At 45.7% G+C, this 72,089-nt stretch overlaps 1 protein-coding gene across 1 annotated transcript; it reads right to left on the reverse strand.

Moving 5' to 3' along the window:
• On the reverse strand, window positions 18,551–55,852 carry BFSP1 (beaded filament structural protein 1). Its single transcript, XM_013968624.2, has 8 exons — window positions 55,479–55,852; window positions 49,968–50,028; window positions 40,283–40,378; window positions 39,265–39,357; window positions 36,334–36,441; window positions 28,340–28,560; window positions 21,863–21,948; window positions 18,551–19,886 (listed from the first exon to the last, which is right to left on the reverse strand). Exons 1-8 carry the CDS (start codon window positions 55,850–55,852, stop codon window positions 18,712–18,714), a joined length of 2,214 nt encoding a protein of 737 aa, XP_013824078.2. The 3' UTR covers window positions 18,551–18,711.

Genomic DNA, 72,089 nt, shown 5'->3' on the forward strand with positions numbered 1-72,089 from the left:
CTCCAGACAGGACTGTCAGCTCTATCGATTTTAAGGGTCCATCTGGGCCAAGCCTTGAAGTCCTTACTGGGGATGGAAAGGTGACAAGGTTTGTTTCCCTGCCTTCAAGAACCTCACAGATTAGGAGAAAGATAGAAGAGGAAGCATAATTTCCCGTTCACTGCAAAGGAGGGTGGGGAGGGGCTGTGGGAGTGGGGAAGGGGCCCTTAGGTCTGCCTAGAGCCATAATCAGCTACCTTGAGCCACTTATGGCTACCTGTGGGCCATGTGGGACTATGCAGCACCCCCAGAGGGTTCTTGCCTTCATTCCGTGGCTTAGGCAATTCCCTCTTCCGTGAGCACCCTTGTCCCCATTTCCTTCTGTATATACCCCACCCATCTTCAAAACCTGTTCCAAAGCCATTAGCACCAAGAAGCCTTCCTTTCTCTTGCCTTTGCAGTCAGTCTTTCCACTGTGCCCCCGGTTACATCCAATGCATGCAGTGTACGTCTGATCAACACGTTCCTCACACGCAGCCATTGTGGCATGGTCACTTGTGTCCAAATCTTCCTTCTCCACCAGCTGGAGAGATCCCAGGGCAGAAGTGTGATTCTTCTGCATCCTCAGAGCTGGGCACTGAGCTGCAGTCTCAGTGTAGGCCGAGTTAAGGGGGCGTTTTCTTGAGTTGCTTGGAATCACTTGGGCATGCTCAGTTTAGCCCAAAGTCCCTTCCTAGAACCAGTCCCCCTTGCCCACTACCCTCCAATCTTCTGACACTCCCTCACTTGGGGGTTCGTTAACCTCTCAGGCCCTTCTCTCCTTCTCCAGTCTTTGGCCCCCCAACCTTTATCTTCTTGCAGCTGTAGCATCAAGCTTGTTTCAGCAAAGAAACAGACCTAGGCCTTCTGAGAGCTGTCAGAGAGACTGGGACGCGGCTCCTTTAACAGTGGCCAGCGAGGGGGCGTGGCCTACTGAGAACTGGGCCGAAAGGGGGCGCGGCTCCTTTAACAGTGGTCATGTGGTGACCCAGTCAAAGTTTTACGTGCCATACTGATAATTGGAATGCAGCAATGCCTGGGTGTGCGTTCATTGAAATTCTTCAGCTGTGAACACAAAATCGTGTGACTTGGTTTTGAGCACAGTGAGGTTGGGTGTTTGACTATGGAGACGTTTTGCGTGGCTATATGATTATATTGTGTGAGTATAACCGTAGTTAGACTGGTCGTTTGTTTTGTGTAAAATTAGCCATGGCAAAGTGCACCTCTTTGTATGTGGGTGACTGTTGTGGAGGGGTGTGTGGCTAGCTAGCGAGATTTTGTGGGGTAAGCTGACTGAGGGCCCCGAATTCCCATCACCCTTTGCCTTTGTGGTCCCAGGACTGTGTGTGCTCACCATGACACACTTGATGGGTGGCTCCACATGGCTGTTACACTCCCTTGGGCCTTGCAGTTCTTAATCCTCCCCTCTCTCCCGACTTCTTTTGCAGGAAGTAAGGCAAATAGTGCTGCCCATGGAATTGGCTTTCAGTTTTTCCATAGGATATTTGTGAGAGAATTTAATGAACCTTTGAGTGATAACTCCATTAAAAAATCATTTAAAAAAGAAAAAGTAAATAGAGCTTTTCTAATTCTTTCATTTGAATTCAAGTGTCAGCTCTTATTCAATCTCCAGGTCTTGTTCACAGATCCTTAGGGGTCTCCAAGACCCTTCCAGGGGATCTACAAGGCAAAAATGATGTTGATAATACTACCGAATTGTTCTTTGCCATTTTCACTTGGTTGATATTTGCACTGATGACACAGAGCAGCAGCGGGTAAAGATGCTGGCATCCAAATAGGAATCAAGGCGTGACTCCCAACCGTACCAGCAGGCTCAGTCTGTCTCTTTTTTTCTGTCACTGTGCCAGCTCAGTACCAAAAAAGAAGAAAAGGCCGATTTAGCTGTTGATAAAGCAACAAAGTTATAAATTTTATGAAATCTCAAGTACATCTTTTCAACGTTTCGTGTGACAAAGGGGAAGTGTGCATATAGAAGTCTGATAGCTATCTCCAGGAAAAGCACTCAAAAGGATTGAGTTGTGAGCAGAAAGTCACTTTTCTCACCGACTGGCTTCTTTCCCTTAAAAGAACACATGACAAAAATAGTTACTCGGACTTGAGTTTTGGGCGTGATTTTCTCAAGTGAATGAAGTGAGCCTATCAGTTCAAGGGGAAAAATCTATTGGTGCTTGTGGCCACTGATACAGTTAGAGCTTTCAGGTGAATATTAGAATTTGGAAAACTTCCACCTGCTACCATGAGTATGAAAGTGTCCCAAGTTTGATGAGATTGGTAATGACATTAATGAATGTACAGGCTTTTTTGTTTGTTTGGATTTTTGTTTTGTTGGTTGGTTGGTTGTTGGGTATTGTGTATAATGAGATGTGTCAAAATTTGGAAGAGCTGATAACTAACTCAGTGAACCAATATTTTCCGAATGACCATGGTAGGAGTTCCAGAAACATGCCCGGATAAAGGAATCATACAAAAGCAAGACAGACCAATGGATTTTAATAGAGTATTACCAGTTCAGTGATATAGTTTCAGATTCCACACTCACTAACGTTTAAGAAATGACATCCGATGAGTTTTGGTGTAGTATCAAAGAGGAATAGCCACAGCAAACTAAAAGGCTATAGTTGTTATTTAGTGGCTCAGTCGTGTCTGACACTTTTGTGAACTTTTTTTGCCTGTAGCCCTCTAGGCTCCTCTGTCCATGGGATTCTCCAGGCAAGAATGCTAAAGTGGGTTGCCATGCCCCTCCTCCAGGGATCTTCCAGACCCAGGGACTGAACCTGGGTTTCTTCCACTGCAGGCAGATTCTTCACCATCTGAGCCACACACCTTTAAGGTGCTATACAGTGAAGGTCCTCAATTACTTTTCAGTGTAAAGGTTCCTAAGCTGAAAAAGTTTGAGAACCACTGAATTAGAGTTTTACTTTAAAAAGGACAAAACTGTGTTGAAAAACTTACTGAGAAACTAGATCTAATTCGTCTCTATAATAATGATTATGTAAAACACTAGCGGCATTAGCTGATGCTACAATGGCTATCACCTTGCAATATATAGATGTATCAAATTAATATGTGGTCCCCTTGAATGTACACAGTGTAATATGTTAATTATATCTCATTTTTTTTAAAAAGGGGACTTTATTTTTTCTTGTCATTATTAATGTACTATTAGAGAATAAGCTGGTTTTACTGCTTCCATCACAATGCAAAGAAGTCACAGATTTTCAGCATTTTCATGGTGTGCCTGGTGGCATTGTCTCTCCCTTGTGGAATGTTCACCTTGTCACCTTCTCCCTGTACAGCCTGGTCTTCCTTCATGAGAAGAAAAACTGATCCCTCAGGAGCTCCTGCCTCCAGGAGCGCTGACATCGGCCAGTCGTCTGGCTGGGCTGTCTGTAATTCCTGGCGCTCCTCATCCCATCTCTCCTGTTTCTAAACACCCTTTTTAAAAAGCAATTATTTGTTAAGGACTGTGTTAACTTTATCTTTCTTTTCTCATTTAATCATCACAATGATTCTACAGGCTAGAAACTATGATTCTCCTTTTATAGGTAAGAAAACACAACCTCAGAAAGCTTAGGAGAACCCTCTAGAAATGGAAATGACTTGAAAGCCCTTTTAATTCACACATTGGTAAAGTTGCCCAGCTAAATTTTGGTACTTCAACAATTGTTCTTAGTAATAAATTACCACTGACGGGAGACATGAGCACAGATCCGCACCCGAGCCCTAAGAATGTTTGGGGCCCGGCTCCTGAGACCCCCCTTGTGGAGAGCACGTCTGAGCCCTGCTGATGATGTCTTGCCTGGACTGTTTCCAGAAGCTTTATGCCGAGCCTTCACCCCCACCTCACCACCACATCCTCTGCAATGGTCTCTCTGAGCCCTTACCTGGGGCAACATGCTTGAGCTCCTCTCTGCATCCTGTATGCCTGGGCCCTGTCATCCACCCTCACACCAGAACCTCACTCCTCGAGCTGAGATCTGGGTGGGTTCAGACTCCAGGATGGCACCTAATAGTCAGCAGCAGCAGAAGTGGGGGCTGGAGGGTGATGAGGGGGTGGGTAGAGATGGAGCGCGAGCCGAGAGAAGCAAGTATGGAGAGGAACCTTGGGCTGCTGGCCCCCAGCCACAGCCAGGAATGTTCCCAGACAGTGCTGACCTCTCAGCCCAGCCCTCTTCAGCTCAGGATCCACAGCCCCCACCACTCCCACTTCAAGGACCAGCAGCTGCCTCTGGAGCGACTGGCCATCACCATAGCAACCAGGCCAGACAGGATGGGAGTGTGGTGGGACTGTTTTAAAGACTTTTATTGCTTCAAAACATAGGCCTGAAAAAAAAAAAATAGACCTGTTCCTCTCATTGTGGCCGTGTTCAGGGATCCTGAGGACTGGGAGATCCAGGCCTGCAGGGGCCATCCGCTCCCCTCCGTGTCTCTCAACTCAAGGAAGGAAGTTTCTGTTGTCTCAGCCAGGTCCTTGCCAACACAGTCCAAGGGGAAATTCAGGTCTCTGTCCAGGCCCGCCCCACTCCCGCACCCTGGATGCTGGTGAACGTCTGCTCCGGGCATTCCAGAGGCAGAGCAGGAAGGGAGGCAGGGAGGGGCTGACCCTTTGCCTCTGCCCCTCTGGGCTGAGACATATTAGGGATCAGACCTTGTCAACTGAGTACCCGATGGGAGGAGCAGAGGAGTGACTGTGCGAGGCTAGGGCTGCTCAGGGCTCAGTGACCTAGACAGAGGCCTTGTGCAGGCGATGAGCTGTCACGCTGGGCCTAAGCTCCTTGCCCTCGGAACTCGAGCCTCTGCACTCCCAAGTCTAATCCAGAGGTGAGCTGGGGAGGGCCTTGACAGGTCCCCACTGACCCATGTAGCATAACCAGCTGCGGCCCCGTGGGGGTCAGGCCTCTCTCCGGCCCTGTCTCTGTGAGTCTCTCTGCTTCTGGGACTCCTCTGCCTGCCTTGCCTTGTGTGGTGCCTCTGTATTTTGGTCTCCCGACTCCTCCTGTGTTTCATGCCTTGTCTTTGTGAAGAGCTCTGCGGCCCTGGCTCCCTGAAACCCTGGTGGGTTGACAGAGGGGCACGGACACCACTAGGAGATGGGCTACACAGGCCTCAGGGACAGGGCCGTGGGGGACAGCAAGTCTTTGGAGACACAGACTGGTAGGTGATGTGAGGTCTTGGACGGCACAGGGTCTCAGTGGCAACACGTTGCGGGTGGCCCAGGTTTGAGGGACATTGGGCTGTTCGTCCTTGACACACAGACTGGGTGAGTCTGAGTTTTTGGCTAACACAGTATCTGGTGACTCAGAGCAATTCAAAATGAATTCTTGGGCAGCGGAGCGACAGCAGTGGTTCTTGACTAGGGCAGTTTGTCCCTCCCCTCCAAGGACATTTGGCTATGTGTGGAGATGTGTTCGGTCATCTCATCTGAGGGGAAGCTGTGCTATTAGCGCGTAGCGTGTAGAGCCAGGATGTTGCTCCACAGGCCAGGCCACAGGTTGGTCCCGCAGGAGGACCTAAACGTGGGGCCAACTCTGAAACCCACTGCCAGGCTGAAATCCTAGCTCTGCACTCTGTGACTCAGGGTGAATCTTATGTCTAACGTGGAGTACGCAGGCAGTACCCTTCTGGAGTGCTTGGACTGCTGAGCTGACTCTTGTCAAATGTTTAGAATTGGGCCTGGCACAGAGTAGGTGTTTTTTGACTCAGGCCTGGAAAGAACAAGGGTAGGGTTAAATTCAGTGACTCAAACGTTCTCCCCCTTCCTCGTTACAGTTTCTACTTCACATAGCCTTCTTCCATCAGGAAACCCATGGCCAAAAGTGCTCCTGTCTTAAAGTTACAGACCAGGGTTCTTGGCCTTCCTTGTGGGTCAGTTCCTAAGTCGTGTCCGACTCTTCAACACCATGGATTGCAGCATGCCAGGCTTCTGTATCCTTCACTATCTCCTGCAGTTTGCTCACATCCAACTCATATCCATTGAGTTGGCGACGCCATCCAACCATCTCATCCTCCGGTGTTCCCTTCTCCTGCCCTCAATCTCCTGCCCTCATCAGGGTCTTATCCAATGAGTCGGCCCTTCACATCAGTTGGCCAAAGTACTGGCCTTCCTTAATCAAGAAAAAGTAAGAGGCCAGACAAGAAATTCATGCAAGGACTTTACTGGGGCTTCTGTTGCAGCTAGGGGAAACAAAAACAATTAAGTTTCCCTTGCTGGCTCCCTGAGTGGGGAGGGCAAGATGGTTCCGTATATGGGGTGAAGTTAGGGCTCTGTCCAGGGGTTGGGCCAGAAGGGTGGCTTGGGTGGTTTGCCCATCCTTAGGTGCTATTGACTGCAGGTGGCATGTGGAATACCCTGCTTTTGTTCCTGACCCCCGCTTTTGTTCCCAGGTCTTTAGAAGTGGCATTTGGGTTTCTGGCCTTTTTATGTCTTGTCCATAATTTGCCCTAACTGCACGTGCACACTTATTTCTCATGCCTTATAGTTTCTTTGTATTTTTGTTGCTCCAGGAACGTTTGTCCAGATGTAAGCATTGCAGCAAAGGGTCCCAGGTCCCAGATCTCAGCTGATCTTTTCATGTCATGCAGATGTAGTGATTTCTGAGGAAAAGAGACAAATACCTATAAATCCCAAAGAAATGGCCCTGATTGGCGAAGCCTGGGTCACCTGACCACCCACGTTTTGCAGAACACCACATAAATAGACTAACTCTTCTATTCTCCATGAAGACTTCCCTGGTGGCTCAGAAGTAAAGTATCTGCCTGCAATTCAGGAGACCAAGGTTTGGTCCTTGGATTAGGAAAATCTCCTGGAGAAGGAAATGGCAACCCACTCCAGTACTCTTGCCTGGGAAATCCCATGGACAGAGGAGCCTGGAGGCCTATAGGCCACAGGGTCTCTAACAGTCAGACACAACGACAAAGTTTTCATGACAACTCTCTGGAGTAGAACTCTTACTTTCCTCTTTTAACAGCTAAGGAAACTGATGCCCAGAGGTTCAGTAACTTGCAAACCCAAGATTGGATCAGGGTAGTCTGGTTTAGAAAGATGCACCCTTCTTTCACAGCCACCATCTTGATTGTTCATATTTAGATATATCAGGTTTTATTTTAAATGTGCAAAAAGAAACAACATTGTATATGTTCATAAGATGCATTCACAGAAGCATTTTCATTACAAAGAGTTGCTCATTCTTATCTTTCTAAGATAAAGCAATTGCATTAGTCATTAGTCATCTGGTTTCTTGAGTGGACTAATGAGAGAATGGTTGTGATTTTCTTGGTGATTGAAAACAATAAGAGCTGGTCCTGGGGTGAAGGGTGGGGTAGGAGGGAGGAAGGGACCTTGGTGATGAGCAAAACTAAGCCTAGATAGAATCTAGACTTGTCCTTGTACTGAGATAGGACTGCCATGGTTGACAAATTCTTTGTTTGGATGATGACCCACAATGGGACTCAACCTTTCAACTTTCCCTGAAGCATTGACGGTCAAATCAATAATTCACTAATAATACATCTGCTGTCAGTTGCACACATCTTGAGGGAAAGAATGCCTGCATTGTGAGATTTATCTTGCCCTAGGGCCAAGGGTACGAGACAAGGGGCATAGATAGATAGGTGTGCTACTTACATCCTTATTCATATCACCTAATGCTTCTTAGGTGCTTAGTATAAGGAATAACCAGAGGAAAGCATGTGAGTGCGTTGACTAGGAAGAGGAAGTTTCTTTTGGGGAATTTGGCATCAGAGGTGAGGTTATAGTGCTCTCTAATGGACATGTTGTGAGTTTACACAATATCAGACTGGATGTGGCAAATTGGTTTTGGTTTTGGTTTTAACCAAGGGGTTCCTCTTCAGAGTGTCTGGGAAGCAGGCCCATAAGAAACACTCTGTGTGTGTGTGTTTGTGTGTGTGTGTTGGAAGCTATGCAGCTTCCCCTCACTTCACCATGCAGAAATCAGGAAATGGTGAGAGAAGAAAGATGTGGGAGTAGTTGATGGCAATAACCCAAGGATTTTATTTAAAATGTGAGAAAAACAAGGCTGTGGAGATAGGAACTTCCCTCGCTTGATGTAGACTAAGTAAGGTGATTTAAATAAGAAGGCACAGCCAGTAACTTTCCAAGCAGAACTGGATGACTGCCTGGGTGATTCTAGATGTTAGTTAAACTGAGAAATACTCCAATTCCACTAATTCCCCCTGATTCACCCGGAACAAGAAATAAAAAGTGCTTTGCCATTATTTAAAAAAACAAAACAAAGCAAAAGAAGAGAAGGACCAAGAGATAGTATGCCCATAGTAAGTAAAAGTACATCTTTCGTCAGGATGAGAAAATAGAAGGGTTTGGGGGGAAGGGCATGTAAGAGGAGATGAGTTAGAGATTTCATTTAGTGGCGAATATTTTTGTCTTTAAATATGTGTTTAACTTTTTCTCCTTCATAGAGGTACCATACTCTTTGTTTCCAGCCAGAAACTGTCTTTGATCCAATTGGATTTAGAACTAGTTGGTTAAAAATTAGTATCTGGAGATTTAGAAAATATTCTGTTAGCTTGAATGGCTTCTCTTAAGTATGTAAATGAATTGCTCTACTATGAGCCTAAATTGCTCTTGGCAAATCTGTCTTTATGTGTTTAACTGGCCAAGGTATAATTTGTTTCATTTATGAACACAGTAAGACGAATTAAGAGACATTGAAAAAGCTGAGTTATTCTGATAATGATGTGAAGATGTTTTTGGTTTTGTGTGTGCAAATAATCGATTAGGTTAATAAAATTTAATTGAAATTGCTCATTAACGCACCATTATAACTTGAACACATCTGTGCAAACATAACTATTTCACTCTCTTCAGGTCGTAACAAAATACCATACACAGAGAGGTTCAAACTTCAGGTATTTATTTCTAACATCTCTGGAGGCTGGGACATCCACGATCAAGGTGCTGGCAGATTCCGTTCTTGGTGAGAGCCTTCTTCCTGGCTTCCTGGCTTGCGGAAAGTCACCTTTCTGCTGTGCGTACACATGGTGGGGAGGGACGAAGGGAGCGAGAGAGGGAGAGAATGATGGACAGAGAAAGTTTTTGGTTTCTTCTCATAAAACACTAATCCCATTACGGAGGCCTCACCTCATGATCTCATCTAAACCCACACACATACCTCCCCCAAGCCCCACCTCATAATGTAACAGAGAGCAAACCTGACTCCATATTGGAGCTATTGCTTTAGCTCTAACCTTTCTGTTTCCTGTGCTTACTCCTGCTGGCTCTGAACCCTGGAAAGGAATGCCACCTACAGCCTGAAACACACACCATAGCTCCTTTTCAGGGCTCTGACTCCCAGGCTGGACTATTCAAGATATCACAATTTACTTTCATATAGAGATAATTTTGCTCTTTTGGAGATTTATAGGAATATGGTGACGAGACCTAGAGTGGACAAGACCAAAGCATATCACATTCCCTCTGGGGTCGGGTCAGCACCAAGAAGTTTGCGACAACCAGCCACATCCCCTACCCTTTCAGTATAAAAGATGCCTGAATTCTAGCTTGGGTAAGATGGTTCTTTGGGACACCTGTCATGTGGTGAGCTGTATGAGCTTAGACTCGGTAACAATATTATCATATTAGGGGTTAGGGTTTCAACACATAAATTTTAACACATAAACACTGAACTGAACTAAACTGAACATAAATTTGGGGGAACACATTCAGTCCATACACTAGCCATCCAGGAAAGATGCTCCTGATCACTACCTTCTCTGTCTTTCCCAAAGCAACCATTACCCTGACTGCTGATCCCCCACTGTAGATTTGGTTGTTTTTGAACTTTTTATAGTTAGAATTATACAGTATATATGCTTTTGTGTGTGTGAGATTCATTCGTGTTGTTATGTGTAAAAGCAGCTTATTCGTTTTTATTGCTGTATAGTATTCCATTGCACGAATACACAACTATTTATTCATTCTAGTTTTTCAGTTTTTGATGACCAGAAAATATAAATATTTTGGTGCACATACCTAGGGTTTGGATTGCTGTTTCCCAGCATTTGCATACAGTCAACTTTTACAGATATCATCAAATGGTTTTATAAAGTGGTTGTGGCAATTTACACTCCTACCAACAAATTGTGAGAGTCAGCCATGGTAAAAGTATTTATCCCACAGAAATTGGCAACTTCTACGAATCACACTTTCTTTCCTAGTGAGCCAGTTGTTAAATAGTTACCATTATACCACTGCCAATACACACTGTCACAAAAACTTCATATGTTTTTCAATTCTTGGTATTATCAGTCCTTTTCTCCCCTCAGAAGAAATAATAGAAAATATTTTAGTTCAAAATTTTAATTGAATGTATTTTAACTATAAGACAGAATTTAAAGGTATTATTTTTATTTTATTAAGATCAAAACTAATATAACATTGTAAATCAACTATTCTCTAATAAATTTTTTAAAAAATCAAATATACAAGCAATCAGATATCTTTTGCTTTCTATACACATATACCCCTCAAATTTAAAAATGATAAATTTATTTTTCAGTCTTTTCAAAATCATACATACTTTTATGAAAATTTTAAGTTTTATTGACTCAACTAGGGTTTCCTTTTGCTCTGCAGCATGCAGGATTTTCATTCCCCAGCCAGGGGTTGAACACCATGCCCCCTGCATTGGGAATGCAGAGTCTTAACCACTGGACTGCCAGGGAGGTCCCAAACCATACATCTTAAAGTCAAGGGTGAGAAAAAGCCAGGACAACCTTACATTGTTGGTGCAAGTGTTAACTGGTACAATAACCTTGGAAATCTCCCACAATATTTCCTACAACTAAACATACATATGCCCCTGACCAGCAATTCCCCTACTGAATATGTGCCCAATGGAAATGAGTGCTTCTATCCCCCAGAAGGCATGGGCAAAAGTGTTCACAGCAGCTGTCTTCATGATAACCCACTCTGGAAACAACTCGGAAGTCCAGCAGCAGTAGGAGGAAATACACTGTGATGTGCCCATACAGTGAAATATTACATAGCAATGAAAAAGGAACAAAGTATGGCAGTATAACCACAGAGGTGAACCTCAATGATTTTGACCAAAAGAAATCAGATGCGAGAGGCTATACTGTATTATTCCAATTATAGAAAGTTAAAAACTGGCACAACTAACCAATACAGTAGGAGAGGCCAGGTAGAAGTCACCCATGGAAGTGGTACTAACTTTCAGGAACCACAAGAGAGTCTTCTGCAAGGCTGGGCTATTCTATTCTTGATCTGGGTGGAGATTCTATGGGATATATATATTTAAAACTGATATTGTACTCATTACTGTATTTAAATTTTATGCCAATAAGAAGAAAAAAGTCCTGTGACTGCCTGCTATTAAGAGAGATGTTACTGAGTCAGATCTTTGTGCCAAGTGCAGCTTTAGTCTTATGCTATATTTTGTTGACATTGCAGTGTAACATGAAAATACTCTTTGTGGTTGTGTGAATAATTCTTGATATCATGATTGTGGAAAGATTCTTAAATAAATGATCATTAAAAGACATATGTTCCTCATAAAAATTAATGCAGAAAGTACTAAAAAAGGTTTTTTTTTAATTACCCCAAATGCCACTACCCCAAAACAATCATCTTCAACCTACATCAATATCACTTCTGACATCCTTGAACTTGTGTGTGACCCACTGTGTATATTTCTATCACATCTTGTCAACCTAACAACAGTAGCCACATTACTTGGATTGATTATTAGTGTCTGAATATTCATTTTCAAATGTAAGTGTTATTTAAGATGTAATTCAGTGAAAGTGTACTTCTTTTGCTTTATATGTTGAAATTCTATCAGTCAGTTTGTCGGGAGCCGCATTAGGCATTACTGACAAAATGGAGGCATGGCCCCAACCCCCTCTCCTCATCCCACAGGCACAGTCCCAGGATGAAGGAGTTAAGTTTTGTGATTCTGCCTTATTCTTTCCTTTCTTCAGTTGAGCTGGCTGGAAAGAATGTTAAGGTGCTTATTGTTCTTGAGAGAAGCATGAGAAAGCACAAAGCCTTCTGCAGTTGTGCCCAGAAAATAATCTATAAAGTAACCATTGACATTTGCTCAAGGATCTTTACAAAGAATGTTCCAGGATGAGCAGGTAGGCCGAAGCTTGAGGCCATGGGAAGGATTGTTATCTGAGACCTGTTTGTGAGGGGAATGTTTATGGCAAAGGAAGTTTGCTGAGCTTAGGGTTTAGGAATAATTAAGAATAGCTAGAAGCCTTTTTAGGAGATAGTGAGCTTCAGATACTAGGGGCAAGCAGGATTTAGAAAGATAAGAAATAAACTGAGGAATGTGGTATGCAGCCCAGACATAAGCATGAGTTACAATGTTACCACAAGTAAACATGATTCTGAGAGAATCGCTGAAACAGGAACTCTGTTTGAAGGGCAACAAGGAGACAATAAATCTGGGTGAGGGGGAGCTGAAAATGTAAAATCTCTGACCTAATGCTTTTTTCAAAGTATAAAAGAAGACCTGATGCTTGAAATAAACATGTAGTCCCTTACCTCGAGTCAGAGGCTACATCATTCTTCGCCAACACCGCTCATCCCTTCAGGCTGATTCCCTGGCTGCTGAAGCTGGACTCCAGCATCAGTTGAAGTATAAATATATGTGTCATTTTTCATGAGTAAAATGCTATAGTAATTGATGATGGTTTGAAAGCTGTTGATTGTGTACAAAAACATTGACAAAGAATTTTCAAATAATTTAATTTGAAAATAGGTTGATAATTAATGTCATTTTTAAGAGAAAGTATGTTAACTAGGTATCTTTAGAAAGAATTTTATATTGTTTAAAGACAAGAACTGTTATGGTAGTGGTACAAAAAGAGACACAATAGATAAACAGAACAAGATAGAGAGGCCAGAAATAAACCCACACACTAATGGTCAATTAATCTACAACAAAGGAGGCAAGAACATACAATGGAGAAGAAACAGTCTGTTCAATAAGTGGTGCTAGGAAAACTGGAGAGCTACATATTAAACAATGAAATCAGAACATTCTCTAACACCATATACCAAAATACACTCAAAATGGATTAAACATCTAACTGTAAGACAGCATACTATAAAACTCCTAGAGGAAAACATAGGCAGAGCACTCTTTGACGTAAATTGAAGCATAATTTTTTTTTGATCCACCTCCAACAGTAAAGGAAATAAAAGCAAAAATAAACAAATGGGACCTAATGAAACAAAGGCTTTTGCATAGCAAAAGAAACCATTGACAAAATGAAGACGACTTACTGAATAGGAGAAAATATTTGCAAATTATTTGATCGGCAAGGGATTAGTATTTAACATATGTAAACAGCTCGTACAATCTGACATCAAAAACAAAAATCAAACAACCCAATTAAAAATGGGCAGAAGACCTGAATAGACATTTTTCCAAAGAGGAAATGCAGATGGCCAACAAGCACATGAAAAGATACTCAATATCGCTAATCAGTCAGGGAAATGCAAATCAAAACCACAATGAGATATCATCTCAAAGCTGTCAGAATGTCTATCATCAAAAAAGAACATAAATAAAAAATGTTGGTGAAGATATGGAGAAAAGAGAATCCTTGTACACTGTTGATGAGAACGTAAATTGGTACAGTCCCTGTGGAACACAGTATGAAAGTTTCTCAAACAACTAAAAGCGGAACTACCATATGAACCAGGAATTCCTCTCCTTGGTATATATCCCCCCAAAAAAAATAATACTAATTTTAAAAGATACCTACATCCCAATGTTCATAGCAGCATTATTTATAATTGCAAAGATGGGGAAGCAACGTAAATATCTATCAACACATGAATGGGTACAGAAAATACCACATCTCAGCCATAAAAAAGAATGAAATTTTGCCTTTTTTCAGCAACATAGATGGACTTGGAAGGCATTATGCTAAGTGAAATAAGTCAGACAGAGAAGGGCAAATATTGTATGACACCACTTATAGGTGGGGTCTAAAAAACTACAACAAACTGGTGAACATAAGAGAAAAGAAGCAGACTCACAGATATGGAGAACAAACTAGTGCCAGTAACACTGTCTGTAAGAGAGCAGGAAAAGAGCAATTCATATGCCCTCGGACCCCAGAATGTATAGTTTGTGGTATGGTCACACATGGAACACTACACAGCAGTAAAATGAAAATGATATTCCTTTCTGTGCCACAACATGGCTAATCTTCACAATTATAATTTTGAGTGGAAAAGCAAGTGTCAAAAGACTACTCTTTTCACTAAGATCAAAAGCAAATGAAACAAAACAATATGTTATTTAGGCATCAATATATGTGATAACACCCTCAGATAATTGTGACCTCTTGGGGGAGGCATGAGTATTGGATGGAAGAGGAGTGCATGGTAGACCTAAGTTACTGATAATAGTTTAGCTCTTGGGATGAGTACCAAACTCATGGGTTCTCATTATATTATTTTAAAAAAATGAAATCAAGAAATGAATAGTCCTCACCATATCATCCTTTACTACTCACAGGATCTTCATTGCCTTCAAACTCAACCAGAGAGGATGACCAATCTCACCCCTAAGGATGCCAGACTCTCAGTCCCTTGAGTGTTTATTGCTGGAACTATTTTTAGTGTGAATCACTGTATTGGTCAAAGTGATTTTTGCAAACTACAGAATCTAATACTCAGTTTAAAAAGAAAGGAATGTATTACAAGGTACTAGATACTGTGTGGGCTTCCCTGATAGCTCAGTTGGTAAAGAATCCACCTGCAATGCAGGAGACCCCGGTTAGATTTCTGGGTGGGGAAGATCCTCTGAAGAAGGAATAGTATTCTAGCTCCAGTATTCTTGAGCTTCCCTGTGGTTCAGCTTGTAAAGAATCTGCTTGCAATGTGGGAGACCTGGGTTGGATTCCTGGGTTGGGAAGATTCCCTGGAGAAGGGAAAGGCTACCCACTCCAGTATTCTGGCCTAGTGAATTCCATGGACTATACAGTCCATGGGGTCGCAAAGAGTCGGACCCAAATGAGTGACTTTCACTCACTCACTCACTCAGGTCCTGAGTAAAGCTAAATTTTTGAGGCAATAAATTGTGGCTGATGCTAATAATGAATAACAAGAGGCTCTCATAGGGTGGGGTCCCTAGAACAGAGTCTGCAATGGAGATTTTTTAATATTTTTTATTACTATTTTTTGCTGTGCTGGGTCTTCGTTGCTATGCGTGCGCTTTCTAAAGTCACAGAGAGTGGGGGCTACTCCCTAGCTGCGGTGTGCAGGCTTATCATCGCGGTGGCTTCTCTTGTTGTGGAGAACAGGCTTTAGGGTGTGTGGGCATCAGTTGTTGCTGCACGTGCGCTCAGTAGTTGGCACGGCTTGCAGGTTTCAGAGAATAGGCTCAATAGTTGTGGCCTCGAGGCATTTGGAATCTTCTTGGACCAGGGATTGAAGAGGTGTTCCTTGCTTTGCAAGATGGATTCTTAACCACTGGACCACCAGGGAAGCTCTAGAGGTTCTTACTTAAGATTCTTACTTAAGAGATTTATTTTACATCTTAATTTAAATTCATCAAGACATTAATTTAATTAAGATTAATGAATCAATCTTAATTAACAGATTATTTATTTGTTTATTACATTTATTTAAGGAGTGCTCCTGGGAGTAGATGAGTGAGGAGAACAAGACAGGACAAGAGGAAGAAAGTTAAACATGAATTTGGAAGTGTTCTCATCTGGAGACTGTCCTCAGCCTGGTTCTGAGGGGAGCATCAGAGCATGATGGTACCACAGAACTGACTCCCGCTTCAGGCAAGTGGGATAGGCTAGCCTTTTGTTCCTGAGAGGTGCCTAGCTTCCAGAGGAGTTGATTTCCATGTGGCTGGGAAGGGGCCACCAGCTCTGAAAGCGATTGGATTTGGGTGCACTGAGCAGGGCAGAGCCCTGGAAGTGACTCAGCACCAACCTGACCTCACTGGGAAGGGTGGGGGAGATCTGGGACGAGGTCAGGGGTGGAGGAGGGCAGCGAGGTGGGGAGAGCAGAAGAGGGGCTGTCTGTGCACCCTGGAAGTGCAGCCTGTGACCTGGGAGCTTGGCCTTGCAAAGTAGTGATCCATTGTTCCCATGGGGACGCAGAAGGACAGGCCAAGCCCTCCCCTTAGCTTCTCATTCCAGAGAGTGCCAAGCACATCATCAACCCACTACGGTCAACAGTATCACCCTTCCTGTCACTCAGGCAGAGAGAACTAGGCTTCTCTCTTAGCAACCTGCTTCCCCCTCCCTCCTCACTACTCTCTGCAGCCCCAGCCTTGGCCTTGATCTCAGACTTTGAAGGTGCTCAATGTGAAGGCTGATTCTTTGGGTGATAGGCAGTTTCCCCCCCAAGCTGCCTGCCTCAGTCTGGAGTGGATCATTCTGGCCTCATAGGAGGGCAGACCAGGAGGTATTAACCCCTGCTCTGCCATCTCTAGGGCCAGAACCCAGGATTCTGGAAATTTGTCTCACCAGGGTGGCACCAAAGGGAGCCTTGTGGAGGGCTTTGGCCACTCCATATACTTCCTCATTCTCACCCAGGCCATCCTGGAAACACTTAATCTGAATAGAAGGAGTGTCCCCGGCCCTCCCCTCTTTGAACACAATTGCCACCTCTGCCCTTATGTGTATACTTTCTGGAGCCACCTATGCCTTCTGCACACTGTCCCCTGCCACCTGTTTCCGGGGATCAGCCCCCACCTTCAGCAGAGATTTATACCTTTCCAAATACTCACACAGGAAGCCAGAGCCACGGCTGGTGCGGGAAGTTCAGAGGCTGAGACAGGCCTGGGTAGGAGCTATTTCAACATTCCGGTTCTCCCATCCTTCCAGCTGGCTGGCAGATGGGGGCATCTTAGCAGTGTGGGGTAGGGGGCCTGAGCAGGGGGTGGGAGGTTTCTGGGAGGGACCTTGACCAGACGAGGTTCAGCAGGATCCCCCCAAGTTGGTGGTCCCTCCTGCACTTAGTCCTGTCTTGAAGGTGCTAAGGGAAAGGATGTAATTTATGACACTATTAATCTTCTGTAATGATGTGTGGTTGTCTTGCCAGATACCTTTGTTTAGGGAGATGCAATAATCCATTTCAGCACATTTATTCACTGTCTACAATGTATTTTGGAGCATCTACATGGAGAAGGAGTAATTTCTTATTTGGCTAAGCAAAAAAAATACTTTTGGACTGTCAGCAGAAAAAAAGAGATGCCTATAGGCAACATAAAAATGTTTGTAAAGATTCTGGTTTCAAGTAATTTCTGTTTCCTAGGATGTGACACTGCAGATACCCGAGTGCACATTTATGCACAGGAGAATACACATATGTGTATTATGGGACATTATATTATGGTAATTGAGATCATTAATAAACTTGTTAACTCTCTGTTATCAGCACTGCACTCTGCCTGGCACACAGAGTATGTTCAGCAAATGTGCATCTGTGCTCAGTGGCTCAGTCAGGTCTGACTCTTTGCAACCCCATGGACGTAGCCCTCCAGGCTCCTCTGTCCATGGAACTTCCCAGGCAAGAATACTGGAGTGGGTTGCCATTGCATCTCCATGTGATCTTCCCAACCCTGGGATCAAACCCGCCTCTCCTGTGTCTCCTGAATTGCAGGCAGATTCTTTACCACTTGAGCCATCAGGGAAGCCCCTCAGTAAATGTTAGGCGAGTTCATTAATCAACTGTTGAACAAGGAACTGCATGGTGACATTTGATTTTGCTTTCGAAGCCCAACCCAGGAGTGCAATCTCTGAGTGAGAAACTCTTAAGTGACTCAGCCAGGACACAAGGCAAGTGTGCTATGCAGGCAGCCCTGGCACCCTGCTTCTTGCCCGTGACCCCTATTACTTCCATGCATCTCCATGCCTGGCATCCAAAAGCCCACCAGCACCTGCGATTCTTGGTTGAGAGCTGTCCTGGGCCCTCCCTTCTGGCCGAGCTGGTGGGTCAACACTCAGCTCCCACACCCTCGGGCAGTATAACTGAAGACCGAGTTCCACCCCGTCTCCCAGAGCCCCCAGGTATGGGGGCTGAGCATCAGCCACCCACAGTGCCAAACCACCTGGTAGCGCCTCTCCTCTCTGATGCCCTGCTGCCTCCACCTCTGTCTCCTGCCCTCCTGGTGCTTCCTGGGACCACGTCCCCAGAAATGACATCAGATCCTTGCTGCAGGGTCAGCTTCTTGGGGAACCCAAACTGAGACAGACACCTTTAATCACCTGTCTTCTAACAAAGCACCCCTCATGCAATCATGTGCTTGTGCCTGAAACGCAGTGAAAACAAGCTGATCCATCATCTGACATGTTTCAAGTGTGAAATCCAGACTCTGATCCTCTAATGAGCCCCGCAATGCCCTAGGACAAAGGGCTCGTCTACTTTCTTAAATGAGCTCAGCTCAGTGGCCGTTAGCAGGGCACCCCTGTCCTGAGCGAGGATGGCCCACCTGCAAGCGCAAGGCCCCTGTTAATCAGACAAAGGATGTGCAAGCAAAGAAAACATTTTAATTAAGGCTTCATTGGTAAGCCAGATGGGCCAACCATGGTCTAATCCAAAGGACCTTGTATCCTCACCCTTATAGCCTCTGTTCTAAAACATTCAAGCACATGTCTACAGGGGCCCAGAGGCACCTCCTCCCGGTTAGCTCAGGCACTGGAGGATCCCTTCTCTCCCAGTTTCTTCTTGTTTGCCTTTGTCTTTTCAATCGTGGTCTCCACAATGACAGCAGTCTCTTCATATGTCTGGATGCTCTCAGTGGAAAACTTCTCTATGGATTCCATCACCTCCACCTTCTCATAGGCCAGCTTCCTGGGAGGGCTTCTAGCCGGCCGGCTGCCACTCCGAGTTCCATGCCCCTCAGACCCACCCACAGTGACCTGAGGCCCTTGAGACCGGGGTGTAGACGGCCCCTCTGGACCAGGAGCCACCATGGGACAGGGCCCTCTGGCCCCCTCCTCCTCCTTCTGGTCATCCTGTTTCCCCTGGAGGCCCTTCAGTTCTTTGGCATTTTTCTCATCCCCTTTGTCTGCAGGGTGCGGGGTGGGGGGGCGTCCATCTTCTTTCCCCTGCTGGGGCTCCCCTTCCTCCTTCTGACCATCTCCTTTCTCCTCAGGGGGCCCCCCTTCCTCCTTCAGATCGTCTCCTTTGCCCTCAGGGGGCTCCTCTTCCTTCTTCAGACCGTCTTCTTTCCCCTCAGGGGGCCCCCCTTCCTCCTTCACACCATCTCCTTTCCCTTCAGGGGGCCCCCCTCCCTCCTTCACACCATCTTCTTTCTCCTGGGGGGGCCCCTGTCCATCCCCTAGAGGGGGCTCAGGCTGCTGGGGAGAGGGTTCCACGCCACTGTCAGGAGGCACAGAGTCATCCCCCTTAGACACCACCACACCCCCTTTGGCTGGAACGGAGAAGACACAGAAGCCAGGATCCACGAAACTGGCATCTCCGGAGACCATCACGTACCGCCCTTTGGTGTACAAGTCGGCGGGGGGCTCGGGTTCTTTGGGGCCTTTCACCTTCTCCTTGATCATCTTGCCTAGTTTCTCAAAGGCTTTGCTTATCTTGCCTCCATCTGGGACATCCTCCGGAGCCCCTTCCTGGGTCGGGGGACTTGCTTCTTCGTCTCCCGGTTCAAGCTTAGACTCACCCTCTTCTTTGAGCACCACCCGCCCCGGCTTCATGTCCTCTGGACCTCTCAGTGGGGTCTCTTCCAGAATTTCATCTGCTCTGTCTTTTGCTACCATCTCCTTCTTCCTTGGAAGGTTCTTGGGGAGGCCTTTGAGTCTTGGTTTCGCTGCAGTTATGTCCTGCACAGCCCTGGTGAGATCTTTGAAAAAAGAAAAAAGGAGGTGGGTGCAATGAATAAAGGCCAATGACAGAGGAAGAAAAAGTATTTGTTGAAAAATACATGCCTAGCACTGAGGTGGGGTTTACTGGTTGGCTGGTTGGCAACAGGGTAAGATCCCTGGGTCCTAAGCATTCATGGCCCACACTGAGGACCCAGCCCTGCTGGCCGCTGTGTGACTTTGAGACGAGTCACTTGGCCCCTCCAGGTTTGCAGAGCAGAGGGGAGGCCCCTACAGTTCCCTTCACACTGGATTCAACTTACTGAGATCCGTGTTTCTCCTGCAATAACACTCTGTGGGAGTAGTGCCTCTGCCCCACCCCAGCACCCTCACCTCCAAGTCACAGGGGACACTTGGATCCAGACCAGACCAGGAAATCCAGTCCACAGAGTCACTCTCACCCCAGGCTTCCCCAAAGGAGCAACTCAGAGTCAATCCACCTTCCTCTGATGGGTTTGGGATAGCTTCCAGGCACACCCTTGTCCCCCTGCACCCCAAACCAGATAAACACCACCAGTCCTTGCTCACCATCCCCTTCCTCCTGGGCAACAAGAGGAAACGATGCCCTTAAACCCAGAATGGGAATCTCCTGGGCCAGAGGCCACATTCACTGCTTTAGACCAGCCAAGAGGAGAAACTTAAAGTTTCAGAAAACACAAAGTTTCACCCTGTCTCATCCAAAAGGCAGGCTTTTAGTTCCAGGTGGCACTAGTGGTAAAAAAAAAAAAAAAAAAAAAACCACCTGCCATTGCAGGAGACATAAGAGACATGAGTTCGATCCCTGGGTCAGAAGGATTCCCCTGGAGGAGGGTAGGGCAACCCACTCCAGTATCCTTGCCTGGAAAATCCCACGGACAGAGGAGGCTGGCAGGCTAGAGTCCATGGTGTCGCAAAAGAGCTGGACACGTCTGAAGTGACTTAGCACACACACACATCCAAAAAGCTTTCAAGATTTACTAACACAGTGATTTTTTAACTTTTTCACTCCAAAGTCTTATCCAGCTGCCCTCCTCCCTTTGTTAACCAGAGGACTTGGGTTCACAGAGCCAGGGCATCCCATAGGGGTGACCCTCAATGACAAAGCAGAGTGAGCAGGCATGGCAGGTGCAGGTCATGAAGCCATGTGGGAAGGACATGTCAAAGCAGGTGGCCAGAAGCAGGTGTGCAGAAGGGGGTGCTTGCAGGACCAGCTGCTGAATTTCAGGGCCTGCTGTTCAAAACTGTGAACAATTTCCAGACTGCGACAGCAAAGCATCAAGCCCAGTACCCTGCACACAGCTACGGGCCCCTGGAGCCAGCCTGGGTGTCTGGGGACCCCTGCCCCTTCTCCCATCTCCACAAAGCCCTCTGAGCTTTCTGAGACCCTGGGATTTGATAGCACTGTAAGCCAGGCTTTCCTTCCTCCAGGCACCGTTCTGTTTGGTCCTGACTGGGGAGACTGAGCCATGAGTGAACATCTCACAAGGGCAGGAAACCATCCCCAAAGGACCAAGTGTTGAAGGCAGAAGCTCCACTGCCCACCAAGCTCTTCCTGCTCAGTTTTGAACGGAAGAGAAAATGAACAAAGTTGAGCATCTACTCTGTTCCTGATGTTAGATTAAGCACCTTTGCTTAAAAGAGTTCATTTCACTGGGGGAGGGGGAGGGTGGATAGATACATTTCATTATCTACTTCTTGCCAAAGTAAATGCTGCGATTTTCCTCCCCAATTAAATGCCTCCTGCTCATGGATGGTGGCCTCTCACATGGCCTGACTTTCTCCTTGTAAACTTTTAGACTCAGTCACTCGGCTTCAGTGGGAGGACATCAGCAGGGCAAGGAGGGACCCCCATGCAAAAGCACTGAATTTCCAGCTGGATCGGAAGGGAGCATGAATGTTGCATTCAGAGACAAAGTCGCTTGATTTTTTCCATTTTCCTAGGACAGAAAAATAGAACAAGCCAGAGTTGGGGACTCACCTTTCCCACCATGCCGAGGGCTGAGGGAGGCCCCGTGGCTCGCAGTGTACAGGGTAACTGGAGTTTCAATGAAGGCAGAGCTCAGCCTGGCAGGAAGAACCAGAAAGAGGGAGGTCACCATCGTTAAGTCATCAAGGCAAACAGAATGGGGTTGGGGGGTAAGAGGGAGGCTCTAGTGTCCAGCAAAAATGAACAAGGCTTCCTCTAGATCCAACAGCTCAAGAATCACAAACATACTCACACATTGCATGATGTGGGAAGGTCATGTCATAAACTGTGAAACACACATAAAAAAAATGGTAAGGTAGAAATGACTGATAATCTTAATATGCCACTTTTCTGTTGAACAGGAGTTCTCTGTGTTTGGGTTTGTTTTTTTTTTAATAAGAGAGGGTTTCCCAGGTGGCTCAGTGGTAAAGAATCCACCTGGCAATACAAGAGCCGCAAGAGATGTAAGTTTGATCTCTAGGTGGGAAAGATCCCCTGCAGGAGGCAATGGCTACCCACTCCACTATTCCTGCCTGGAGAATCTCATGGACAGGGGAGCCTGGTGGGCTCCAGACCTTAGGGTCACAAAGAGTCAGACACTATTGAGCATGCACACCACCCCTAAAATAAGAGAATGGCCAGCCTAGGATAAATTATTTAGGGCAACCAGGATATGATTCTCCAACTTGTTTTTTAAAGAATAGTTTCTATAACCAGAGAGAGCAGGAAAATAAAAGGAATTGAGATAAAATGTAAACAGCTAGTGACTCTAAGAGGATTCAGAATTTCCTTGCTCCGTGCCTGCAACACGTCTATCCGTGTGAAATTAAATCAAAATTAAGAGTTCTATATAAAAATACAAAAGAGGTATCCAGTTACCTTTTGATGAAGTCTTGCCTCCAAAACAAAACTTTTCACAAAGACATTTAAATACCAGTTCAAGACATTTTGTATATGTGTGCAAGAAGCATTCACTGTGACATAAATATAATTGAGTTCAGCACAATACATTGACTGGAACTAGAGAAAACAAAAGAAAATCTTCCATTTCCTGCAACACATTGGAGCACTCATATGCCAAGACAGAGTCCCAGAGAGAGGATAGAAGTGTCCCTGGGGGAACGCCCAGGTGTTTCTCTTTTATCTCAATCTAAACCCCTCAAATGCACTCACACATTGCATGATGATGGGAAGGTCAATCATAAACTGTGAAACACACACAAAAATGGTAAGGTATAAATTTCTGATAATCTAAATATGCCACTTCTTTGTTGAACAGGAGTTCTCTTTGTTTGGGGGGCTTTTTAAAATAAGAGAGGGCTTCCCAGGTGGCTCGGTGGTAAAGAACACGCCTGCCAATACAAGAGTCACAGGATATTAAGTCCAATCCCTGGGTTGGTGGAAAGATCCCCTGGAGAAGGCAGTGGCTACCCACTCCAGTATTCCTGCCTGAAGAATTCCATGAACAGAGGAGCCTGTTCCCATGAAGAATCTCCACTTAATAGAGAAGCAGAGTCCTTACACTGGGAGGCTGGCCTCAATCCATTCTCCACACATCTAGGACTATAGGTACACAGGTGGATACAGTCATATACGTAGGCATGGGTATGGATAGGAATAATGGAGACACCACTGTAGATGTGTATGTACATAAAGACAATGCAGGTGCCAATGGTTTATACATGTACTTAAAGATGACAGAGGTGTAGACACTTTATGCATGTACATAAAAATGGAGATGTAAACAGTTTATACATGTACATAAAGATGACAGAGACGTAGACAGATTATGCATGTACATAAAAACGATGGAGATGTAGATAGCTTATACATGTACATAAAAATGATGGAGGTATAGACAGTTTATGCAAGTACATAAAGACAATGGAGGTGTAGACAGTTTATACATGTACATAAAAACGATGGAGATGTAGACAGCTTATATAGGTACATAAAAATGATGGAGATGTATACAGTTTATACACGTACATAAAGATGATGGAGATGTAGACAGATGAAAACCATGGAGGTATAAGTGTTAGTAGAAGGAAAGAAATCTTAAAAATTAGGGCAGAAATAAATGTAAAAGAAACAAAAGAGACCATAGCAAAAATCAACAAAGCCAAAAGCTGGTTCTTCAAGAAGATAAATAAACTTGACAAACCATTAGCCAGACTCATCAAGAACAAAGGGAGAAGAATCAAATCAACAAAATTAGAAATGAAAGCGGAGAGATCACAACAGACAACACAGAAATACAAAGGATCATAAGAGACTACTATCAGCAATTATATGCCAATGAAATGGACAACTTGGAGGAAATGGACAAATTCTTAGAAGAGTACAACTTTCCAAAACTGAACCAGGAAGAAATAGAAAATTTTAACAGATCCATCACAAGCATGGAAATGGAAACTGTAATCAGAAATCTTCCAGCAAACAAAAGCCCAGAACCAGACGCCTTCACAGCTGAATTCTACCAAAAATTTAGAGAAGAGCTAACACCTATCCTACTCAAACTCTTCCGAAAATTGCAGAGGAAGGTAAACTTACAAACTCATTCTATGAGGCCACCATCACCCTAATACCAAAACCTGACAAAGATGCCACAAAAAGAAAACTACAGGCCAATGTCACTGATGAACATAGATCCAAAAATCCTTAACAAATTCTAGCAAACAGAATCCAACAATATATTAAAAAGATTATACATCACGACCAAGTGGGCTTTATCCCAGGGATGCAAGGATTCTTCAATATCTGCAAATCAATCAAAGTAATACACCACATTAACAAATTGAAAAATAAAAACCATATGATTATCTCAATAGATGCAGAGAAAGCCTTTCAACAAAATTCAACATCCATTTATGATAAAAAACCCTCCGGAAAGCAACAATATAAGGAACATTCCTCAACATAATAAAAGCTAAATATGACAAACCCACAGCAAACATTATCCTCAATGGTGAAAAATTGAAAGAATTTCCCCTAAAGTCAGGAACAAGACAAGGGTACCCACTCTCACCACTACTATTCAACATAGTTTTGGAAGTTTTGGCCACAGCAATCAGAGCAGAAAGAGAAATAAAAGGAATCCAGATTAGAAAAGAAGAAGTAAAACTCTCACTGTTTGCAGATGACTTGATCCTCTACATAGAAAACCCTAAAGACTCCACCAGAAAATTACTAGAGCTAGTCAATGAATATAGTAAAGTTGCAGGATATAAAATCAACACACAGAAATCCCTTGCATTCCTATATACTAAGAATGAGAAAACAGAAAGAGAAATTAAGGAAACAATTCCATTCACCATTGCAACGAAAAGAATAAAATAGTTAGGAATATATCTACCTAAAGAAACAAAAGACCTATATATAGAAAACTATAAAACACTGGTGAAAGAAATCAGAGGACACAAATAGACGGAGAAATATACTATGTTCATGGATCGGAAGAATCAATATAGTGAAAATGAGTATACTACCCAAAGCAATCTATAGATTCAATGCAATCCCTATCAAGCTACCAACGGTATTTTTCACAAAACTAGAACAAATAATTTCACAATTTTTATGGAAATACAAAACACTGAAACAGCCAGAGCAATCTTGAGAAAGAAGAATGGAACTGGAGGAATCAACCTGCCTGACTTCAGGCTCTACTACAAAGCCACGGTCATCAAGACAGTATGGTACTGGCACAAAGACAGAAATATAGATCAATGGAACAAAACAGAAAGCCCAGCGATAAATCCATGCACCTATGGACACCTTATCTTTGAAAAGGAGCCAAGAATATACAATGGAGAAAAGACAATCTCTTTAACAAGTGGTGCTGGGAAAACTGGTCAACCACTTGTAAAAGAATGAAACAAGGACACTTTCTAACACCATACACAAAAAGAAACTCAAAATGGATTAAAGATCTAAACGTAAGACCAGAAACTATAAAACTTCTAGAGGAAAACATAGGCAAAACACTCTCTGACATAAATCACAGCAGGATCCTCTATGACCCACCTCCCAGAATATTGGAAATAAAAGCAAAAATAAACAAATGGGACCTAATTAAAATTAAAAGCTTCTGCACAATAAAGGAAACAAGGTGAAAAGACAGCCTTCAGAATGGGAGAAAATAATAGCAAACAAAGCAACTGGCAAAGAATTAATCTCAAAAATATACAAGCAACTCCTACAGCTCAATTCCAGAAAAATTAAAGACCCAATCAAAAAATGGGCCAAAGAACTAAACAGACATTTCTCCAAAGAAGAAATATAGATGGCTAACAAACACATGAAAAGATGCTCAACATCACTCATTATCAGAAAAATGCAAATCAAAACCACAATGAGGTACCATTTCATGCCAGTCAGAATGGCTGCTATCCAAAGTCTACAAGCAATAAATGCTGGAGAGGGTGTGGAAAAAAGGGAACTCTCTTACACTGTTGGTGGGAATGCAAACTAGTACAGCCACTATGGAGAATAGTGTGGAGATTCCTTAAAAAATTAGAAATAGAACTGCCATATGACCCAGCAATCCCACTGCTGGGCATACACACTGAGGAAACCAGAATTGAAAGAGACACCCCAATGTTCATCACAGCACTGTTTATAATAGCCAGGACATGGAAGCAACCTAGATGTCCATCAGCAGATGAATGGATAAGAAAGCTGTGAGTTATATACACAGTGGAATATTACTCAGCCATTAAAAAGAATACATTTGTATCAGTTCTAATGACGTGAATGAAACTGGAGCCTATTATACAGTGAAATAAGCCAGAAAGAAAAACACCAATACAGTATACTAACCCATATATATGGAATTTAGAAAGATGGTAACGATAACCCCATATGCGATACAGCAAAAGAGACACAGATGTATAGAACAGTCTTTCGGACTCTGTGGGAGAGGGCAAGGGTGGCATGATTTGGGAAAATGGCATTGAAACACATATATTATCATATGTGAAACGAATTCCCAGTCCAGGTTCGATGCATGATACAGGGTGCTCGAGGCTGGTGCACTGGGATGACCCAGAGGGATGGGATGGGGAGGGAGGTGGGAGGGTGGTTCAGGATGGGGAACACATGTACACCTGTGCTGGATTCATGTCAATGTATGGCAAAACCAATACAATATTGTAAAGTAAAAAAGAAAACCATGGAGGTATAGACAGTTAATGCATGTACATAAAGACGATGGAGATTTACATACTTTATGTGGAGATGAGGTGCAGGCTTAGGTGATAAAGATGTAACTATAACCATAGAAAAGGTAGATACAGGTATATGTAGATACAGATGTAAGTGATATAGATGTGGACACAGATGATCCACAGATGTGGGTGGAAGTAGAGATGCAGATGTAGATGGCGTAGAGGTAAGCGCAGGTGTAAATGTAGGTGGTGCAGGCATCAGCGTAAATAACAGAAGTGTTGACGATGGTGCAGGCACAGAAACTGCAGATGTGGGGTAGACGCACATGCGGATGATCCAGACAGATGCAGATGGCAGAGTAGGTGTCAGATGTGGATGCAGATGGTGCAGGAGCAGGCGATGCAGAGGCAGGTGTAGGTGGAGATGATACAGGTATAGGTTAGGTGATGCGGGTGCAGCTACAGATGATGTAGAGAACACAGGTGTCGTGTAGATGTCCACATACAGACGCTGTAGACTCAGATGTGGACATAAGTATACATGTAGGTGCAGACACGGTCACATAGATGAACATGGAGGAAACAGAGAGTAGCTGATGCAGGTGTAGATGTGAATGAGGCTGAGACAGAGACACTTGCCAGCAGACGTCACGTCCCAGTTCATCGCGCAGAGGAGACCAGACAGCCTGCTGGCAGCCACAGTCCCGACTGGCCAGGTGCTCAGAGTCACCATGGCAGCAGCAGTGATGACACCAACTGCTCTGAGTGCTGGTCCAGTTCCAGGTACTGTGCAGGCATCTCACCTGTAGCATCTCAATAACCATACCTGGTCGTCCTTTCAGCTAAGACATTCCTGTCCCCAGAAGCCTGTGGAGCTGAACGGCACCTTGACATCCAAACACTCCCATGGTCATATTCATCACCTCTCCCCTCCCCCCACCATCACTCACGCCAGAGCCCACGTCTCTGTTGCAAACCCATCCATCCTCTGCCTCCCCCACTGGCATTCCAGCCCCATAAGGTCCTGGATTTGGGGGTCTCTTTCTGGTGGCTCAGACAGTAAATAATCTGCCTGCAATGGGTCGGGAAGATCCCCTGGAAAACAGAATGGCTACCCACTCCAGTATCCTTGCCTGGAGAATCCCATGGACAGAGGAACCTGGCAGGCTATAGTCCAGGGGGGTTCACAAAGAGTCAGACATGACTGAGCTACTAACACTTTCACCTTACTGCCACATTCCCTACAGCCTGGAACTGGCATATGGAAAAACGTGGAACAATTAAGTGGTTCTGTGCCCACAGGCTCTGCCCACCCTGACCCCACCTGTTGCCTTCATTCTCGATGATGCGATGATACCGGTCCAACTCATTCCTCAGGGTCTGCTGGGCAACCACCAGCTGCCGGCAGTCATAGGATGATCTCTCCAGGCTCCTCTCTGCCTCTTCAATCTCCTTCCGCAGGGTGTCAATCTGCTCGTTGTAGAGCTGAATCTCATCATCATAACACTCGTGGGCATCTCTGATGGCTTGTTCCAGGGCCGCGGTCTGCGGGCAGAGACACAGTCACGAGAAAACCCAGCCACCCTCTCCCTTCAGACACAGACGTGCCAGGGGAGAATCCAGACGGAGTACCCAGTTGTATTTGTTTTGTTGGTTTGTTTCTCTGTCCACAGAGAATCTTTAAGCCACGGAAGGATGTGACAACTGAACCCCTTCCCCTGATGCTTGCTTGTATCAGCACCCCCGGAAATCAGCCTGTAGTGGAGCCCCCGAACCAAGGCAGCAGGAAGATGAGAAACTCAGAAAATAAAAACTGCCATCCCTGGACTAACACGTACAACTCAGAGTACATCATTCGTACTTATACTGAGTTAGCATGAAAAAGTAGTAAAAAGAAGAACGTGGACTAAATAGATAAGATGCTATAATAATTAAAAGGGGGGGATTTCCTTGATCTTATTCAATCACTACAGCACTTTAATTTTCTCCTGGTTTCTGACCAGTAGAGTTACATATATGTTTTGATAGCTAAAATGTGTGTGTTTGTGTACGCTGGCACTTATGTAAAATAACTTCAGATAAATGCTATTTATATATTAAAGCAGGACAAGTCAAAATTAAGGTAGGAAAATGAAAAGAGTTTCCTCGTCTTCACTTTTAGAGCTATGACAACCCACAAGCAGCCACAAGCTGCTTACTTATTTATAAGAGAACTTATTTACAAGCTCAGTACAAGCTCACTTTCCCACGGAGAAAAGATCTAACAGGCGTGGCCAGTCCTCAAAAGCAAAATAAAACATGTAGACTGGAACCCACTTCATCTGGAAGAGCACTTGTCAAACCTCAACACGCATATGAACCACCCCAAGGATATGGTTTTGCTCAGATTCTGACTCAGTAGCTCCACTGGGCTGGAGGGGCTGCGTTTCTAAGTGGCTCCCCCACAATGCCCGTGGCTGTGGCTCTGGTCTCCCGGCCACATTCTTTGAGTCATGGGGAACTAAGCGAGAATCTGAATCTATCCTCACGTATATGCATCACAGGATGCCTGATACATGCAGCTTAATGAACACACTGGACCACATAGAGGGTGATTATTCCTGAGAGCTGGACCCTTCACTCTGTACAGACAAGGTCATGAGAAGCAGAGATGGGCAGGAACTGTCCCAGACTGGAGGAGGCTGAGGAGACAGGACACCTGAATGCAGGCAGGACCCAGGATCAGGCAACCTGTGAACAGGGTAACAGGTAAGATTTCAGGCAAGTCTCTTCCCAGTCTGGTCTGCTCACCAATGTCCTGGTTTCAACCTTGGTGCTTTGCTATTTGGATGTTGACTTTGGGGGAACTGAATGAAGAGTATGGGAAAACTCTGAGCTATTTCTACAGCATCAGAGAAGTCTAAAATTATTTCAAAATAAACAGAGAGAGTTTGGCCAGGTTTCTGTTCCTCATTTAAAACTGCCTCCATTCAGGAAACAATCTAGATGTCCATCAACAGATGAATGGATAAAGAAGCTGTGGTACATATACACAATGGAATATTACTCAGCCATAAAAAGGAATGCATTTGAGTCCATTCTAATGAGGTGGGCAAACCTAGAGCCTATTATACAGAGTGAAGTAAGTCAGAAAGAGAAAAACAAACATCATATACTAATGCATATATATGGAATCTAGAAAGATGGTACTGATGAACCTCTTTGCAGGGCAGCAATGGAGATGCAAACGTAGAGAACAGACTTGTGGTCAAGGGGCAGGGAAGAGGGAGAGAGTAGCATGGAAACATATATATTATCATAATATGTAAAGTAGATCACCAGTGGGAATTTGCTGTATGACTCAAAATAGCAACCCACTCCAGTACTCTTGCCTGGAAAATCCCATGGATGGAGGAGCCTGGTAGGCTACAGTCCATGGGGTCCCAAAGAGTCAGACACAACTAAGCGACTTCACTTCAGAGCTCAAATCAGCACGCTGTGACAACCTAGAGGGATAGGATGGGGTAGGAGGGGGGCAGGAGATTCAAGAGGGAGGGGGCATATGTGTACCTATGGCTGATTCACGTCGATATTTGGCAGAAACCAACACAATACTATAAATTATCTTTCAATTAAAAATAAATAAATTTTAATAAAACTGTCTCCATTCAAACAGTCTCCTAGGACATCAAACGCCAAGGCACAGCCTCTGACTCCTGGTGTGGCCACACCCTCTTTACCATACCGGCATCCACACACTCCAGAAAAGGCTTCCATGAAGGGATTCAAAGGACCCCTCTAAACCTGAATCTCAGAGGCAAGAATCCATCCAGGAGTGGGTGAATCCCCACATAAGACTCTCCATTTCCATGGAGCGGTCCTGAGAACAAAGCCTGCAGGTCACAGACCGGTGTGGCTGGGGTCCATCAACCCCAGAGTCGGCTGTGCAGTAGGAGAACATGAGAGCTGGACACACTTTCATCAAAGCTCACCCTTCTACCTCGTGAATAGGAAAGAGCTGTGCCTGCAGCACCCACATGTTAAAGCTCAATAACTGAAACCTCCTCCATCAGAAGGAGGGGTGCTCAGAAAGAAATAATAAAAGCCCCCCTTTTGGTAGTTCAAAGGGGGCTAACGAGATGTCTCTGAGGGAACTGACTTCCATGTGGGCTTCAGACACCATCTAGCACCAGGCTGACAGTAGGAGAAAGAGACCCTCCTTCCTGGAGCCACAGTCCAGGTTGGCCACAGGGTCAAGCACAGGGTGTCACAGAACCCACAAAGAGGTCCAAGGTGCTGGGGAGGTACAGGAGGCGGGGCATCACAGAAGGCTTCCAGAAGGAGGTAAGGCCAGTCCTGGGCGCTGCAGAAGCAAAGGGCCTTGCAGAGAGAGGCGTGAGAAGCAGAGAGGCGGGCACCAGGTCTGCAGGGGTGGTCAGGAGAGGAGAGGAGAAGGGAGCTGCCCACTGACAGCCCCGGGTCACTACAAGAACAGCAGTCAAGCTGATACAGGGGGCAGAGGCAGGTGGCAGGTGTGGGCCTCGAGGCAGCCTGAACTTCACTGTGAGCCAGGTACCTGGGCATTTCTGCCTGGACCATTTGGATCGACCAGCTGATATTCATCTCCCCACTTGACTGCAGGCAGGAGCCCAGCCAAGCTCTGCTTGGTGTTCCTGGACCTCACATGGGGCTCGCCAGAAACATCTGAGTGAAAGACAAGTGTTCTAGCACAGTTGTGGGGCCTGCCTTAGCACACACGGTCCTCAGGGATCCTGAGCTACGCCTCACGTGAGCCCCGTCTGGAGGGGTTACCTCTTGCCTCAGTCCTCTTAGGCCCCTGGACTCCTTTGGGTCCAAGGTCATTTCAAAAAGGAAAAAGAAACCGTGTCCTTCCCAGATTACATGTCATCTTACCAAAACCTGCCACCAGATGGTGCTAAGGGGCTTTCACAAAAAATGACGTCTGGGCAACACACTCGCAAAAATCTGCATGTTTTCACTTCCTGTCACAAAAACTCAACTGACACAACTTAGAGAATTTAGAGAGCCTGTCCTTTCTTGGGCACCTGGAATAAGTACCATCTCATGCTTGGCCCATGTGCAGGGGTCTCATGCGTGGTCCACGTTCAAAAGCAGGGGCCCCCAGCTCCAATCGTGGGTGCTCTTGCGGGCAACCTGCAGACCAGTGTTCTCAAAGCTGGCAGAGCCACCTGGGGGGCTTGTTGAAGGAGATGATGGCCCCTTGCCAGATCCCTGATTCCTCAGGTCTGGGGCGAGCCTGTGAATGCCCTAACCATAGGCAGAGCCAGCTGCCACAGCCCTGCTGGCCGGAGCCCTCAGGTTGCAAAGAGCGCTGCCACCACATCCCCAGTCCCAGCCCTGGCCCCATTGAGGGGCTATGCTGACTGGTCTCCCTGGGAACATACAGCTTAGCTACTCCATCCGAAAGTCATGGCAACATTTCAAAATTAGCAAAAAGCCAGCTGTGAACATCTCGTGAATCAGGCTGTGGAGGGCCCAAGCCGGGAACATGAGAGGCCCAGATGTAGAACATCCTGGCCCAGCATGGGACTCTCACCGCCCCCCTCCCCCGCCCAAATTAGTGACCTCCAAGTGTGGTTCCTGGGCTAGCAAGCAGCACCTGAACTTCAGAAAGGCAGGTTCTTGGGCCACAACCCGGACCTACTGAGTCAGAAACTCTCGGGTGGGTCCAGACATGTGTGTGTTTTAATTTGAGCTTATCAGGCAGACTTTTGGCCCCGGTGACCTTTACCCCTTAGCTCCTGCCCAAGACTCTGTGGTGTTAGTTGGCAAAGGGACTTTGCAGATGTAAGCAAGGTTCTTAAGCAGTTGAGCTTAAAAGATAGGGAGATTATTCTAGATTATTCCTGATCACATGAGCCCTCAAGAGCAGAAATCAAAGAGAGCAGATGCATGAGAAAGAGTCAATGTCCCTGAAGATGGAGAGTGGGCAGCATCTGGAATGACTATTGGTAGTAAAGAAACAGGATCCTTGTTCCCACAGGCACAGAGAATTCCACCAACGTGACTGGGCTTGTGTCCACTTCTCCAAATGCTTAGTCACACACACAAATGTACACACACACACACGTACATACACACACACACACGTACACACACATACAACTTATACACACATATATGCATACACACGTACACATACAAAAATATTCACATATATTATACACACGTGTGCACACATACACACACACACACACACACACTCAAACCCTCCCTCCATCCTCTCAGAGCCTCAGAGAAAACCACATACTCATCAAGTCACCAAATCAACTTGTCTGGTCCTCAAGCCACAGTTTGTCACCAGAGTAAGACAAGTTTTAAGGGGTCTCTTCAGATGGGGTCTCTGCCCTGGGGACCATCTGCAGACCCCCATATGCTTTCCAAAGCCCCTGAGTCACTGCAGAGTGAGGGGTGTGTGGTGTGTGGGGATGGGATAGAGATTCTGGACTCAGGTCCTGACATTTAGTAACACTGAGAACCCACGAAAAGCACCACATCCCACAGGGCTCCAACATGTGATTCTTCTGTCGGCATTGGGGGAATTCAGTTCAGTTCAGTTCATTTCAGTCGCTCAGTCGTGTCCGACTCTTTGCAACCCCATGAATCGCAGCATGCCAGGCCTTCCTGTCCACCACCAACTCCCAGAGTTCACTCAAACTCATGTCCATCGAGTCAGTGATGCCATCCAGCCATCTCATCCTCTGTTGTCCCTTCTCCTCCTGCCCCAAATCCCTCCCAGCATCAAAGTCTTTTCCAATGAGTCAACTCTTCGCATGAGGTGGCCAAAGTACTGGAGTTTCAGCCTCAGCATCAGTCCTTCCAATGAACACCCAGGACTGATCTCCTTTAGAATGGACTGGTTGGATCTTCTTGCAGTCCAAGGGACTCTCAAGAGTCTTCTCCAACACCACAGTTCAAAAGTATCAATTTTTCGGCACTCAGCCTTCTTCACAGTCCAACTCTCACATCCATACATGACCACTGGAAAAACCATAGCCTTGACTAGATGGACCTTTGTTGGCAAAGTAATGTCTCTGCTTTTGAATATGCTATCTAGGTTGGTCATAACTTTCCTTCTAAGGAGTAAGCGTCTTTTAATTTCATGGCTGCAATCACCATCTGCACTGATTTTGGAGCCTCCAAAAATAAAGTCTGACACTGTTTCCACTGTTTCCCCATCTATTTCCCATGAAATGATGGGACCAGATGCCATGATCTTCGTTTTCTGAATGTTGAGCTTTAAGCCAACTTTTTCACTCTCCACTTTCACTTTCATCAAGAGGCTTTTTAGTTCCTCTTCACTTTCTGCCATAATGGTGGTGTCATCTGCATATCTGAGGTTACTGATATTTCTCCCAGCAATCTTGATTTCAACTTGTGCTTCCTCCAGCCCAGAGTTTCTCATGATGTACTCTGCATAGAAGCTAAATAAGCAGGGTGACAATATCAGCCTTGACGTACTCCTTTTCCTATTTGGAACCAGTCTGTTGTTCCATGTCCAGTTCTAACTGTTGCTTCCTGGCCTGCATACAGATTTCTCAAGAGGCAGGTCAGGTGGTCTGGTATTCCCATCTCTTTCAGAGTTTTCCACAGTTCATTGTGATCCACATAGTCAAAGGCTTTGGCATAGTCAATAAAGCAGAAATAGATGTTTTTCTGGAACTCTCTTGCTTTTTCGATGATCCAGCGAATGTTAGCAATTTGATCTCTGGTTCCTCTGCCTTTTCTAAAACCAGCTTGAACATCTGGAAGTTCATGGTTCACGTATTGCCGAAGAGTGGCTTGGAGAATTTTAGGCATTACTTTACTAGCATGTGAGATGAGTCCAATTGTGCAGTAGTTTGAGCATTCTTTGGTATTGCCTTTCTTTGCAATTGGAATGAAAACTGACCTTTTCCAGTCCTGTGGCCACTGCTGAGTTTTCCAAATTTGCTGGCATATTGAGTGCAGCACTTTCACAGCATCATCTTTCAGGTGGAGTAGAGACAGAGTAACATATAACATTTAATGGTATACATAAAGGCGAAGATTTTTAAAATTCTTGTTCTCTTGTCCTTTACATGTACTTCTCAAAACGAACATCAATTTACTTTTGGATTTGGGAAATGTGGTCAAACAGGAAGGAGCGTGTTCTAACCCAACATCCCCATCAGAACAGCCAGATACATGGAACCAGAGAAAGAAACTGGAGGAATCACAGAGGTGCCCCGCAAAGCTTGTGAACCACAAAAGAAGCCTGTACAAATAGGACTGAGCTTTTCTGGTGAGTTCAGTTTGCAAATTAAGCTTCACCAAGAAAAGAAAAGGGGTGGGGTGAAAATGCAAAGTTTCCAGTAACAAATTCTGAGCAGGAGCAAATGCAGAAAACAGCCCCTCTCTCCAGGGCTGCAGTCAGATTCCAGAGGAGAGAGTTCAGGTCAGAAGCAAGAAACACAGATTCAAGTGAGTGGAGGATTAAAAACCCCAATCTGTGACCATTTCTTATTTTTAACAACAATTTTAAACTGGGCAAAATGGGTTGGTTATGCACAGGTAGGAGCTTACCCTTGGTGGGGGAGGGGGCCAGAGGGAACCTCTCGGGAGCCAGAAATTAGTGGGATCTATTGTCTCTGCTTCCCTGGTGGTTCAGACAGTAAAAGTGTCTGCTTGCAATGCGGGAGACCTGGGTTTGATCCCTGGGTCAGGAAGATCCCCTGGAGAAGGAAATGGCAACCCACTCCAGTACTCTTGCCTGGAAAATTCCATGGATGGAGGAACCTCGTCGGCTACAGTCCGTGGGGTCACAAAGAGTCATGCACAACTAAGTGACTTCACTTTCACTTTCTCTGTCCCCTCTGGCCCAGGGCCTTTCCAGTCTGAGCAGGAAGGGCAGTGTCCTGGGCAGCCCTCCGTTTATGTGGACAGCTGGTCACACCCTCCAGGGATGCTGTCTGTCACTTGAGGGCTGGGCACACAAGTGTGCCAAGTTTGTAAGAATTTACAGTGAGACAGGGCTTCCCTGGTGGCTCAGTGGTAAAGAATCCACGTGCAATGCAGGAGATGTGGGAAATTTGGGTTCGATCCCTAGGTCGGGACAATCCCCTGGAGGAGGGCCTGGCAACCCACTCCAGTATTCTTGCCTGAAGAATCCCATGGACAGAGGAGCCTTGGCGGGCTATATAGCCCATGGGGTCACAAAGAGTTGGACACAACAGAGGGACTAAACAAATAACAAAACAACACAGAGAGACAAACGCGCGCATGTCTCTGCAGGCACGTGACACCAGAATGAACCTGCAGACAGAGGGTGGGGCGCACCTGGGCCTGCAGCTCGGTTCTCTGGGCCTGCAGGAGGCAGACCATCTCCCGGCCGTCCTCCAGCTGGCACTGCAGGGCGGCAGCTTCCCGTTCCGTCAGGAGCTTCTCCTGCACAAAGAAGCCAGACTCAGCATCACACACTTGTCATGGGAGGAAACACACAGAGGAGCGCAGAGGCCTCTTGTGTTCTGCACATTCACATCCCGCCCCCAGATTCACAGGCTGAGGCCCTGACCCCCTCTCGCTATGGGAAGGCATCTGGGCTGGGAATTTGGCAGGATGGGAGGTGGAGATGAGGTCACTAGAGTGGGGCCCCCATGGTGGGATTAGTGCCCTTACAAACAAAGAAGGAAGCACCAGGGCCTAAATGTGCTTTGTAAAGTGCACATGAATCCCTGAGCATCTTGCTAAAATGGGGATTGTGACTCAGTGGGTCTGCTAGGGGGTCTGGCTGGAGATTCTGCATTTTTCTCAAGTTCCCGGGTGATGCTGAGGGTCTCTGACAATCACTGACGCCATCAAACTAGGTCTAGATGATTCTACGTTCCTACAACTCAGACAAACGGGGCTACAAGGAAACAGACTATTATGATTTTATAAGTGTGCTCTGATATAAAACACCTTTGAATTAAAGGGGAAAGTGTTTGTAAAATACAATAAAGTGTCTGGAAAGAAATCTCTGACAAAGAAAATTATGTTTTAGGAAAAGCTGTGTTTTAGACCAGTTCACTTGTGACTTCCCAGGTGGTACTAGTGGTAAAGAACCCACCTGCCAATGCAGGGGACGTAAAGAGATGTGGGTTTGATCCCTGGGTTGGGAAGATCCCCTGGAGGAGGATATGGCACCTTTACTCCAGTATTCTTGCCTGCAAAACCCCATGGACAGAGGAGCCTGGTTGGGCTACAGTTCATAGGGTCACACAGAGTTGGACACAACTAGGGCTCCAAAATCACTGCAGATGGTGACTGCAGCCATGAAATTAAAAGACACTTACTCCTTGGAAGAAAAGTTACGACCAACCTAAATAGCATATTCAAAAGCAGAGACATCACTTTGCCAACTAAGGTCTGTCTAGTCAAGGCTATGCTTTTTCCTGTGGTCATGTATGGATGTGAGAGTTGGACTGTGAAGAAAGCTGAGCTCTGAAGAATTGATGCTTTTGAACTGTGGTGTTGGAGAAGACTCTTGAGAGTCCCTCGGACTGCAAGGAGATCCAACCAGTCCATTCTAAAGGAGATCAGTCCTGGGTGTTCTTTGGAAGGAATGATGCTAAAGCTGAAACTCCAGTACTTGGGCCACCTCATGCGAAGAACTGACTCATTGGAAAAGACTCTGATGCTGGGAGGGATTGGGGGCAGGAGGAGAAGGAGACGACAGAGGATGAGATGGCTGGGTGGCATCACTGACTCGATGGACGTGAGTTTGAGTGAACTCGGAGTTGGTGATGGACAGGGAGGCCTGGCATGCTGCGATTCATGGGGTCGCAAAGAGTCGGACACGACTGAGCGACTGAACTGAACTGAACTGAAGGCAGCTAAACACACATGCACACATTTCACTTGGGGTCATTGGTGAGCAATGCGGACCAATGGAGAGAATATCCCCATCAAGGCCAAAAAAAGTAACCCTTCTGCCTCTCAGATGTTACTTGGCAGGGTTCAACTATGCCCCAAAAGCAAATTTGGGGATTTCTTTAGCTTTGACATAGAAAGTTAGGTTCAAATAAACATAAAGCAGTTAGCTACCCTTGCCCACTGGTTCTGCAGGGTGTGGGCTTAAACAGACTTCTATCCTAAGTCATCTTTGCAGAAAAACACAGAATCTCATCAGCTGAACAGTCCACAAAACCCTGCTCTCAGTTTAACACTTCTCCAGAGAAAGACCACATGACATTTCTGTTTTAATCTGTATACTTCTCAGTCTATTTCTACACTTACCATATCGTGCATCACAAAATCCCATAAACCACAGTAGGAAAAAATATAGGTCAATATCCTGTTGAACTGTTAAAGAGCCGAGGAAGGAATCTGGAACATTATACTGGGAATACAGTTTTACACCCAAATCCCAAAACAGCTTCAACCATCTCTAACCTGTCCTGACAGTTTTCATGCCCCAGACTTGCCTCATCATTAGCAGGGCCTGACCTGAAAAACAGAGTCACTCACTATCTTCAATTTTCTGGATTCAAAATTATGGTCAAATTGATAAGGGGAATAAGAAAACAAACAACTCAATAGTATAAATATATATATATATATGCAAAAGACTTGGGTCTTGGTCCAACAAAGAAGATACATGAATCATAGACACATGGATGGCAGATAAGCATCCATATGTCTTGACTGAAAAGATACTCAACAAGGAATTCCCTGGTGGTCCAGTGGTTAGGACTCTGTGCTTTCACTGCTGAGGGTTCGATCCCTTTCAGGAACTAAGATTCCTGCAAACCACGCGGTGTGGCTAAAAAATAAAAAAAAAATGCTCATAACAAGATACACAACACAATTATTAGAACAGCAAACAGCAAAATCAAAATAAAAGGCCAACATCCCCAATGCAGGCAAGAAAGCAAAGCAACGGAAGCTCCCATCTGTGGCTGGGGGCGGGGATGCAGCGATGCTACAGAGTTTGGGAGATAGTCTGGTAGTTTCTTATAAACTAGACAAGGAAGAATAGCCTGTGATCCTCAAGAGGACAAACACCTAGAAAGACAGTCAGCAGCAGAGTTTATGTCCTGAAATGCCTAGATACCCTTGTTCACTTACAGACTGAAAGAGAAGAATAAACTTGAATATGAATGCTCAGGTTGGGTTGGGGGCCCCAGACAGTCCAACCTGATGCCTCCCTAGGCCTCTGGGCACCAGCCTTGGGGCTGCAGGACCAATGCCCACGTGCGGCCACCCTGCTAATAGGGCTCCTGCTCTTACCTCCCGCATCCCACTCGTTATGGCGGCTGCCTGCGGGGTGGTCTGGATGATCTGCTGCAGGATGGTGACATAGGTCTGAATCTCCAGAAGATTCTGTCGGGGAAGGAAAGAGTTCTCATTAAAACCTGAACTGCCTGAGTTTCTCCCTCCGGTCCAAGATGACCCTCGGGATATCAGACAGTGACCTGCTCTGAGGGCACCTGATGCCTCCTTTTATCTACACAAAAGCTGCCCTCTGCTGCCTGGAGCAGGTCCTGAGGCAGAGACACAGACACTGAAGCTGGAGGGAGGCCAGGTCCCTGGAGAGGTCAGCCCTCGGGTCTGCTGTGCTCAGGTGACACAGCTGGGCAGGAAAGGAGTGTCTGGCACTTGCATTTTCAAGATGCACAAGCTCAGAGAGGTTAGACCACTGGCCTCAGGTTACATAGCTCCGGGACTGGACTTTCCCAGAACACCAAGCACCCCCACCCCACCGCAGCATGAGGCTATGAGAAGCTGGCAGGGCTGAGGGCAGAACACAGCAGTGCCTGAGAGGAGGCTCCTGCTATTGCTGTTTAGTCGCTCAGTCATGTTCGACTCTGTGCAACCCCGTGGACTGTGGCCCACCAGGCTCCTCTGCCCGTGGGATTTCCCAGGCGAGAATGCTGGAGTGGGTTGCCATTTCCTTCTCCAGGGGGCTCCTGCAGCCCACATGTTCCCTCAGAGGCAGCAGTGAAAATTACAGTTTTTGCATTTTCTCCATTTTCTGATCTGAACCAGTTGACAGGCAACAGCCTAATCAAGATGGGTCCACATCCAATCAATCACTCTGTGGACTGTAATGTTTCCCACAGATACTGGCTCCCACCCCATCCCCTGACACACACACCCCAAAACCACCCCCCCCACCCGTCTGGTTCACTAAGCACTGTCCAGCCTAGTTCACCTGGGCAGCCCACTCCAGCCGTCTCATTTTTCAGCCACGAGAGCCCCAGACTGGTTTCCAGTGGAAAAGTGCTGCAAGAGGGGTTGTGGTTACCTTTTTGTACCTGTCCTTGGCCGCACTAATGTCATCCTGCAGAAATTGGGCTTCAATCTGAAGACGCAGGTTACGTAGCAGGGCTTCATCTGCCTCCTGCAACGAGAGAGTCACAATTCCGACTCGGAGAGGCTGTGGCGTGGGTGTGAAATCTGAACACACAGACCACCAGGGGTCTGGTTAACATGGAGACTGCTGTTTGGTAGGTCTGGGACAGCGTCTGGGATTCTCCATTTCTAGCAGAGCATTGGGTTAGCCCACTGGATCTGGTCTAGCACAATAGCTCTCAGGCAGGGGTGATTCTGCCCCTGGGGGACGTTTGGCACAATCTGGACACACTTTTAATTGTCACCATTTGGGAGGTGGAGTGCTACTACCGGCATCGAGTGGGTAGGGGTCACAGATGCTGCTAAACATCTCACATTACATAGGACAACCTCACACAACAAATAAACCTCCAGTCCCTAATGCCAATAGTGCCAGGGCTGAGAAGCCTTGATCTAGAAAGATCAGGGAGAAACAGTATGCTTGCATGCCAATAACCTTAAAATTGCTTCCCTGGTGGCTCACATGGTAAAAATCTATCTGCAGTGCACAAGACGCAGCTTCAGTCCCTGGGTGGGGAAGATCCTGAGGAGGAGGAAACGGCAACCCACTTCAGTATTCTTGCCTGGAAAATTTCATGGCGAGAGGAGCCTGGTGGGCTACAGTCCATGGAGTCACAAAGAGCTGGACATGACTAACACACTTTCGAATTATGGTGCTGGAGAAGCCTCGTGAGAAGCCCTCAGACAACAAAGTGATCAAACCAATCAATCTTAAAGGAAATCAACCCTGGATATTCATTGGAAGGACTGATGCTGAAGCTCCAAAGCTTTGGCCACCTGATGTGAGGAGCCAAATCATTGGAAAAGACCCTTATGCTGGGAAAGATTGAGAGCAAGAGAAGGGGGCAACAAAGGATGGGACGGTGGGATGGCATCACTGAATCAATGGACATGAATTTGAGTAAACTCCAGGAGAGAGTAAAGGACAGGGAGGCCTGGTGTGCTGCAGTCCATGGGGTTGCAAAGAGTCAGGCAGGACTTAGCAACCGAACAACGACAACACATACGCAACCTTAAAGTCTGACACATCTGTATTTGTTCTAGAGCCTCTCATCAGTGAGTTGAGTTTCTAAGAATAAGAAACAGCTTTCCCTTAACACTGAAACCTTTACTTTAGAATGAAGTTAGAGCCCTATTTTATATCATTTAAAAACGAACTCTAAATGGGTTAGCTGCTACTGCTGCTGCTAAGTCGCTTCAGTCATGTCCAACTCTATGCGACCCCATAGACAGGGGGCCCACCAGGCTCCTCTGTCCCTGGGATTCTCCAGGCAAGAATACTGGAGCGGGTTGCCATTTCCTTCTCCAATGCATGAAAGTGAAAAGTGAAAGTGAAGTCGATCAGTCGTGTCTGACTAGTGACCCCATGGACTGCAGCCTACCAGGCTCCTCCGTCCATGGGATTTTCCAAGCAAGAGTACTGGAGTGGGGAAATGGGTTAGAGACTTAAATAATTTTATACTGAAACAAAACTCCAAGAAGAAACAGGAAAAAACCTCCCTGACATGGGTGTTGGCAATGAACTTTGGACATGACACTTAGAGCACAAGCAACAAAATAAAAAATTGACAAGTAAGACTATTTCTTGCTGCTGTTTAGTCGTTCAGTCACGTGCCATCTTTTGCCACCCCACAGATTGTAGCCCACCAGGCCTCTCTATCCATGGGATTTCCCAAGTAAGAATACTTGAGTGGATTGCAATTTTCTTCTCCAGGGGGATCTTCCCAACCCAGGGACCAAATCCACATCTTCAGGGACTTCTGCACTGCAAACGGTTTCTTTACCACTGAGCCACTGGGGAAGCCCAAGCAAGATTATATCAAACTCAGAAGCTGTGTACAGCAGAAGACACCATCGATGCAGCTCCTATTGACTAGGAGCCCTTAACTTTAATAGTTGTCTCCCGAGGACTGTTGACACTTACCTTGGGACCACCCATCTTCAATACAAAATGAATTTTTTAGCATGAATGCTGAGGTGAAGAGTGTTTGCTCCTTTAAAGTTGGAAATGACACAACAGAAGGGTGAATGTTCTTACCAAACTTTCTGATAATTCACCAACTTTTACCTCATCAATCTTCCTTTGACCAACCAAACAGGTGTGAAGAAGTATTTGTGCTCTTAATAAGAAAGTAATATGATGTGTGGAATTGACTTAAATGCTTCAACAATTCAGTGATATGTTACAGGGCCAAGGACCTTGTTCCTCTCCCAAGACACCTCTGCCTTGCATTTCTACAAATACCTGAGGACTTGCTATGTGCATTTTTACTGACTTCCTAATGGTGTGCTGCGATTCATGGGGTCGCAAAGAGTCAGACACGACTGAGTGACTGAACTGAACTGAACTGAATGACTTGTTAAAAAGCACTATGAATGTTAGCAACAGGCTCTCATCCATAGAGGTAGAATGTGGTCTGCTAAAATATTTAAGATATTCTCCACCCCTGCATGAACAGAGTTAAGACAGTCAAGGTATGTGGACAGGACAAGATATTCTGAGACACTTGCCCTCCTGGTACTAATAGGGGTTAGGTTCATCATGCTGAATTGTCCCTGGGAGAGCACAGCATTACTGATGGTCTCGTGCAGACACTCCAGGGAAGGCAGGAGGCCCCTTGGAGGTCCTGGTGAATGGGCTTCTGAATTACTCAGAATTGTCACATAACCTGGAGAAGCCTCTTCAACAGAGAAATGCTGAAGGAAAGGAAGCCTGGTGTCTTCCCAGCAGTGGAAAAGGGCTGAGGAGCCAGAAAGATCCTGGGTAATCTACAGACCCCAAGGGAAAAAGAGTCAGGCCTCAGGAAGGATAGAAACCAGGGTAGTCCCAACAAAGCAAGTAGCAACCAGCTGTGGCCTGGACACCCAGGATGACCAGCTCCAAAGGCACTTATCTCTGCCCCTCAGGAGTGACATCGCTGAGAGACAGCTGTGATTGGCCCACATGATCACGTGACTGTTATCTTGCTGATAGTCCTACCAGGACCACACTGACAGGAAGGAAGGTCCAAGGGCTCAGGGGTGCAGCCCTGCCCACTTCAGGCACGGCGGTTCCTGGTGGAAGTGACTCTCAGCTCCAAAGAGCAGGCCCTGCTTAGTAGGAACAGCTAACTCTGGAGGCAGAGGCGGGGCAATGCTGGCTGCAGACGCGTGAGCCAGCCCTTTGGGATGTTTTCCTACTTGCCCCATCCCTCGACCCCTCAAGACTGCTGAGGATGGGGTGGGATAGGGAATTCTCAAACATCTGAAACTTTCACCAAAAATTCATCCACAACTGATACACAATTACTGGAGCTGAAGACCTTTTGTGTTATGACTTACAAAGGGCTATCCCTTCATAAAAATTTTAGAAATAGAAGGGACCCTAGAGGCCATGGGTCCTCAGACATTTTGTAGCCACATGTGTGGCTGCAAACAAAACATCTCAGGGAAGCCAACATATAGAAGCAAAGCAGAGATGTGCTTCCTAAGGGACATGATAATTAGGTGGAGGCAGGCGTGGATAGGAACCCTGATTGTCCGGCAACCCTCCTCCATCAGATGCCCTTCAAGCAAATCCAAGGACCTAAAGGGCTCTGCCAAAGACAGCTCAGAAACCATAGAGTCTCACCTTACAGACAGGGAGACATGGAACCAGTGGGTCATTCAGCTGATTAACAGAAGTTAATAGGAGCTAACAGGCCTGGGGTCTGTCCTGGACTTCCCTCTGCTAGTCAGGAGTTGAACGCTGAGTCCTGACCCCACCCTGTAAGGTGCCTTCTGCTCTTCCCTGACCTTCCTCTCAGGGTCAAGCCCAATAACCCCTAAGGTCCCATCAGCCAACTTTTAAAACTGCTCAGAATGATAACAAAAGGCCAACCCACATTTGCCCTTAAAAGAGAGATTAATCAGTTGCCCTGCAAGCACATTCTCTCGCTTTGAAGACAATCATCTGATAAACTGCCCGGAAAAACTCCCAAAGGTGAGTTGCTGCTGCTGGAATGTGCAGCTGCTGGTAGAGAGGGGGGAGAATTCTTTTGGAAGTGTTTTCTTTTGTTTGCACCAGAATTCAGAAATGTGTGGACGCTTGTGTTTTTATTATGCTTTTGGATGCTGTCAGCTGCAGTTTCAAAAGCTCCACCAGCAGAAGCGTCTAGATTTTTCCAAATCAAGACTCTGAGCCAAAAGTCTAATTTTAGAAAATGTTCCAACCCTGATACTGTGTATGTTTTACATCTAGGCAAGAGGTTCGCAAAGTGTGGTTCCTGGACCACACCATCTGCAAATGATTTGAAATATGAAAGATCTGGTGGATCAGACCTATGCGATCAGAATTTCTGGGGTGAAAGGACGAAGAATCTGTTTTAACACACCCTCCATGTGCTGCTGATGCTAGATCCACTAGTCTAGACCATCTTTCTTCAGGGGGGCTTCTCGAGTAGCTCAGATGGTAAAGAATCTGCCCACAACTCAAGAGACCTGGATTTGATCCTGGTTCAGGAAGATTCCCTGGAGGAGGGTATGGCAACCCACTCCAGGATTCTTCCCTGGAGAATCCCTTGGACAGAGGACCTGGGAGGCTACAGTCCACTGAGTCACAAAGAGTCGGACACAACTGAGTGACTAACACTTTCACTTTTGAGACCATGTTTTAGAAAGGAACTGGAGAAATTAACTGGAGTCCAACATACCCTTGAAAAATCAACCTTGCCAACTCAGCCACAGAGATGCTGGAAATCCATTAAAAACTTCAACTGTCTGTCAGTTCAGTTCAGTTCAGTCACTCAGTCATGTCCGACTCTTTGCGACCCCATGAATCACAGCACGCCAGGCCTCCCTGTCCATCACCAACTTCCAGAGTTCACCCAAACTCATGTGCATCTAGTCGGTGATGCCATCCAGCCATCTCATCCTCTGTCATCCCCTTCTCCTCCTGCCCCCAATCCCTCCCAGCATCAAAATCTTTTCCAGTGAGTCAACTCTTCACATGAGATGGCCAAAGTATTGGAGTTTCAGCCTCAGCATCAGTCCTTCCAAGGAACACTCAGGACTGATCCCCTTTAGGATGGACTGGTTGGATCTCCTTGCAGTCCAAGGGACTCTCAAGAGTCTTCTCCAACACCACAGTTCAAAAGCATCAATTCTTCAGTGCTCAGCTTTCTTCACAGTCCAACTCTCACATCCATACACGACCACTGGAAAAACCACAACCTTGACTAGAGGGAACTTTGTTGGCAAAGTAATGTCTCTGCTTTTGAATATGCTATCTAGGTTGCTCATAACTTTCCTTCCAAGGAGTAAGTGTCTTTTAATTTCATGGCTGCAATCACCATCTGCAGTGACTTTGGAGCCCAAAAAAATAAAGTCTGACACTGTTTCCACTGTTTCCCCATCTATTTCCCGTGACGTGATGGGACTGTATGCCATGATCTTCGTTTTCTGAATGTTAGCCAAACCCAACTATTTAAAAATTATCAGCTCAGTTCTAGTAAGTTCTAAGGGAGCATAGCCTATACAAATACTGAACCCTATGCTGTACACCTAAAACTAACATAATATTGAAAATCAACTATTAGGTCATTAAAAAATTAAAAATTAAAAATAAAACAATTAAATGCTAATGGAAAAAATAAAGGAAGACCCTGTCCATACCTACCAAGGGTGAACCCTGTCCATACCTACCAGGGGCTCTGAGTCATTTCAGTGAGGGTGAGCTCCTGCCCTGACAGAGAGGTGATATCCCACCTCTCTTTTTGGGTAAAATAAAACAAAATCCTCAAGGCTGTTCTGCAGTTCTGAGAGCTGGTACAGGGACCTCTCCATTCACCGCATTTGCATCCTGTGTTCATGATTTCTGACACATCCAAAATCTACTATTCACCCTGTATTCTTTTCCAGTTGATTCATGTTTATTGACATGTATTTAAAAAGAAATTTTTTTTAGTTTTTAAAGAAATTTTTTATGTCATCCGCTATAGAGAAAAGGTAGTCAGAAAAACAAATTCACATCAATTCCAAAGCTAATCCCTCCACACACTTCCACTCCACCAGGGTTACACAGCTGCATCTGGAGAGAACTAAGCTGGTGTCCGTAGTATCAGGTGACCTACAGTAACAACTGTAGCAGGCAGGTCACATCTACGATTGTGTCATTGAACCTTCACCAGCCATGCAGACAAACACCTGCTCTTGAGGTGGGAACCGGCATTGTTCCCATTTTCCAGATGGAGAAACTGAGGTGCCGAGAGAGGAAGCCACTCGCAGTGGAGTGAGGGGTCCTAGTAGCAGGTCACCCTCCTGCTCTAGACGGCACAGCTCTCGCGGGGAGCAGGGTCTCCCCTGCACCCGAGAACAGCCATGCCGAAGCCTGTGTGGCCCCCACCCACCCTACTGCCTGGTCCCATCCTCCCACAGAACCTTCATAACATCCCCCCTGGACTCAGATCCCAACTGTCCACACGCTACCTCACAGAATGAAGAGGGGAAAAGGGTGGAATGCCTTTCCCTTATTTTCCATTTTCTATTTCTTATTTGTCTACTAGGAATATGCATTGCTATTGTAATAGAAAAATTGAAGGTTTGAGATTGTTTTTAAGTCGTGTCACTTGCCACCAAAGGTTAAAAGGACTAAGTTCTTTCTCTTGCCTCTTCGAGGAAGGCCCAGGACACCACTCTGCAGGGCAGGCGACAACCTCAGTGCCATGTCCAGAGCCTGTGGTGAGGACAATCACAAAGCAGAGCAAGCCATTCAGGGGGCAGAAAAGGGCTGAAAAGTGCCTAAAGCTGAAGGCGGTCAGCTTCCTCTGTTCCCAGAGGCCTCGGTCTGTGGGAGCAGCAGCCCCACCTGGGAGCCTGGAATTTCAGCCAAAAACAATGGGGATGAGCCATGGGTGTCAGTCAAACTGCTGAGTGAAGTAGAAGGCTAATAAGGCCCAAATCAACTCAGACTTCCAACCCAGCTCAGCACACAGCCAGTCACTGAGCTGTGTGCACAGGACCCCTCTGCTTGACACCCTCCCTGCCAACTCTGGGCTCACGTCTGGGTGCCCACCTGCCCAATCCAGTTTCTATCAATCGACCTGTGTGATTACTAAAATTTCCTTCACTCAGTGACTTGGAAAACATGTCAGACATTCACACATGGACAGACACAGAAGAATCACACAGTGGGTGATATCTACGAAGCAACACTCAGTGTCCCAAGTGTAGTTCTGACCCTCCCACCAACTGGCAGAATAGTCCTGGACAACAGAGATCGGACAAAGCCGGGGGACTAGTAACCAACACCCTGAGCAAACCCTGACAGTCTGAAGTCCCTGCCTGGAGTTCCATGTGGAAAAGAATCTTTTTTTAATTTATTTTATTAAAGTGCAGTTGATTTACAATGTTTTGTTAATTTCTGATGCTTAGCAAAGTGACTCAGTTATACACACATAAATATGTTCTTTTTCATATTCTTTTCCATTATAGTTTATCCCAGGATATTGAATATAGTTCCCTGAGCTCTACAGCAGGACCTGTTAACTTCTGCTACATAGCAAAGTGACTCAGTTATACACACATAAATGTGTTCTTTTTCATATTCTTTTCCATTATGGTTTATCCCAGGATATTGAATATAGTTCCCTGAGCTCTACAGCAGGACCTTATTGCTTATCCATTCTCTATACAATAGTTTGTATCTGCTAATCCCAGCCTCCCACTGCATCCCACCACCACCGTCCTCCTCCCTGACAACCACAAGTCTCTACATTTGAGAGTGTGTTTCTACTGTATAGATAGGTTCATCTGTGTCATAGTTTAGGTTCCACATACAGTGATTCATATGATATTTGTCTTTCTCTTTCTTACGTAATTAGTATGGTAATTTCTAGGTCCATCCATGCCGCTGCAAATGGCATTATTTAATTATTTTTTATGACTGAGTAATATTCCATGGTATATATGTGTGAACATGAAAGTTGCTCAGTGGTGTCCAACTCTTAGGGATCCCGTGGACTATACAGTCCATGGAATTCTCCAGGCCAGAATACTGGAGTGGGTAGCCTTTCCCTTCTCCAGGGGATCTTCCCAACCCAGGGATCAAACCCAGGTCTCTCGCATTGTGGGTAGATTCTTTTCCAGCTGAGCCACCAGGGAAGCATCTTCTTTTATTCATTCATCTGTTGATGAGTATTTAGGTTGTTTCCAAGTCTTGCTACTGTGAACAGTGCTGCTATGTACATAGGGGTGCATGTATCTTTTCAAATTATGGTTTTGTCCAGATAATGGTTTTGCCCAGGAGTGAGTGAGATTGCTGGATCATATGGCAACCATTTGGAGAAGACTCTTAAGGCCACATCTGGGTGCAGCAGGGAAGGGTGACAGATTTTATCAGCAATGAGGTTACGGGTGGGGAAGAGGAGAAGGTGAAAGCAGCCAGGTACCCTGAATAAGCAGCCCTTCACCTCATCAGTCCCCGTAGGTCCTTCCTTCTGACATTTGAGCTCCAAAATGATCAGAAAAGGACCATGCTCAGACCTACTGGCCACGGATAACCTCTGCGGTCCAGGATCACTCTGCTATCTGGTAGTCGAGCTCTCCTGGCTACAGCAGAAAGATCCAGTCAGTTAGGAAATGCTGGAGGATCCAGAAAAGGAAACTGCCCCGGCAGAGAACAGTTCCCCCTAAGCTCTGGTACCTTCCTTGCAGAGACAGTCCATACTTCGAGAGTGAGGAGTTTGAGGGGAAAAGGAGATTTCGTCCTCTGTTCTCGTGGGACTTTCCCCGGGGAGGAGTCTTCTCAAGATTCTTAGCCAACAGGATATGGTAGCACTGATCCAAGTAACCACTGCCTGGAGCAAGTCCTCTCCCAAGTTTGCTGCAAACCACAGCCAGCCTCTGTGACACTGACGTCCTGATGGCGGAGCAAAGCAATGAGCTTCATTGTCTAAAGATCTCTCACAAGCTGGTGTAGCTTGTGGGATAGGAGTGCATGGGGGTGTGTGCACTCACTCACAAAGATTTCATTGAAGTTACAAAGCCATGAAGGAGGGCGGAAGACAGACACAGAGAACAGACTTGTTGCTGCCAAGTTGTGGGGGGAGGGGAGGGATGGATTGGGAGGTTGGGATTCGCAGATGCAAATTATTATATGTAGGAAGGATAAACAACAAGGTCCTACTGTACAGCTCATAAAACCATCAGTTCAGTTCAGTCACGCAGTCATTTCTGACTCTTTGTAACCCCATGGACTGCAGCATGCCAGGCCTCCCTGTCTATCACCAACTCCTGGAGATTACCCAAATTCATGTCCATTGAGTCGGTGATGCCATCCAACCATCTCATCCTCATCCATAAAACCATAATGGGAAAGAAGATGCAAAAGAATGTACATATATGTATAATTGAGTCACTTTGCTGTATAGCAGAAATTAACATTGTAAATCAATCAATAAATTGATACTTCAATTAAACTTTTTTAAAAGGGAGAGTGACTTCAAAAGACATGGAGGAGTCTCGAAAGAACACAAAAAGGAGGGGTGTGGAACAACAATCATTCAGCCGCTTAGCTCATCCCACCATGAATCTACTCAAACCCCAGGTCGGGCTCTGCTTACCTTGTTGAGTCGCTCCAGCATCTCCTTCAGCAGCAGTTGACACTCACACTCATTTTCGTACCTATAGACGGGACACAGAAGGCAGAGTGGGGCATTTGGTCAGCCTGAGTCCTGCGCCCTCTCTTTATGGGAAGCAGGAGCTGATGCTGTCTTTCAGAGCCCACTCACCCTTTCCCAACCTTCTCCATGGTATACACAGGGGGCGCCATACATGGAGACCCAGCCCCAAGCCCCCAGCACCCCCTCCTAGCCACCCAAGGATGCAGGAATCAGACCTCAGCACAGCTGTCACCCCAGGATCGCAAATGTAGTCCTGGGGGCTGCCCTAAGGTTCTGCCTCAAACACCACTGCCGACCTTGCCTGGCTATCCTATACTATTGTATTCATCAACCTGAGACAGCTTTTCTGGATTGTGTCCTTCGATCCTTACAAAACCCTGGAAGAAAGCAGTTGTTGTTACCCCATGCGAAAGATAGGGAAACTGAGGTTGAGAAACTGGCCCGAGGCCCCTGTAGATGCCCTGGGCACTTCATTCACAGCATCAGCATCTGTCAGAATTGCTCTGCACACCCAGAGCCTCCCCTGGGCTGGGCGGCAGGGCAAGCTAGACAGGTCAAAGAGCCAATCCGCCTGAGAGCAGCCTGCAAGCTGCAACAGGGCGAGTGGGGACACACACACACCCCGGCTCCCTCCCTCCCAGCTGGGACCACAGACGTGTGCTCTCCATCCCACACGTGGCGCCAGTGGCCACAGAGGTAACTTGCCGGATGAGGCACCGCTTGGTCTTTCCCTGCCTCCCTCACTTCGCCACTCCCCAACTGCTGCTCCCTGACACCATCCCCCAAATAGACAACTTTCTCAGGCTCAGCTCCTGGAGGACTTCACACATAGAGGAGTTAGTCAGGATTCAGACGTGAGCCTGCCACATCTACCACACTGCCTGTGTAGAGCAGGGACACCTCCAAAGTTATAAGCATGCACAAGATTAAGAAAGCAGTCGGTGCTAGGAGCACGTGTATTTTTTTCTCCTAGTCAGCTTCTTCCCTGGAGTCCTAAAAAAAAAAAAAAAAAAAAAAAAAAGCTAAAGATCAAGGAAGCAGAGAAACACCAGAAATCATTCTGGTCAGAACAAGGTTCCCTCTAGGGGTAATTTCATCCCCTGAAGAAAAAGAGAAAGCCCGTTCCCCAGTGACCCCCACCTCACTCCCTGTAAGCTGTCCCCAGTAACCATCCTAATAGGAGATAGGAAGCCATGTTTGGAAGCCACAGGGCTGCCTAGAATAAAGACTACATTTCCCAGCCTTCCTTGCAGCTCAGTGTGGCCATGTGACTCAGTCCTGACCAATGGGAAGCAAACATGCCTGTGGCCACTTGAAGATATCTTTGGTAAGAGATGGTGTAGGTAAGTCCTTCTCCATCCCTTCCTCCATCTTGTCCCTTGAAACACCAATGCTGCCTTCTTGAAGGCCACACACAGCCTTGTGGGCCTTGATTACCACAGGGTGCCATACTAAACTGCTAGCCCAGACCTTACACAAGAAAGAAACAACCTTCCACTTTGGATAAGCCAGTGTTAACTTGGAATTTATTTGTAGTTGAAACGAATCCTACTTAGCACTTAGCCCAACCTACAAAGCCTGGCTTTCTGTATCCCTGCACACCCATGCCACAGGTTCAAGTTACGACTTTACACTGACAGGTGCTGGGAAACTGCAGCTCAGAATCAAAAGTCCTGACCTCAGGGAAGAACACTGTTCTCAGTGTCCCCACTTCCAGAGCCATCCAAGAAGCTCAGCTGTAACCACTAAGCAAAATATATGTGCATAAGCTTTTCTTTTCACACCAGGATGTCACATTTAGCAGTTTGTTTTCTGTGTGGCTCAAATGAAGCCAGAAATGATTTTTTTAAATAGTTAATTCGCTTTAAAAATAAAACTGTTCACAAAATTTAATTTTCTTATTGCTTTTTCCTGCTAGAAACATACAAGAATTTCTATACCTTAAAAACATATTTAGGGATTTCCCTAGTGGTCCAGTGATTAAGACTGCACACCTTCAGTGCAGGGGACCCGGGTTTGATCCTTTGTGGGGGAACTAAGATCCCACATGCTGCACACAGCCAAATACTTTTTAAAAAATAATTTTTAAAATGTTTAAAACATATTTAATAAACAAGAATATTAACCTAGTTTCATACTGTAGACAAGTCTAGGTATTATATTAAAGACGGGCAATCTCATTATAAAGAATTCATGGTAAGAATTCATAAAATATTCATATATTCATAGAAGTGAATTCATAAGGTAGAAAAAACCACTTTGGCTTCAATCATCTGACTGACAGAATTATTCTTAGCTTTCAGCAATTTGGTTAATTAATTCATCACTGTATTTTGTATGCATCATTGTATTTATAGTATTTTGGTAGTTTTGTTTTTATTTAGTTTTTATTTAGCCTTTCTTTGATGTGCTAAAGACCTGATTTTGAAATTATACAACTATCCAGGCAAAGAATATGCCTAACAAGGCTGCATATACCTTCCTGTTTCTGCATTAATTTCACCTATTTCTGGCTAGTCATCACCACACCTCTGGAATTAAACCAAACTCAGTGTATGTCCCCAGTGTATTACAGATGTGTATAATTTTTACAATGATTTTCTAATCTCACTACCCAATTTTAACTATCAAACCTTCTCTAAGGGGGCACTGGGAGGAAATAAACTAATGAGAATCATCAAATAAATCAGAGAGCCTGAGGGGCCGGCTCCATGATGGACACACAACTCAGAATCAAGTAAAATCAGGAAAACTCAACACAGCCACCCTCCATTGAGGGCTCCCAGGAGTCATGCTTGCCCAGCCAAATCACAGCCGACTGTGACCCAAGGACTCTGGCCCATGTAAAGGCCATCTGGGGATCTGGAGTATCCAGATGACCCATGGAGCTGCCTTATGTCAACCAACATTCACCTCCATTGCTTTAGGTAACATGAACTTTATATGAGTGAAGGCCTCACTCCACAGGCGTCCAAGGAAGCTTTCTCTCCAAGACACAGCATTCTGGAAAGCGTGTGGGCCTCCAGGCGAAAAACCCAAGATCAAGTCCTGCCACCCACAGGCCCTCTGCAAGCCTCAGTTTTCCCTTGAAGAGCTATAGGGATTTTCAGGTGCCTTCTTCCAAGATCAAAACCATAAACGGACTTTCCTGGCAGTCCAATGGTTAAGACTCTACACTTCCACTGCAGGGGCCAAAGGTTCAATCCCTGGTTAGGGAACTAAGATCCTGCATGCCATACAACACAGCTAAAAAGAAAGAAAACCAGAAACAGCAGGACTGATGGAATGAATGCTTATGATCAGATAAACAGGCTCGATATACAACGCTGAATAACCTGGTCACGTCTGGGGCTGAGAGTATGGAATACAAACACAGAGCACATTTGAAGAAAACTCTCAGCTACCCTAGACCAGAGATCCTCAAACCTGGCTGTTCACTGAAATTACCAGTGGAGCTCATTAAATATGGAAATCCTGGGCTCCACTTGAGGTCCCGGATCAGGTCTACCTCTGAATTTTTTTCATTAATTTATATAATTTTTAAACAGATAAATCTCTTACATGGTCAGAGAATTTTTTAAATGACATCAGAAGATGTTAAGTTAAAATTCTCATTCACCCTCCCTTATCCTCATAGGTAAGTAGTGTTGTTAGGTTTCTGTGTGTGTGCTTGTGTCCTTTTGCAAGCAAAAAATCTCTATGCCTCCCCCTGTCTTTTTAAAATAGATAATAATAACACACTATTTTTTTTTATAATTGCATAGAATTCCATTGCATGAATGAAGCACAATTTCATAACCTGACTCCTATTAACAGGCATTCAGGTTGGTCCCAGGTCTTAGTTACTGAGATCACGCCACAGGGAATATCCTTGTGGACATGTCCTTTGTCACCTGCTAGAGTATCGGAGGGGGCAGCCCAGTGGCGTTACTGGTGAAGAACCCACCTGCCAAATGCAGGAAACAGAAGAAACGCGGGCTCGATCCCTGGGTCAGGAAGATTCCCCAGAGAAGGAAATGGCAACCTACTCCAGCATTCTTGCCTGGAGAATTCCACGGACATAGGAGCCAGGCGGGCTACAGTCCATAGGGTCACAGAGAGTTGGACTACACTGAAGTGACTTAGCACACGCACACACACAGAGTATCCAAGGATAAATTCCCTGGAGCACCCAGCTGAGTCAAAGTGCACACTCATTTACAACCTGGAAAAATGTTGACAAATTGCTGAGCATCATTTTTTTTTAACAGCTTTTAGGGTGATTTTAAAGCATTATTCATTCTATCAAAAGGGGGCACATTGCCCAGGACCAGGACTTCTGAAACTTCAATGTTTAACTTAAATGCTGAATCACCTGGGGGGGTCTTGTTAAAGTGCAGTCAGATCCAGGAGCTCTGGAGGTGGGCCCAAGAGTCTCCTTTTTTAACAAGCTCCTGGGTGATGGGAAACTGCTGGTCCATGGATCGCACTTTGAGTAGCCAGACCCTAGAGGACACAGGTTGAAACAATGTCCAGGTGTCAGCTGTGATATAGTGAAAACAGTTAGACTTTGCATGTTCAAGACCTGAATTCCAATCCTGGTGCAGCAGTCACCAGCTGAGTGACCTTCCCCCTAAATCAATACATTGTCTGAACCCCAGTCTCCTCAAATGGGTGCAATACCCTCTATAACAGGATGAGCCTGGAGCATTAATAAACTTCCATCATGGGGTGTCAAAGAGTTAGCCTCGACTTAGCAACGAACAACAATCTCAAAAACACTATGCAGAACAGAAGGAGCCAGACACATAGAACATGTCTAGAAGAGTCTATTTTTTGTGAAATTCTAGAACAGGCAATAGTAACCTACGGTGACAGAAATCAGAACCCTGGGTGCCTCCGTTGAAGGGACTGGGGAGGACGAAAGACTGGGAAAGGGCAAAAGGGAACTTTCTTGGGTAGAGGAAATATCTTGTTTTAGTAGTTAAATGGGTACCTACGTTTCTCAAACTCATTACACTGTGCTCTTGAATGTGTGCGTTTTATTGCATGTAATTATATCCTGGTGGCGCAGAGGTTAAAGCGTCTGCCTGCAATGTGGGAGACCTGGGTTCGATCCCTGGGTCGGGAAGATCCCCTGGCGAAGGAAATGGCAACCCACTCCAGTATTCTTGCCTGGAGAATCCCATGGACGGAGGAGCTTGGTGGGCTACAGTCCACGGGTCGCAAAGACTCGGACACGACTGAGCGACTTCACTTTCAAGGTAGGTTAAAAAAGTAAATTACACCATTTCGTGCTAAGTGTAACACGGCATGACAATGGAAGCTAGCCTTAGCTCAGGGAAATGCACCACGTGCGTGCCTCCGCGGAGATGAAGTCATCGGTCGCCCCGGGATCAGAGACGGCCCTCCCAGCCCAGTGGCCCCGCGCTCCCGGCCCGCGCCGCCTGTCACCCTAGAGGCGCCGCTTACTTGCTCCGGAACTCGTCGAGCGCGCGCTGCGCCTCTGCGCCCTGGCGCTCCAGCCGGGCGCGCTCGGCCGCTAGGTCCCGGGCGCGCTGGCGGTTGCCCTCGACGTGGCGGGCCAGGGCATCCTCGGGGCCGGCCAGCTCGTCCAGGCGCTGGAAGGCGTCCAGCTGCCTCCGGAGGACGGCATGGCGCTGCTCGAGCGCCCGGGCCCGTTGGACGTGAGCGGCCACGCGCTCGCCGAGCCCCTGCAGCGCCGCCAGGTTCGGCGCTGCCGCCCGGCCCTCCGCCAGGCGGTCCGGCTCTGCGGCGCGCTGCGCCTCCTCGGCGCGCTCATACTGCTCCTTGCGGGTCTGGAAGACGTAGCTGCGCCGGTACATGGCTCCTCTGCGGGCGGGTGCACGGCCGGCTCCCGGAGGCACCTCGCCGAGCCAGCAGTCCGCTAAATAAACATCGGAGGCCCAGGGTGCGCAGCTGGGACGTTCCAGAGCGTGTCAGCTGTCTCTCCACGCGGCGCCCAGCCTCGGGGAGAACAAAAGAGAGGCGGGCGCCGCTTTTGTGCGCTGGCTTAGCGGCCCATACAGCTCTTAGGGTTGGAAGGTTACCCAGCGCCATGAGGGTTTTGTTCCGGGATTGTCGAGCCCGTTGCTTTTGAGTAAATGGAGAGTCAGGAGGACAAAAGAAGCATGCCTTTCTTCTGACTTGCTTCCACTGTGGAATTGCGAAGGAAGCCCAAGGGGACTTGTTAACCTTGGTCTAGCTGGAGAGCCCAAGGACCCCTGACTTTGTCTCTTCTCTCTCTTTCTGTCAAGCTCTCAATTCTAGAGCTTTTTAACAATACCTTTTTCTTTTCTGATTACTTAAGCAGATATTTTTCGTAATTACACCATGGCATTAAAGACCCCTCTTTATGTTAGTGGTTCTTAACTTTGGATGCAATATCAAATGGCACTTCTCAATAAATTGTGAGGTGTGTTGCAAGTTCTTACTGATACTTGTACGTGTTTGTAAGGAATCTCTTCTTTGCACAGTAACTCAGAAAACCTTGCACAGTTGTTACTATTAATACTATCCTGAGGCTCATGGATTCTGACAGCCTTTCTGGAGTAGGAGATGCAAGCCCAGCTCCATCAGGACATTGGCATAATATATTCTTCCAACCAAAAAAAAAATTCTTCCAGCCTAAAGATTTGATAAATTGGCCAACTCTAAATTAGATATATAAAGGAATTTGTGTCACTGTGTTTCATTTTAATTTATATTATGGAAATAATAAAGCTAGGCTTTGACAAATTTAAAAGTGAATTACGGGTGTTGAAAGAAATGAATAGCATTTGATGAGACTGTTCCTAGATAGAAATATTTTGTCCCATCTCCAATTTAAAAAATCATTATCATAAGCCTGTTTTCATAAAAAGATTAGCAGTACCATATAATTAACCACTCTGTTGATTGTATATGCTGCTGCTGCTGCTAAGTCGCTTCAGTCGTGTCCGACTCTGTGCGACCCCATAGACAGCAGCCCACCAGGCTCCCCCGTCCCTGGGATTCTCCAGGCAAGAACACTGGAGTGGGTTGCCATTTCCTTCTCCAATGCATGAAAGTGAAAAGTGAAAGTGAAGTCGCTCAGTCGTGTAGGACTCTTCCCGACCCCATGGACTGCAGCCTACCAGGCTCCTCCATCCATGGGATTTTCCAGGCAAGAGTACTGGAGTGGGATGCCATTGCCTTCTCCGGTTGATTGTATATAGTATACTACAAATTAAAGTCATAGTTAACAAAGATGAAGAGAATTACACAGATCTTTGTTGGGTTTCTCGGAATTTATTTTTTCTCCAGAAAGACTTAAGACATGGATTCAGTCTGGGATGAATCTATGTAAGGACCAAAATTGTGCTGGTAGTGTAGTTATTCTGTTTTCTTGCGTTAAGTCATTTAAAAATAGATTTTATGATCAAATCAAGGAGAACCAATGCTTATTAATATTTTATGTAGTATGGCACACATATACCATGCTGATGCCATAGCAAATTGGTTTCAGGCTTCCTAGAGAGCAAAACCAACATAGAACAAGAATTGATTTATTAAAAAAATCATTCCTTCCTTTTGGCATTATGTGTCAGTCAGGTATTTCAACAAAACACACTGACCTCCCCCCAAACTAAGTAGCAGACGAAAAGTCATTTTTTGTCCGATGCTTAGTTTGCAGGTCAGCTGCAGGGCTTTTGTGCAAGCTTCAGGTCTTCTGATCCACCAGGGCAGCTCTGCTCCCAGTGAAACTGCTCTTCCTGGAACTTGCAGTGACAGAAGGATGGGAGCGAGCCCAAATACACAGACCACTCCAAGCCTTGGTTGGCTTTGTGTCCACTAACATCCTTTAGAGAAACCAAAACACAGGGGAGCTTTCCTGATGGGCTAGTGGCTAAGACTCTGCACTCCCAGTGCAAGAGGCCCAGGTCTGACCCCTGGTCAGAGTGAAGGCAGAAGAAAGGGACGACAGAGGATGACATGGTTGGATGGCATCACCAACTTGAGGGACATGAGTCTGAGCAAGCTCCCGGAGTTGGTGCTGGACAGGGAAGCCTGGTGTGCTGCATTCCATGGGGTTGCAAAGAATCAGACACGACTGAGTGGCTGAACTGAACTGAACTGAACAGGGAACTAGATCCCACGAGCCACTGTTGTGGCCACGTGTTCTGGGAAACAAACTCACTCAGAAGGACAATGCATATAGTGGAGTGCAGTTTATTATTACACCAGCGGGCCCAAGGCAGAGTCTCCTCTTAGCAAGGACCCCGGCCAGTTTTTGTGAAAACCTTATATACCCTAAGTGTTACACGCACAAACCCACCTCCCCAAATTCCCTGACAATCAAAGTTAACCCGTGATTCATATGCCTTAAGCCTAGGTAGTTAACAGTGGACAATTATCAATAGGTCTGTGGTCATACCCCAATAAGCATAATAGAGTGTATGATTCTATTCAATTACACAGATAATTAGGGTATTCTTTTAGCGATGGAGAGCCCTGGGGCTCTTTCTTCTGGGGGCCTGATTTTCCAGTTGGTTTGTGCTTCCATAGATACTGGGCATATAGCTCAAAGTCCACAGTCTGGCCCAAGATGGAGTCCCGCTGTCAAAATAGAGCCTGTTCTGTTTCCTCCTTCACCACAACTAAGGGTTTGCATGCTGCAACTAAGACCCAGCGCAAGTCAAATAAACAAATAAAAATAAATGAAAGGTTTTCCAGGTGGCTCAGTGTTAAAGAATCTGCCTGTCAAGGCAGTGGACACCGGTTTGATCCCTGGCCTGGGAAGATCCCACATGTCTCGGAGCATTCAAGCCCATGTCCCACGGCTACTGAGCCTGTGCTCTAGAGGCCGGAAGCCACAGCTACTGAGCCCACGTGCTGCAACTCCCGAAGCCCACATGCCCTAGAGCCCCTGCTCTGCAACAATGAGAAGCCCTCAAAGAAGAGTAGCCCCTGCTTGTCACAACTAGAGAAAGCCCTCACAGCAACAAAGACCAAGCACAGCCAAAAATCAGCAGATAAATGAATAGTAAACAAAGCAAATTACCCAGCCACAGTCAAGGGGCAAGGAGGAGACGTGGCCCACCCAAGGCCACTTCAAGGGTGTGGTGTGTACCTCTATCACAATGGAATGAAGCGTTGGGACCAACCACCCAGTCTGTCACCCATGGAGAGCCCTTTGGGAAAAACACAAAATTCTGGAAACGTAACAACAGAAAAAATATTATTTCTGTTTAATCCAGTGGAACACTTAGAAAATATCTACTGACAAAGCATCATCTGGAAGAGTTAAATATTGGACAAGGTCAGGAGACAGATTAAGGGGCAGGAGACAGATTCCTACTTAACAAATGAAGATACAAGGAAATCTGGGATAAGTTCAAAAACAGAGATGGTAACAAAGCACTGTGGTTGCACCAGGGCAGCAGCAGTGAGCAGTGGGTGGGCAGGTAGGCAAGTTAGAACTCCAGATGAAATAGCATAAACGAGGTGTGCACCCTGCAATCCCTGAACTTGTAGCTAAACCAGGGCAGGTGTGGCAAGAGGAGTCCCACAAAGGAAAGCTCAGAGGCTCCACATGAGTGACCATGGAACATGGGCATTACCTCCATTCCTTTCACCAAGCCCCACCAAAAATGGCAGTAAGGAATCTTTTGAGATTAAAATTTCACAAAAATAAGAAAAAAAAAGAAAAAGAAAATAAAATAAAATTTCACAAAAATAAGGAAGAAAAAGATGACAGTGGAAAAGTTCCGTCAATAGATTTTCAGAAGGCTGACCAGGGACAGATTCCTGGAGACTGATGTGGTGCTGTGGAGAAAGCTGAAACCCAACTGTCTCGGGGGGTGGGAAAAGAAAGCTGGTTCGCGCAAGAGGAGCTCAGAAAATTTTAGGCATCGTATGCAGCAGATACAGGAGAAGATGGAGGTGAAGGGTAGTGTTAGCCAGTCCAAGCTCGTACTCCTTGCCACATGACAGGTCAATAACTGGAGAGATGAGTTGTCAGGGCAAGGAACAGAGACTTTATTTGGAAAGCCATCAGACTGAGAAGATGGTGGACTTGTGTCCCAAAGAACCATCTTCTTTGAGTTAGAATTCAGACCGCTTTTATACTAAGAAGGGAGGGGGAGTGGCTCGTTGTTGCAGACTTCTTGGTTCAGGAATCCTTTGTTCTAGCACCTGTCTGGGTACATCTGGTCATAATGTTCCTATGAACCTTCAATAAGACAAGTGTTATTCTCTATTCTGCAATTTTTTATCTCTATACAAATGGAAAAGTGTTACCCCTTTAAAGGTCAGAGCTCTGAGAAAGGACTGTCAAGTATATTCCAGACTATAGGCAGCATGTTTTGACAGAAGGTGCAGACCCCGGAGAATTTAGCACGGGCAACAGGGCACAATGGTTAGAGCTGGAGGAACAGACCCAACATGGAATCAGGTTTGTTCATCTCTGTCACAGTAGAGCTGAAACACATGAGGGCTGCCTGAGAGTCTGCACAGGAGCAGTTAGCATTTCAGATCTCCCACTCTATCCTGCACAGCCAGGCAACCAACCAATCTTCATCATGACAGGAGACCTGAAAGTTATTCCAGGTAAAATTGAACAAGAGATGTCTTAACTTCAAGGTGGCTGGGCATAGCCAAGGGCAGGACTCTGGCCAGACGAAGCAGCTGTGGGTGGAAGGAGCTCAGCCAGCAAACCCATCTGGCCCCAGTATGGGCACTGGTAAAGGGGAATAGTCACAGAACGAGGGTCACCGTGCATCCAAGTTCACCTAAGACCATCCACGTTTACCTCCGTTATCACAGTGTGAGTATAGGTGGCTCCCTGTTTCACTCCCAAGAGTATTACGGTTTGTCTGAGAAGGACACAGCATCTCATCCCAGCCTTGAATGCATCAGTTTCAGTTCAGCTGCTCAGTCGTGTCCAACTCTTTGCAACCCCATGGACTGAGGCATGCCAGGTTTCCCTGTCCATCGCCAACTCCCGGTGCCTACTCAAACTCATGTCCATCACGTCGGTGATGCCATCCAACTATCTCATCCTCTGTCATCCCCCTTCTCCTCCTGCCTTCAATCTTTCCCAGCATCAGGGTCTTTTCCAATGAGTCGGTTCTTCACATCAGGCAGCCAAGGTATTGGAGTTTCAGCTTTCAGCATCAGTCCTTCCAATGCCTAAAAACATCCAGACAAACCCCAAATAAGAAACGTTATTAATAAAAATAGATGGGAACAATATTTTTTTAATGTTAATATAATAAAAGATGAAGAGAGACATGGAAAAGTTCCAGGTTAAAGGAGACGTGACATCCAAACGCATAGTGATCCTAGACTGGATCCTGTACTGAGGAGAGAAGACGCTGTAGGATCACCTTTAGGTCTACTGGCGAAACTGGAAGATGGACAATGGATTAGAACTGAATCAATATTGAATTTACTGAAGTTTATGACTACTCCACAGTCAAGTAAAATAATGTCTGTATTCTTAGAAAATATCCTCTGAACTATTTGGGGGTAAAATGCATGATGTGTGCAACTTACCCTCAAATGATGGTTTAAAAATTACTTGTATAAATGTACACATAAACATAAATATTGATGCATATATATGAACTTGCCTGGAAGTCCAATGTCTGAGACTCAGAGCTCCCAATGCAAGGGGCCCGGGTTCCATCCCTGGCCCAGGAACTAGATCCCGTATCCTGCAACTAAGAGTTCACATGCCACAACTAAAGCTCACACACACCGCAGCTAGGACCCAGGACTGCCTACCTGATTAATCAAATGTATGAAAAGAGAAAGGCAGTGGGGCATGATAGTAGCAACAGTAATCTGATAACTATTAGTGACAGTAATAATAGTCACTAACTAGTTTCTATTCTTAATAGTAACTAATACTAATAATAGTAACAATGAATCTGGATAAAAGGTATATGGGTGTTGTTTGTACTATTCTTGCAATTTTTCTTAGACAGGTTGAGATGATTTTCAAAACCGTTTGTAAAAACTGTGATCACCTTATACATGAAGCACTTTGCAATGTAGACATCTGAAAAAGATTCCTTTGCTTCACTCTATTGCTTTATTGACTATGCCAAAGCCTTTGACTGTGTGGATCACAATAAATTGTGGAAAATTCTGAAAGAGATGGGAATACCAGACCACCTGACCTGCCTCTTGAGAAACCTGTATGCAGATCAGGAAGAAACAGTTAGAACTGGACATGGAACAACAGACTGGTTCGAAATAAGAAAAGGAGTACGTCAAGTCTGTATATTGTCACCCTGCTTATTTAACTTATATGCAGAGTACATCATGAGAAACGCTGGACTGGAAGAAACACAAGCTGGAATCAAGATTGCCAGGAGAAATATCAATAACCTCAGATATGCAGATGACACCATCCTTATGGCAGAAAGGGAAGAGGAACTAAAAGGCCTCTTGATGAAGGTGAAAGAGGAGAGTGAAAAAGTTGGCTTAAAGCTCAACATTCAGAAAATGAAGATCATGGCATCTGGTCCCATCACTTCATAGGAAATAGATGGGGAAACAGTGGAAACAGTGTCAGACTTTATTTTTTTGGGCTCCAAAATCACTCCAGATGGTGACTGCAGCCATGAAATTAAAAGATGCTTACTCCTTGGAAGGAAAGTTATGACCAACCTAGACAGCATATTCAAAAGCAGAGATATTACTTTGCCAACAAAGGTCCATCTAGTCAAGGCTATGGTTTTTCCAGAAGTCATGTATGGATGTGAGAGTTGAACTGTGAAGAAAGCTGAGTGCCGAAGAATTGATGCTTTTGAGCTGTGGTGTTGGAGAAGACTCTTGAGAGTCCCTTGGACTGCAAGGAGATCCAACCAGTCCATTCTAAAGGAGATCAGTCCTGGGTGTTCTTTGGAAGGAATGATGCTAAAGCTGAAACTCCAGTACTTTGGCCACCTCATGCGAAGAGTTGACTCATTGGAAAAGACTGATGCTGGGAGGGATTGGGGGCAAGAGAAGAAGGGGACAACAGAGGATGAGATGGCTGGGTGGCATCACCGACTTGATGGACGTGAGTCTGAGTGAACTCCGGGAGTTGGTGATGGACAGGGAGGCCTGGCGTGCTGCGATTCATGGGGTCACAGAGTCAGACACGACTGAACAACTGAACTGAACTGATAGATGTGTAGCTACGAAGAAAGCAAAGAGAGGGAGGGGGACAGAGAAGAAGTAGTTTAGTCAACTGTGCAAGAACAATAGGAGAAAATGGTCTGTAACCATAGACCAATTTTAATCATGTGAAATATGTGATGACATCAGTGAAATGTTTTTAACAAACATGAATAGGAGGAGATAAAAAGCCGCATGCATGGTGATTTCGGTCATATAAAAATATATGTAATTAGAAATTAGTTTAATCTACCAGGCTTTATGTTCATCACATCTTTTTATTGCCATTTTAACTTTCTTCAATACATGATATTTTTTTTTAATTTGATTAACATGTTTACCCACTGAACAAATACAAAAACTAGGCAGAGATGGTTTGTCTTTTAGTCAGTTTCATATTCCATAGAGTTTTAAACCTTCCCTTTCAGTTAAGATACATTCTGAGTTTGCTCTGGGCTTTTTATAAACATAAAGGGTACGGGGGGTTCCCTGCCGTCTGATAGTTGTATGGCCTTGAATGATTCCGTTAACCCATTTTCTGAATTGATGGATCTGAGCTAAGGTGTCTCTATAAGCTTCCTGCTTGTTATGGGCTGACTTGTATCCTCTAAAACTCATAGGCTGAAGTCCTCATCCTCTGGTTCCTCAGAATGTGACTGTATTTTGGAGACAAGGCCTTTGAAGAGGTAACTCGGGAGAAATGAGGTCATGTGGGTTGGCCCTGATGAAATATGACTGGTGTCCTGATAAGAAGAGGAGATTAGGACACAAACAGGAATAGTGAAAGTCGCTCAGTCGTGGAATTCTCCAGGCCAGAATACTGGAGTGGGCAGCCATCCCCTTGATCTTCCCAAGCCAGTGATTGAACCCAGGTCTCCCACATTGCAGGCAGATTCTGTACCAGCTGAGCCACCTGGGAAGCCCAGACAGGAACAGAGGGGGAACACCTGGTGAAGAAACAAGGAGAAAAACAGCCATCTACAAGCCAAGGAGAGAGGCCTCAGAAGAAACCACCCTACTAACACCTTGATCTCAGACTTCTAACCTGCAGAACTATGAGAAAATGAATTACTATTGTTGGAGCCCCAGGTCTGTGGGACTTTGTTATGGCAGCCCTGATAGTCTAAGAGGCTGCGGGAGCATTCTGATTCTATACGATCTCCTTTGATAGTCTATCCTTTCCCAGGACATAGAGATGTGTGCCACAAGAGGGCCACGCTGCCCTGAGAGTGGACACCTGCCTCCTGGCCCCGAGGGCAATTGCAGTCAGCAGCGGGTGGGGGTGGTGGGAGGCTGGGAACACAGATGCACAGCTTGAAGCCTTGCCACCAAACTGGAACAACAGGTCCTGCAGAGAGGCTCTTACTGAGTAAAGTGGCCAACAACCCCAGAGTGAAAGGGCAAACCTCTGACTCCCAGGCCCTGCTCCTTAGACTGGCCTCCCCATCAGCTATAGAGCAAGCTCGGCTGCCATATAAGTGATGTGTCACGGTGAAAGGTGACAACGGAGGGAGAAAGACATTCAAAAGCAAGGCTCTCTCTCCAACTGCACACACACTGTGGATGGTACAGGCTTTCCAGAAAGTGAAGCCACAGGTTCTCTCACGGTCAAAGCCAGGAGGGCACTAAGCATCTACCTGCTTTCCTTTGGGTTCAGTACAGCTGCTAAGTCACTTCAGTCGTGTCCGACTCTGTGTGAGCCCATAGATGGCAGCCTACCAGGCTCCCCCGTCCCTGGGACTCTCCAGGCAAGAACATTGGAGTGGGTTGCCATTTCCTTCTCCAATGCATGAAAGTGAAAAGTGAAAGTGAAGTCACTCAGTCGTGTCGGACTCTTAGCGACTCCATGGACTGCAGCCTACCAGGCTCCTCCGTCCATGGGATTTTCCAGGCAAGAGTGCTGGACTGGAGTGCCATTGCCTTCTCCCCAGTACAGACACTGAAGCAAATATTCAGTGTGCTGACAGGTGTATTCCTTGTGGGTTTGGACTCATGGGACCGAAAAGTATGACAACTAGGTTCAGTGCATGAACTTGGATGGGATTCTAGACCAGAAAAAACAGAAGCGCTACCACGAAACATTACTGTGATGCTTGATGAAATTCAAGTATGGAAAAATGGATTAGATAGTAATAGTATGTGTTAAGCTGCCTAATTTTGATAATTATTCAATGGCATATGAGAAAGGGACCTTGTTCTCAGTAAACACATGCTGGTTTAAGGAATAATTAGGCACAATATCTAACTTACTGGCAGTGTTTCAGAAAACAAATAATATATACGTGTATATACAATACAGGAGGGCATGGCAACCCACTCCAGTATTCTTGTCTGGAGAATCCTCATGGACAGAGGAGCCTGGCCAGGTACAATTCATGGGGTCACAAAGAGTCGACCATGACTGAGCAACTGAGCACAATATATGATACACAAATATAAATCAATACGTAGAATAGTAAAACAAATGGAGAAAAATGTAAATAATTGGTGGATTTAGGTAAGGGGTATAGTAGGAGTACCCTGAACCATTTCTGCAACTTTTCTGTAAGTTTGAAGTCGTTAAAAAAAAAAAAGAGAGAGAGAGAGAGAGAAAGCTGCCTTCCAAAATCCCAAACACCTCTGGGAAATGTGTGCTGAGAGTAGATGCTTCATAATGATAGAACTAAAATACAAAAATGCTCCTTTGATTCACCAGGTGGTAGCATGGTTTGATTCACCAGGATTTCATGGTAGGAGTTTAACACACAAATGATGAAGGGGTTTTGAAATATACCTAAGCTCACCTTCCCTGAGCACCAGACGATGGGGCACAGCCATGGAACGTGGTCGAGACCTTGTCACACCTACTTATGCGTCATCACTCTGGTTATGTGTCAGAAGTGGCCGTATCCTTGAGCCCAGGGATGGAGCAATGAGTCATTGTCCCAACAGGCAGCATTCTCAGGACCAAGTTTGGAGATGTCTCTTTCAGTTATAATTTCTAGTGGACTTCAATCCAGCCATGCTGTTCATATTTGTGCTCTGTACTTCTCTTCAAGATATCATTAAATGGACCTACTGCCACATTCAAGTTGGGTCAGGGTACATCTGAACCACCCTCTTCTCTCCTAGGGATAGATTGTCCAGTGGTTTGATGTATCATCAAGCCACAGTTGGCCAAATGGAGTGCTCACTTTGCCCTAAAAGGAAGCTGTTCCAGACCCCGATTCGCACCACTTAGGAAATGGATCCCAAGGAATTAGACACAAACATCCATGAAGGCATTTCTATTAGGAATACTCAGTCACAGATTTAAGCCTACATCTGGTGTATCCATTGTTTCTACGGGTCCATACTGCTTTCTTATGGATAACAAGAGGAAATGATTGAGCTATTTCACAAAAGAAGATATTTTATCTTCCAAAGTGTACCAACTTACTTTGACCTGTAATTGGGAGGGATGCTATTCCAAGTTATATCTTTATTTATTACTCTTATAAACTTTTAATTTTTTGGCCACACACACAGGCTGAGGGACCTTTAGTTCCCTCCAGTAGCCTCACAGTGTCTTAACCACTGGACCACTAGGGAAGTCCCAGCAATGTTCTTTTAAAATATGATTCATTTTTTCCATTTTTCCTATTGATGGTGGTCTCCAGGATGAATACAGTTTCAATCAACATCCAATGTTTTAGTCATTGGTTATACTGGAGACAAAGTGGGCTCCTTATCACTTTGAAGGCTGTTAGGCCTCCAGATTGGAAAACAGTTCCCTTAAGGAGAACTTTAACTACCTCAGAGTTTCTTTGTCCAGGTGAAATATGCTTTCATCCATCCTGCAAAAGTGTCCACAAACACTAAGAAGCATCTGAAGTTTCCCGCAGCCCCTCTGCTTGCCAGTCCTCAGTGGGGCAGGTTCCTCTCTAGGACTGAGTTCCCAAGGGGCAAGGGGGTGTCTAGAGCAGGCTTTGGATTATTTTTTAGCACCAATCATGCAATTCTGAGTGACTCGCTGGATGGTCCTTTGCAGATTAGGGCCCATTATATGCTTTGGAATCCTTGGTAAGGTGGCATCTCTCCCGTCATGGGTTTTATTATGAAGGTGCCTCCGGAGAGTATCCAAGCCTCAGGGATCAAAACAATTCCTTCTGCACTGTATTTCCAGCCTGGCGAGGTGTGATCAAGAGTGAATTCCTTTCTTCAACCCCTCCCTGGTCCTTTTCTAGTACACTGGCTGGGATTTTGACAGAGCTGAGGAAGATGTGACCCTCTCAGGGCATGATGACTGCCTTCTTTGCAGCGTGGTCAGCTGTCTGCCTTTTACTGCATGAGTTTCGCCTCTTTGGTGTCCTGGAAGGGGCATTACGGCCACTTGTGAGGGCTTATGGGCTGCCTCTGACAGTGACAGGATTTCAGCAGTGTGATTTGTGTCTTTAGTATTTGAAGTAAGGAAGCCCCTCTCTTTCCAGATTGCCTCATGTACATATACTGCCAAGAGTGCAGAGTGAGGGTCTGATATATGTTTACCCACTTCCCTTCAGCAGCAGAGACAGTTCTTGTTAGAGCAATGATATCTGCCTTCTGGGCTAAGCTCCCTGGGGACAGGTTTCACCTCAACAGTCCTCTCTGGGGTATTTCTGCGTACCCAGCGCATCACCTGCCTGGTCCGTGAAGCTGCTCCCATCAGTGAATACCTCCAACTCAGGCTCAGTCCAGGGTTGGTCTGTTAAGTCTGGTCTGCTAGAGGACACCAGCTCCGTGTTGTGTGGGCAGTGATGCTCTGGGGGTTGTGTGGCTCCCATCAGGAGCAATGTGGCTGGATTCAGGGCTGAAGGGACCTGCCGTCTTACACTGGGATTGTCTAAAGAGAACGGCTTGGTACTTTCCCATTTTCCTGGAGGTCAGCCAATAGCCCCCTTTTCATTTCAGTAAAGAAAGCACATGGTGAGGGACGTACATAGTGAGGGGCTGCCCCAGGGTAAATTTCTCAGCTTCCTGAAGTCTGTCACAAGTAGCACCTACAGCTTGAAGGCAAAGGGACCACCCTTTACCAGGATGATCTAGCTGCTTTGAGAAGTAGGCGACAGGCTGAGGAATGTTTCCCAGAACCTGAACTAACACCCGAGACTTACCCTTGTCTTTCACAGACACATAACCTGAAAATTTTCTTCAGATGTGGTAGTCCAAAAGCGTGGGCTGAGATTAACTTCGTTTTTATTGTTTCAAAGGCTCTCTTGTACTCTTCATCCCCAGTAAGGGGTTAAAGATTGTGTCCTCTATGTGAATGGGAAAACATTATACATTGGAAGATCGGAGTCTTGAGAATGGGCTCTTGGGTATATTCCAGGCTACAGTCAATATTCTTTTACCAAAAGTGCAGAGCCCACAAGACTAAGCCCCAACAGTAGAGAACGAAACTTAGAGCTGAAGGAATTGATCCATTATGGAGTCAGGTCTGTTCTCTTTTACAATAGCTTTGGCCCAAATCCGGAGAACGACCGCTCGCAACCATGTGACTTGTTGGTTCATCTGGATAAGGCTCTGAGTGATATGGGTGTTCCTGCTGCTCCACCCTCTGCTTCCTGCTCCCATTTGATTTCGGCTGACTCCCACTGCTTCATTAATTTCAAACTTGCGTCATCTGGCTTTCCTTCTCACCCTGTAGACACCATCCTTTTCTTCATCTGTCTACATCTCTTGGTTTGGATACCAGTATGTTCCTTTGCATCTCTTACACCTCGGCTCAAGCATATTAATTCATGAACATGGATGTCAAGACAGGTCTTCACACCCAAGCCCCCATGGCTGAGCCGAGATACCTTCTGGCTAAGGCTCCACCTCTCTCTCTGCCATCCTGGCTACCAGCAGCTCTTTGAGGGCGGAGCCAATGATATCAATGCTGTTCATTCTCCAAAGACCATCACCGCCAGAGGACTGTCCCAGAGACCTGCCTTCCACGCTTCTCCAGGCTGCTCTAAACCCCAAAGGGCTGGGCCTCCAGGGTTGCATCGCCTATCTTCCATGTCCTCTGATTTCCTGTGCAGTTTGGCAAACAGGATTCACCAGCAGGAGGTCAGGGAGACTCCTTTCCTACCTCCCTCTTCTCCAACCATGACCCCCACCTGTTCCTGCCAGTTCCTGGGTCCCTCACCATGCTTGGTGGATTGATACCCTTAACCCTGCCCAGAACTCTAGAAGTTGTCCCTTGATTAAATCCTCTCTAGCTAGACTGTTTGTGCCATTATTTCCTGCTAGATAGAGAAGAACCCTGATGGGTATCTCATTCATCAACTAGTAGAGCTTCTGATTCAAAGTAGGTGTCTGATAAAAACCAGTTAAAGAGCAAATGAATCTTAGATAGAAACTGGACATGAAAGACACATGTTTTAAATGTTGGGAAGTTCATGTTGAAAAGCTTAAAATGGGAAAGCTGAGTATTTCTGGGTATTCAACAATGAAGCACGAAGCTCTGACCAACTGCTGGACCTAAGGCCTGGCCCTTTCACCCCACATTTGCTGATGGGGCTGTTTCAAAGGTTGTTTCAAAGTCAGATTTAGTAGCAGCTCTCCCCTGTGATGGTTCTGTTTGAACTTTCATCTCAGGAAATACACAAGGACAAAACAAAAATACATTACTTGTGGAAGAAAACAGTGCACCAGTCAGCAGAATGACTGCAGTTACAAGACACATTCAAAGGAAAAATTAATTCCTTGGAAAAGAGCTTTCTATTTTAAGAGGATGAAAAAAAAGAAGAGATGTCCTCAAGTGATACATAATGAAGACACTTCCCAGGCTCCTCCAAGGCTGCGGCTTTTCAGATGTAAACTTGAAACAAAACCCATCACCAAGGGTGGCATCCAGGCCACATTCCGGTTACTTATTTTGTTCTGCGGTCAGTCTCTGCTGAACACGGCAGTTTAAACTCCAGCCACAGAGCTGCCGGCTGCCCTGGTCTCTAACATGCCTTGGACTGTCCTTGATGACCCTAACTTGGGTTGCAGTCCTCCCAGGGCACATTGCTTTTTTCCAGGCAACCTGAGTTTAAAGGGAACACACACATAGTGGACCTGAAGATGCCACTTTGCCAGGATTTGCTACGTGAAGTCAAGAGACCTCTAAGACCAATTCCAGGACACCTCAGAGCTAACAAGCCAGTGGTCCCAAGCATGCATTTGAGGCTGCCTCTTAAGAGCTAATAAGACCCAACTGTCAGATTTTCAGCAATTTGAGGAGCAGGGGGACACCTCATTAGTAGATTGAAATTAGCCAGATGGGAATGTTTGCACCACAGTGTGGAACCCTATACCAAGGTCACGGGTGTAAAGCCTTGTATCAAGGTCAACTCTGGACTGAGCCCCATAGCAACTATTGCCATGAATCCCTCCCCACGTAAATCAGTCAGCTCCCTGATTCCATCTTAGGTAAAAATACCCATCTTATTACCCACCTATAGCATACTAACCAGTCACCTAATGCCACCCTTCCAGCAGGAATTTTGTCTTGAGGCTGTAAAAATTGGTTACCAACCCATAAAAGTCGTTGGCTCTCGCTTGAGCCAGCCCGCTGTACTAACAGCGTCTCTCGCTCTAATAAACTCTATTCTGAAATACTCTGTGTCTGGAAATTCTTTTCCAACCCACTCACAGACCATGATGCACAGGAACTGACCAACACCATAAAGACACTCAGGGCACGTGCCCCCTGAAAGCCAGGTGTTCAGCATTTACTCTATCACATTACCTGTGCAATAATACAGACCCAGCTCTCCAGTGGCAGAAATTCATGGGGAGAAATTTTTAATGTCCTTTCTTCTGGCTCTGCCAACTCAAAGAAGAGAATCAGTCTTCCCAAGTATGTAAAGTGGTACCCTAACTTGAAATGTTCAGTTTAAGAAACAATTAGACCAGAGTATATAGCCTGAGAAAATGGCTTGTTTTCATGTCAAGTTGGCTCAAGAAGTTTCTGAAAATTAATTTATAATGAATTGCCTTATAGAGTTAAAACAGCTTCCAAAATGTTATGGGGCCATTTAAAAAAACTGGGGGAGTCAGCCAGTAAATTAAAGTGTAGCTCTATAAAGGAAGGAAACGATAATCTCAGAAATAATGCAGGCCCAGCTGGAGGAATCAGTCTCTATTTTAGTGGAATGGTAGATAGCGATCCTTAGCTAATCTCAGGATTTTTTTTCCCCCTGAAATAATGGCTGACCATTGACTCTGTTGTTTTTGGCCAGATTTTCTAACCAAACAAGAATTTTGCAGCTGCAATGACCTAACTTGGGAAACAATTTGATAACATTTTCTAGAAACACACAACATTTGTTTTACTCTTTCTGAAGACCGACAGAGGGACTGAGAAGAGAGCATAGTATTTTGCCTTGAAACAAAGAAAAACGTTAATAAGATCAGTGGCTGGAAGAATATTTCAGTTCAAATAAAGGTCATCCGAAGCCTGTGAAATGTTGTCTTTCAAACCAGTAATGAACATGCCTCACACAACCAGCTAACATCCTGGGTCCATTGAACTGGTTATTAGGGCATAAATGGAAACCCTTATCATATGATAAATTGTAAGCTTGGTAGCTAGCTTCGACAAAAACAGCAGGAATGGTGATTAGCTAAAAAAACAGACTTATGTTTTAGAAAAACCAGGAGAAAAGTTATTGTTGTGGTTGGGGGAAAAAAAAAAAAGCAGCTTGCAGTGACTCAGATTTCAGTTGGATGCTAAGAGAGTGTAAAAACACAAACTGTATCAGCTCATCTATCAGCAAAATGCCCTCCCAAAGCTGATTGAGTACTCACGTGCTTCATCCCTAAGCTGGAGACAATATTAGCTCCCAAAAGATGTTGTTAGGGTTAAGTGATGTGCTTACAATTGTTGTTACTGTTTAGTGGCTAGGTCATGCCCACCTCTTTGCAACCCATATGGACTGCAGCCTGCCAGCCTTCTCT

Source organism: Capra hircus, chromosome 13 (genome assembly GCF_001704415.2).
Source record: "Capra hircus breed San Clemente chromosome 13, ASM170441v1, whole genome shotgun sequence".
NCBI lineage: Eukaryota > Metazoa > Chordata > Mammalia > Artiodactyla > Bovidae > Capra > Capra hircus.

Coding starts and splice junctions, on each gene's coding strand:
- BFSP1 (XM_013968624.2), bottom strand. CDS start 55,852: ATGTACCGGCGCAGCTACGTCTTCCAGACCCGCAAGGAGCAGTATGAG. Junction 40,379..49,967: donor TGCTGGAGCGACTCAACAAG/GTAAGCAGAGCC, acceptor CTCTCGTTGCAG/GAGGCAGATGAAGCCCTGCT. Junction 19,887..21,862: donor CCCTCGGCATGGTGGGAAAG/GTGAGTCCCCAA, acceptor CTTTTTTCAAAG/ATCTCACCAGGGCTGTGCAG.